At 35.2% G+C, this 72,089-nt stretch overlaps 1 pseudogene; it reads right to left on the reverse strand.

The window, feature by feature from the left end:
* Nucleotides 1–33,186: 33,186 nt before the first annotated feature.
* On the reverse strand, nt 33,187–33,692 carry LOC143402487 (large ribosomal subunit protein uL23 pseudogene; annotated as a pseudogene).
* Between the last annotated feature and the right edge of the window lie 38,397 nt (nt 33,693–72,089).

A 72,089-nucleotide genomic window follows, 5' to 3' on the forward strand; every position in this document is an offset into this window, starting at 1 on the left:
TATAGTATCAAACCTTGTGACAAAAAGGTAAGTTATTGACTAGAAGGAAACTTGCAGCCTTCATCTCATATGCTAGAGGGAAAAGAAAGTCTATAAAACAAGCTATCTTGAAAGAGGAAAAAATAAGCTAATTAAATCCTATAAATGTAATAGGAAGAGAACAATAATGATAAAAACCAATGTCACTGAAGTAGGAAATGAACTATCAGCCTGATCAAAATAAATAAAAAATAGTACATTTACCAAGATCAAAATACAGAGGGATATAGGACACAGGCAAATCAAAGAATGAAAGAAAATGCTATAAAATTTTATGCCAATAAATTTGAATATTTAGATAGAAAAGAACCTTCAAAAATATAAAATATTTTACAAACAGCCCACGTGGTGGTGCACACCTACAGCCCCAGCTACTCCAGAGGTTGAGGCAAGAGGATACCTCTGAGTCTAGGAGTTCAGGTCCAGCCTGGGCATCATATTGAGATCCTGTGTCTTAAAAAAATATATTAAAAATAATAAAATAAAGGCAAAGTACTACATGTATAAAGTAAGTACTAGAGAAATGTGTAAAATAAAAGATACCGATTAAAATTTTACAAGGACTTCTAAGATACGGTTTCTGTTTACCTCCAGTTTCATCCTTCTCACAACCTTCTACATCTTTTAATTTCTTCCAGTTTCTCAAATATTCTCTTTAATATTTAAACCCTTTTCCTTGTTTTCTTTCCCTACTCTCTATAATTCCTAACTCCTGCTCATCCATTAAACCTGTTTATAAATGGTCTCCTTTGGTTAGATTTTCCTAGCATCCAAAAATTAAAAAAAAATTCTTCATAGCAATTATTTTCAAACAACATATTTTAATGGTTTTCATCTCATGCTGTCTTTTTGGTCCTATTTTGTTCTTGCAAGGAACTTTATATCTTTAATACTCTTATTTTTATATCTGTGTATTTTCTATTTTCTTTTTAAATATCACATGTACCTTAGTTAACTATTCATGAAGTGAGATATTCATGAAGTGCCATTTTTTATAAAGTATGCTAGGTTATTTTTAGTTAGGTCCCTACACCCTGCAAAGCATTTCCTAATATAGTAATTTTTTTCTTAATTTGAGGAAAGTCTCTGTTTAAAATTGCTTCAGAAAATAGGCTAATAATTTTACAAATAATTTTAAATAGATAATTATATGTTTGTGTCATTGGTGACTTTATTTCTAATTGTACAATAAGGGTCTCACATTAACTATTTTGGGTTTGTTTCCAAATTTTATGCTTATGGTTTTTTCATAATGGTACCTCATAACTTATTTCTGTGACTTGTGTTTCTGTGGTCCTCATTTTCTCTGTAACTCAGTTTCTTTCATCTTTAGAATAAAGGGTTTGGATTTTATAAAGTTTGTAATATCTTATATAGTTAAAATTCTAGAATCATTTGAATATAACAGAAAATATATATTCCATGATAGGGATATTGAATGTAATTGAGAATACAGATTATATATGCATATATATTGGATTTCACCACATGAATTATGTTTTTGCCTAAGGAATTTATTAGTTCATTAGTTTTGATATATGGTGAAAAAACTCTCATAAATATGTATAAGTTATATATAAGAAATACAGGAATTTCCCAATAACAGCAGGTAGATGTCAGGAAACATCAAAGTTGTCTGTGATACATGCCATGGTTAATCTCTTTTAAAGGTGTTTCATCAGGACACATATAAAGTTTTCTTCTCAACCATGAATCAGATAAAATAAAGAGATGGTGGAAATCAAGTACTTGTGGCAGTTAAAGTAGCTTAAATGTCTAATGGAGTGAAAATTTAAATATTGTTTTAATTGTATAATTTCCTCATGGTTATTTAATGCAAATGCAATTATTTCTAAAGCTTTATCTAGGATAATATTCAATACATTAACCATGCAGTTAATAATAAAATATGAGATTGATAAAAATATGTTGATTAGGGGTAAGTCACAAAATTATATTATGAAAAATATTTTTGTGAGAAAAATGAGTAGAAATTAACATACAAGGCAAGTGAGAATTATGATCTAGTCATAAAGAATTTCATATATTTTGGACTGGGGATGTGGCTCAAGTGGTAACGTGCTCGCCTGGCATGCTCAGGGCACTGGGTTCAATCCTCAGCACCACATAAAATAAAATAAAGATGTTGTGTCCACCAAAAAACTGAAAAATAAATATTTAAAGAAAATTCTTTCTCTCCCTCTTAAAAAAAAAGAATTTCATATGTTTTGCTATTTTAAGCCATCTCAAGAAGTAAACTGAGGTCACTAAAATGACATTTCATTCTGCAGTAAGAATTGTCTAGATTTTGGATTTGCCTCCACTGAGCGTCATTATCTTTATTCACCTCCTGATATAGTGACGTCAGGCTGCAATCAGAATGATAGTGCTGTTCACTGGGGCTTCTCAAATGCAGAGAGGCCAGACACATTACTGAGAGCAACACATGGTATTCTGGTCTTCTCAGATAAGATTCAACCAGTAGGCCCAGATTCTGCATCACATTAGAGCTGTTTCATAAAAAATTCTCTGAAATTCTAAACCATCTATAGTAACATCATTGTTGTTTTGGTATAAATATGAACCTGAACACCCTGGGCACCCTCAGTGGCCTCACAGTGGCTGGATGATGCAGCCACCTGATTGCATTTGCTATTCTGCTAGAAAAAGACTCCAATCAGCAGATGGTGAGTTTGCTCCCACTGCTCCCAGCTTTCTTGTATGGAGACAGAAAGGGACACAAACAATTGGCCTTGTAGCTGATATATGCTTGCTGCGGCACAGAGTCACTTTTAGATATTTCTGGGTTTTTAAAAATTTTTTTAAATTTTTTTCTGGTTTTCATTTTAAACTATCACTTCACATTCCCATCTTTCATCCTATCAAAACCACTAGCTATTCTCAGTTTTTAAGGTATAGGTCAGTTCTTTCTGTTTATAGTTCTCTGGCTACTGCTATTCCTTCTCTTTTACCTTCTTTTTTTCTCCTCCTCTTCCCACTTTCTCCTTAACCTCTCCTCATTAAAAAAAAATGTTGGGATCAGAATAAATTAAATAGCACCACCCATTATCTCACTCAAGAATGTATAGCCTCACAGATGATTATTTAGAAAACACAATGGATGACTTTAAATGCTCCAAGGGGATTTATTGCCCATCCTGAGTACACCTGCACAAGTGAGCTAGTTAGCAGGAAATACATGGATGAGAACACACAACCCTGGGCTCCCACTGTACCTCACCCATTTATGTTAATTATAGAGGCGGAGCGGGCAACAGGTGGAATCAACTACTGTATATGCATGATTATCAAGTGCCTACAGAAAGCACCCCTGCCATCATAGTATTCGAAGCTTACACAGGAGATAAGAAACATAAAGATTATTATATTGAAAGTTAGAAAGCAGTAAGTATTATAAGGCAAAGGTAAGAGATCCTATGATATTCAGATTGAGTGTGGGAAGAATCAGATTCAGATCATTGGTCTAGCACAGCAATGGTAACCCATATCATAAAAACCCATGGTAGGATTTGGGAGTGTGGGGGTTTAGCTCAGTGGTAGAGTGCTTGCCCAGAGTGTGGAGGCCCTTAGGTTCAAACCACAGTGCTACATTTAAAGACTAATGCTGGTTACTCAGAGAAGCCAATGATAGTGATAGCATTTCAGCTGGACCTTGAAAATCAGAAGAGCTTGGGCCTATGGAAATAATGTGTGAGTCTGGAGAAGGAGGCTACCTAGACAAAGGAATGGGACAGGGAAAATTTACTATACATGCAGACAGCAGGCAAAGTGGTTTGAAAAATCCTTACACCTCCCTCCATCCCCACAGAAACAAGGATATATATCATCTGAGCTCTCTATAGTTCTTTCTTTAGTTTAGCTTTGAATTTAATTTGTTTTGAATTTAATTGCATTTGTTTACATATGTCTATTTTTTAAGCTAATTTATTTCATTACCTTTAGTACATACTGGAGCCGAAAAATAACATGTCATCATTACAATTATAGAATACTCTTATAATGTGAATATTTTTACCTAAACTTTTACTTTTCTAAGTAAAATCTGCTTTAAGAATATCCATGTGATTATTTCTTAAGTAAAACATTGCAGTGACTATATATGGTATATTTTATTTACTGAATGTATGCTAAGCAGGTGTGATGGGATGAATCGGCAAACTGCTCAGATTTAATTTATTTTAATTATCAGTGTATACTAATGTTAATCTATTTTAATTATTAGTGTATACTAATATTATTGATACATTTTAGAAATCAATAGTTGTATATATAGAAGAAATTATAAATATCACACAAGTCCAAGTTTCTGTATTAGATTCTGTGAAACACTAAATGGCCAATTGCATGGGGTTCTAGCTCTCTTACTATCTCTATGTGCTTCCCCACCTCACAAATTAGAATGTTCATGTATACACACAAACACACACATATACCCAATCACAATTGCAGGCACACTTCTACTACAAAAAGGTTTCCTTTCACTACTATCTAGTTAACTGGGCCTCAACAAAATATTTTATTTCTTTTTTCTTCTTTTTCCATATATTTTATGGGCGCATTATAGTGTACATAATGGTGGGATTTGTTGTTACAACTTGTACACGCACACAACATGACAAAACAGTTTGGCTAATGTTATTCCCCAGTCTTTTCCTATTTCCCTCTCTTCTTTCCTCCCTCTAGGCCATTTCTTCTGCTCTACTGATCTCCCTTCAATTTTTATGCTCCCCTGACCTTTCTTTCCCTTCCTCTTGTCCAGCTTCCACATATGAAAGAAAACATCTAACCCTTGCCTTTCTGAATTTGGCTATTTTACTTAAGATAAAATTCTCAAGTCCAACAGAATTTTATTTCAGCAAAATATTTTCTGTCTTAAAAACAATGAAAATTGCTAATCTATTTTAAACTTTATAAATTGTAATACTGAGAATTCAAAAAAATAAGCAATATGCTTAAGATCAAAATAATTGGGATACTCTTTAATTGGGATAGTGTCAGATTACTGGTTCTCACATTTTTCCTTTTGGGACTAAAGTACTGATTAATTTCCATGTAAAACACAAAAATATCTCTGTATTGTGGTCTTCTGTCTACATGAGACAGGATGTTTTGTTTTATATAGCTTTCATTTTACTAGCTGAAACTGTACCCATTTCACTTCTACTCAGGAAAGCAGTTATTCATCCATTCATTTATTCATTCACCTCCTTCACAGGCTATATACCCTGCATTGTGCCAGGCAAGGGATTTATCAGGGTGAACAGAACCAGAATGGCTCCACTCTCCAGAGGAGACATTGAGCAAGCATTCTCACTAATCAATGTGATTAGAAACTGAGGAAAAGAAAATAATTCACAGGGAAGTATAATAAAATAAAATTGTCTTCAACAAGGTATAAAGCTTCCCTGAGAAAATCATGCATGAATTGAGATCTTAAGGGTGTAGAGTGACTCTGCTGCTCTCTCTGAGGCCTCAACCTGTCTTCACTGTTGTGCTTTGGTAAGGTAGATAGCTGGAGGAAACATGGGGCTTACCTTGGGTGTCTGATTAATCTCCAGATTAAGAGTCTTGTTCTAATCCATGAAACAATGCCTGATCACAGCTTCTTCATTAATTTTCACCAGCTTTCTTGTTTAGGGTGGGAAAAGAAAGTTCCATATTAGTTATAGCATCATGTCCAGAAACAGAAACTCTAGCTGTTGCATTTTTCAATCTGGAGGATATTGTTGCCATTGAGAGCTGTGTGGTAGCTTCCTGCACATATATGGAAAGTGGAATAGATAACCTTGACCATGTGGTGTGTCTGATCACTTTTCCCAGAAGTTGACTGTAATAGGGAAAATAAAAAGAAGGGTAATGATTGGAAGTGATTTTTTGGATTCAAGGGAAAGTTCTTCTTAAACTAGAAGCTAATGGTCATGTTCGTATGTTGATGGTAAAGATTCAGTTGAGAGATAATGGACAGATAGCGGAACATTTCTGCAAAGGCACCAGCAGAGGGAATACAAAGACCAGCAGAGGGGTGTGACCTAATTGTGAGGATGGAAAACCTCTGCTCACCAGGAGAGGAAAGATACACTTGTAGGCAGTTTTATAGGATTTCTACAGACAATGGAGAGATTGCCTCTTTAATGAATGAGTTCTTTTTTAGTAGAAAGTAGCTGCTTAGGGAAAAAGAGGAGGAACAGACAGGGAGGAGGTTTGAAGAGAATGGAAAAGTTTGGTATAGTCAGTTGTGGAAAAAGGAAAAGTGAGTTGACCAGACAAATAACAGAAATTCCAGTGTGAGGACCCAGTTGAAGCAGCTGATTGTGATTCATTTATACTGATATAATTTTATTCTTCAGCCATAAAGAAAGAGGGTCAAGACAATAGAATTCATCCCAGTGGGTACAGCACACAGAAGCATGCAAGTGAGAGTGATGAGAGGATAAACTTAAGTCTGGTCTAATTTATATAAAATACCCATCATCCCCAATTTTGGTATTTTTATTATGACTATGAGCAAGTCAGATGGCAAAATTAACTGCTGATAGCTAATTTTTATTAGTAGCAAATTATTGGAAACATAGTGCACTACTCACCTCTCCCATTTCTTCAATAGTATCCCCCTGACACAGCACTGGGGTTTGAACACAGGGCCTCCCACAAAGTGGACAAGCACTCTACCACTGAGCTACACCTCCAGAAGTGGGTTTTTATAACATGGGTTAGTGTTGTTTATATTGATGATTTGAATCTGAGCCTTCCCTCACTCAGTCTTATGTTTGTCCTATTATACCATGACATCTTGCTTGTGGGTACTTTTTTCGTGCATTTTTTTTTTTTTTAGTTGTAGGTGGGCACAATACCTTTATTTTATTTTTATGTGGTGCTGAGGATTGAACCTGGTGCCTCACTTATGCCAGGTGATTTCTCTACCACTGAGCCACAGCCCTGGCCTCATTTGTGGATTCTTTTCATTAACTTATTTCAATATATTTAGAACCATATTTTGTCTTTCCTTTATTATTGCAACCAGTATAGCTATTGACAGTCAAATTCCCCAAGAGTAATTAGTGCTTCAATTTTTGCTGTTGTTGTTGTCTACATAAACAGCTTGGAAGACAAAAGAGATAAAGCTTTGAAATATTTGACTGTCATAGACTTCGTCAAAAAGTGTATAAAAAGCTCCTTTACCTTTTAAATTCTCCAGACTAATGCTGCAGTTATGAGAAGATCACTGTAACTCTGCACTATCATTTAAGGCAAACAAGGAGATCCTCTACTTGACCCCTTGTCTGTCATCACACTAGGGCAAGATCAAAGGTCCAAGAGTTAGTTTCAAAGTCATGTTAAGGGACCAGGGATATTCTGTGTAAATCACAATGACTTTCACTCAGAATGTCCTCATTCCTAAATCTTAGGATTCAAGGAGAAGAGCTGCAGTATAGGAAGAGTGAGTGAGCCAAAAAGCCAGTGAGGCATTGAAAGCACTAGTGAACATTGCTTTAAAGTGATGGTGAGCAATTAGTCTGAATTATCTGACAGCCCACACACTAAGCCCTCTAAACTTCTGTAGACTCTAGCTATATAGCTGTGTGTGTGTGAGTCAGGGGGAGAGCATTACCTCTTGTTTCTTGTCCCTAGAATAGCACAAAGAGATCTCACAATTTTAGATGTCAGACTGGGAGACACTCACTGGGCTTAGGGGATATGATACTGAATAACTGGTAAAGCATCTACTCAGGATCCAACAGCACACAGTTATGGCAGAATATTGATTTCTCTTCTTGTTCTGCCATTTACTTTTCTTAGCTGGAGTGAGCAAGCACTTTCCTCCGACTGATCAGAGAGCCATATTGCAAGCATTATAGATGCAACTGTATGTATTGGTGGTCCAGTGGCTCCCAGTCCTGATCCACCACCTCAATACTAACCAGGGTGGACTGACTTAAGTACTTGGCTACAGCATGTTCCTATGCTGCTCTGTCACGACTAACTCCCTCCCTTGGTGGTAAAACAGCAGAGAATAAATCTTGATCATATTGATTCTTATCTCTACCCCAGACTATAGATCCCAATAGCATAAGAAAAAAATAAAACTACTTTTCTCATTTGAGTCTCGGTAAAATCATACTAAAACCCAGAATAGTAGCCTGCATTTTTAATGAGACCAACTTATGTCAAAATTGCAGACTGAATATTGTCTTTTTTGGATGTTATTACCATTGACAGGCATTATTAGAAACTTTGATGGTTGCAGGAGTGCAGGAAGAAACAGCTAAAAGACTGAAAGTTTAAAATTCATGGGAATGAGGTTGAAATTGAGGCAGGGAAATATGAGAGAGAGGATAAAAGTGATAAAGTTTTTTCTTCCTTTTAGCAGTATTTGCTTGAACCCTGCCTCCAAAATACCCAAAATTACTATGTGCAGAAATTTCTTAGAAATGGAATCTTACAGCTTATATATATAAAAAATCACCACATTTTGATTTTGATACACACATAGCAAACAGTATTTTTTAAATTGAGGCACTCCAAATATGGTCTAAGAGAGAAGTTAAAATAATTACAAGATTAGGACTCTGTATTTATACATGATCAGCAAGACCTTAGTTTTTTGTATTATTTTGTTTTAAAATATTTGTTTCTTTCCATATGCCACCTTTGGAATATTAGAAATAGACTTCACACAGGATTGCTTTTAATTCCATTGACTTCAAATTTATTAATAAATGTCACCTGTAAAAAAAAAAAACCTGCCAACTCAATACCTTTAAGCTTTCACATCTTCTCTGAAGCCAGCATGAAACACCAGGTACGACTTCCTTCACCCTCCCAATTTCCCAAAGAGCCGACATTTCCCCTGGACAAAGGTTGTTTGCCCAAGGTAATGTTCTGAGAAAAAGAACATTACTTTCACAAATTTGTCTTTTGACTGAAAAAAGAATTCATTCCTCTGGAGTTGAAAACCTGTTGGGCTGCTATTATCCAAGCTGTACAGACCACAGATATGAGCAATCATACAAGAGTGTGACCTCCATCCTGTCATGGGTCATTACCCTGAGACAGTAATAATGGCCAGTTCCTAGGACTGAACATGTGTGATTGTTTGTTACCATCTCTTTTTTTTAAAGAAAGAAACACATTTTTGATATGAATAGTGAACTCGTGACCAGAATCCTGGTTCTTGGTTCTTCAACTTCTCACAAATATCCAGTAAAGCATGTGTTATCTTTATTTTTTTAATATAGACACTTAGGCACAGAAAAGTGTCTCAGCACTGAAGATCAGTTCAATCTCCCTCCAACTTTTTTCAGCCAAGTCACTTTGATCAAATTCCTTTGAGTTCTTTGGGTCATAGCTTTGAAATAGGGGCAAACTTAATTTATGTGGCAGATGGCATACTTCTAAGCCTCATAAAGTGAAAGTAAGAACTACTGGGGGAAAAGCCAGGTTTCTGTTATTCCACTTCATTCAGTATTTTCCATCCTAATTGTCCCTGTTGACTTTCAAGGTTAATGGCATCTTAAAACCATGACAACATACATCCTTGGAATAAACATCAAGGGCTAGAATTTTTAGTTCAAAACACTCTGAAATCAGATTTTTTTGTTGGCTGTCTTTATGTTCAAAATTTTAGTTCTAAATAATCCATGCCCAGTGGTAGTCTTAAATAAAAATAAGAAAGCAAAAAATGAAATAGAACTTTGAGATAGAAAAATACATGCTGTCATTTTTGCCTACATACTTCAATACTAGTGGTAACCCCATGGGCAACATGAGGGGATTGAGGCCCTCACTATGCTTTCCTTCTATCTGGAATAGTGAATAATTTATTCACTCCCTACATTTTTGAAAAGTTGCCATATGCCAGGTACTGTGCTATGTGATAGGGATGAAAAAATGTATAAGATATGTGCCATGCTTTCTAGCATTTAATAGCCTATCCAGCAAGTCACATTTTCTACAAGAAATGTAAAGCAATATCCCATGTTTAAAACTCAGTTATTCTGCAATCTGTATTTGGGGTAAAAATGGGAGTTCATAATCCACTTGAATCTAATGTATGAAATATGGTATGTCAAGAGCTTTGTAATGTTTTGAACAACCAATAAAAAAAATGGCATTTAGCTGGCCAAAAGCAACATTGTCGGAAAATAAATAAATAAATAAATAAAACTCAGTTATGCTTATGTTTCCCTGACAAATAAAGTTTAGCATGAGATACCTTGAATGCCTACTCTTTGCCAGCCACTGGGGTAGACATTTGGAAGACAGTGATGAGAAGAGTTAATAGTACCCTCCCTTCATATGCATTACCTATTCTGCTAATTTTAAAAGTTTTGAACTCCCTCTTCTTTGAGGACCATATCCTCATTCAGAACAGTGTTGGCCATTACTGTGGTCTCAAGAAGGAAATTCTGCCCAGACCAGTTGATTTAAACTATACTAGTATTCATGCTAATGAAGGAGAAGGGGTTCTGGGTAAATGGAATGTGCAATCACATTATAGAGTCATTAGTTTCAATCTCCTTGATTACAAAATCTTTTTCAAGCTCCGATAAAAGCAATAAAATTAGTTGCTGAGTTACACCTTCTTTCCAGCAATCACCAGTAATATGCACTGGAGAAGCAGAGAATTACCATATTCTTTTAAAATTTTACTGTGTATTTGCTATTTGTGGGCAGACACTGTGCTGGGCACTGAGAATATAAAGATTACCTGATATGCTGCCTACTCTCAAGGGGTTCATTAGGAGGCAGAAGTAAATGAAGTGTCTAGGTAATAAATTCTTGAGAAAATAGAATTTCTCTACCATTCTCTGTGGGCTGTTGTATTTATGCTATTTATAACTAAGTCTTAATCAGAAGTTGTCTTGGTAGTAACATAGGTGGAAGGAACTGTATCTAGAGAAGTTCTTGCCTTTTGAGGCATTTCTATCTTGTAGTTGCAAATGAGACATGTTCCCCCTAACAGTTTATGCAAATTTTCAACAGTGAATTTCCTATTAAAAATAGCCCTGGTTTATAATAGACAAAAATATACATGTCTCTGTAAGATATTTCTTCATCTACTAAGATAAAAAATGTGCTATTTATTATAAGGCTGCTGTGAATTTTACTTCTATTCTTCCTTGGAATAGAATGCTTTTCAGCCTGCTTTCTTTTAGAAGGATCTAGACAAGACATATTATTGCTTCTTCCCTGTATGTCGAGGGGATGCCATTTCTCATTTTTCATTGTCTTATTTCACTTGGGTAAGGACAACTTCATTCTTTGTACCTTTCATCTTCATATGATTCCAAGAATACACATCTTCACTTTTCCCCTTTTTGATCCAGTCCTTGCAAATAGCACGAATAACAGTTTGATGTTTTAGGCATATAGTAAATCTAACTGGCATGAGTTTGAGGGCTAAAATGTTTTCTCTTTCCTTTCAGAATCATGCACCTTTTGGCAGTCACTAAGAATCTGGGGAGGAAAACATGCTGGGCAGCCCTGCAGCTGACTGGTCCTTTGAATGACTAGAAATGAAAAGTGACAGTTCACTGCTCTTTATTGTCTCAAGCAGCTGGAGCACTAGAGATGCCAGGTCCCCTCTGAGTAAAAGAGAAGCCCTTCTCAGTCATCACTAATACTATTTTCTGCACTGGTATCAAGAATGCTTATAGATTTCACAATGAATGTATAATATATTTTACTGACCAAATATCTATCTATCTATCTATCTATCTATCTATCTATCTATCTATCTATCTATCTATCTATCTATCCGTCCATCCAGTAAATAGAATGTGCAATCACATTATTGAGTCATTAGTTTCACTATTCAATAGCTTTACTTTTAATCCCTAAGAACAATCATTAATAATGCCTCATGCACAAAATAGCACACATTTCTCTGATATTTATTATGTTTCTCTTGCTTCCTCTCTCTTCTCTTTCTCTCTCACTCTCCCAAATATTCTTAGAATTTTAATTTCATCTGGTATATAACAATATAAACATAAAATTAACTGTAATTAAATAAAACTGAATATAACAATACATGTTATATATGTTTTAAATTTTAAAAATATTTTTCCAAGGATTATTATAATGTAAATATCGCCAATATTTTTGCTACCAAGGAAATTAAATTTTCACAGTGTTAGCAGCCCTCTGGGTTCTTCGATGTATCCTAAATGATTTTAGATCTTGTTTCTGGTCATTCTCTTCCATTTGCACTCTCTGGAACCACAGGAGTATGACATAACTCTGGAAGAGCCTGGTTAAAAGGACAATGTCACCCCTAAAGGTTATCAGTACAACATATCACATAGAAGTGATTTTACTATTGCTGGAGTGAACAGTGCCACATTGACGATACCATTCCTGTGTTTTCAAGGTCATTAGCATCAGCTTGCCCACAGTCACTCACAAAGGGCAGGATTGCTGCTGCCTTTGAACATCAGCTCCAGTGATGAAGCCTAAATTTGATTATTTATACAGGTTTCTGCTTTAGTCCTTACCTGGCCATCTGGCTCCTTCTGTTTACCTACCTTGGATTTCTGGACCATAAATTGTGGCTAGTATCACTTTATATATTGCAAGCCTGAGCTCTGAGCAGTCACCTTCAGCCAGCATCCTTTGCATCCACATCCACTAAAACATCCTCACATTCATAGTGATAAAGAGCGACCCAATTCCTCTTCTTCCCCTGCTGCTTGCTTTCGTCCTACTTCTTTCTACTCAGCCTCTGCCTGAAAAGCCCAGGCAATTTTCCTTGTTAAGAGTTGAGCCTCAGATCAGCTATCAAAGATTCAAGGAGGCATAAGTGACAACTGCAAGCCTTTTGAGGCCTAGGTTCAGAACTCTACCTGCTCTAAGCTCAGAACTTCTGTTCTCAGTGAGAACTTCACCTTTTATTGCTTTCTTTTTCTCAAAGAAAGACACAAGGCCAGATCATGTTCCAGGAGTAAGCATATTGAATTCAACCTTTGGTGGGAGTAGTGGCAAAGTCACATTGCAAAGGTGACTATATCCAGAGATGTGAAGCATAATAAATATCTCTACAGTCTTCCTTGCAGCCACAATTATATTTACCTTTTTTTACATGCAAACCACATTTACCCCTCTCATGAGGTAATCAGGTCCAAAAGTCTAGGGATTTGAAAACTGAATCAGGTCTGGATGCAGATTTTTTTTTTTTTTTTAGGAGCTCAGCTGAGCTAAAGAGACAAGCTGTCAGCTGCTGGAATAGTCAAAGCACTTGGCAAAAATGAAAGCAGCAGTAAAGCAAGAGTCTAACTGGAGAAAATTCCAACTCCCCCTGTTCCCTTGTCCCCCCAGAGTGTTGTACTGGTTGAGGGTGGGTGGATCAGCCCAAATGTCGGGATCTTCTCAACAACAAAAGAGTCCTAGACAAAAGGATCCTGCAGTTTTATAAACCTAGGGGTCAGGGGAAGAGAAAGGGGAATAAGAAAGTCCGGGATTGGAAAAGAGCTGAGTGTTGAATTGGACTTGGGAAAAAAATGTATTCAGATATTCTGTCCTTTTCCCAGTGGAGAAGGCTCTTTGGACACCTTCTGCAGAGGTATCTAAAGAAGAACTTGGCCAAAGGACCCAAATAAAGGCCTAGGAATGAAGATGTCTGTGTCAGAAATATAAAAAATAAATAAATAAATAAAAGCAATGACTGGCCAGAGGGGCCTGAGTCCTGGACTGCAACTCTTCTTGGACTGGTCATGCATTGGCTGTGCACCAAGGCTAGTGTGGGAAGGGCAACTTTTTCTCGCAAGGCCAGTGAGTACACCTTTGTAGTGTCCATAATCAGGTCTGAAAAATCATACAAAGGGTTGGACTAAAAACCAGGATCTTCATTGATGAGGCTGCAACTTCTCATGTGTGATTTCTTTTAATCCAGAGCCAAGGGAACTAAAAAGTCAAGTTATATTGTCTCCCTTTCCTCACCTACCACATTCAATATGAAAAGGCCATGCAGGAAAAATAGGATAACTGTAATAGGCCCTCCTATGGAAAAGGGGAAGTAAATAATGGAGGACTCACAGCTGTCACCTGCCTACTTCAATTCTGAAATCTAGCTGAACAAAGACTGTTCTTAATTAGGACCCATTTCAGCTCCAGTGATTCTTCAGTTCTCTATGCCTCTGATTTCTCACTCTGGATCTGCTTTTTAAGGCAGTTTTCTTTTTCAATATGGCATGGCTTGTGTTAATAGCTGAGTTGCATTCTCATCCTACTATCTGCAAAAGGGATATAATGGACATGTAGAACTCTCCACTTTGAATTTCTGTTGCAACTAGTCAAAGCAGAAAAAGCAGTCATGAAATTCATTTGGAAAAATAAGAGGTCCAGAATAGCCAAAGCAATTCTTAGCAAGAAAAGTGAAGTAGGAGGCATCACAATACCAGAACTTAAATTATACTACAGAGCTATAGTAACAAAAACAGCATGGTTCTGGCATCAAACAGACAGGAAGACCAATGGAATAGAATAGAAGACATAGAGACAAACCCACACAAACTCAGTTATCTCATAATAGATAAAGGCACGATTACCATACATTGGAGAAAAGATAGCCTCTTCAACAGATGGTGCTGGGAAAACTGGAAATCCATATGTAGCAAAGTGAAATTAAACCCTTTCTTATCACCCCACATAAAACTCAACTCAAAGTAGATGAAAGACCTAGGCATTAGAACAAAGAATAAAAATTTGGCCCACCTCTTCATCATGTTAGTTTAGAAACTGACTTTGTCAACAAGACTCTTTAAGTGCAAAAAGTAATATTCAATAAATGGATGGTATCAAACTAAAAAACTTCAGAGCAAAGGAAACGGGAGCCTGGAGCCTGTACAGAATGGAAGAAAATCTTTACCACCTTTACCTCAGATAGAGCATTAATTTATAGGATATATAAAGAACTCAAAAAGCTTAACACCAAAACACCAAACCAAAACAAAGACAAAAACGAAAACAAATAACCCAGTCAATAAATGGGCAAAGGAACTGAACGGACACTTCTCAAAAGAAGAAATATGAATGGTTAACAAATATGTGAAAAAATGTTCAATGTCTCCAGCAATTAGAGAAATGCAAATTAAAATATATTGAAATTTCACCTCACTCAACTAGAATGACAAGCATCAATAATAAAAGTAACAACAAATGTTAGTGAGGATGTGGGGGAAAGGGTACACTCATACATTTCTGGTGGGATTTCAAATTGGTGCAACCACTATGGAAAGAAGTATGGAGATTCCTCAGAAAACTAGGAATTGAATAACCATTTGACCCAGTTATCCCATTCCTCAGTATATATCCAAAGGTGTTAAAATCTGCATTCTACAGTGACATAGCCACATTAATATTTACAGCAGCACAATTCACAATTGCTTAGCTATGGAACCAACCTAGATGCCCATCAACAGAACAATATATTTTTAAAAATGTGGTATATATACATAATGGAATATTACTCAGCTATAAAGAAGAATGACTTTGACACCTGCCAGTAAATGGGTGGAATTTGAGACTATCACACTTAGTGAAATAAGCCAATTCCACAGAACCAGAGGTTGAATCTCCCTCTGATATGGATGCAGACCCACAAAGGACAGGGAGGGGAAGAAGAGAAGTTCAGTGGATTAGACAGAGGAGAATGAAGGCAAGTCAGAGGAGGTAAAGAATAAGAAAGACAGTGAAATAGATCTGACATACTTTCCTATGTACACATATGAATATACCACAGTAAATTTCAACACTGTGTACGTCCACAAGACTGGGAACCTAATTAGAATAAGATATATTCCATGCTTCTTGTATACACACACACACACCAACACACACACATACACATCCCTCTCTCTCTCTTTATATATATATATATATATATATATATATATATATATATATACATATATATATGTAATTAAAAAGAAAAAAATGTAATTAAAAATAAAAAATAAAAAAGTTTTTTAAAATTGGGCTTTTCATGCATAAGATTATAGTCAACACTGTTAAATAATAGTCACATTGACAATTCTATTTCTAAAAAGCCTTTTGTCATTAAGATTCTTTGATACCCTTTTATCTAGCTGAAAGTGACTCCTTGGCAGTGCCTTGCAGCATTCTGAAATCTTAAACAAAAGATTGTACAAATATACGCTGATTTAATCTTTATCTGGAGGTTATTTCTTACTTTGAGAATTTTTTGTAGGTAGGAGAGAATGAGGTTAAGAAATTGTTTTATTTTTTGATCAAGTTCATTTTTGCCTTCTGTATTTCCTCTAATATCTGCTTGCAAACTGAATAATTCCCTCTCTACCTCTTCTCTCTCAAAATAATTTATCTTTGTGCCACTTCAAGCACCTGACACATGAAGCCTCCTATCTAGAGAGCTTCATAGTTAAACCCACAATTTTATTAGACAAATCCTTTCTTCCTTTCTTTATTTCTTCCTTCCTTCCTTCCATTATCCATCTATTTTTTTAAAGGTCTAATTTACATACAATAAAATTCATTCAAAGGATAGCTTATTGAATCTTGGAAATTGCAAGATATGTAAGTGCCATCACAATAAAGATCTGGAACATTTTCATCACTGTCAAAGATTTTTCTCATGTTCCTTTGCAGACAATCACTTCTCAAGTCTTGGATCTCAACTCATCCACTTTCTATTACTGTGGTTTTATTTTTTCTAGATTTAATATAAATATAGTATAGTCTTTTATTTTTGGCTTTTTTATCTATAATATTTTACATTATTGATCTATATTGTTACATTTACCAATGGCACATTTTCCCTATTGTTAATATTCTATAGTATAGATATATACCACAGTTGTTTACTCACTAGCTGATTTACATTTGGCTATTTTAAATTTGGGCTGCTATCAATAAAATTCACATGAACAATTGTATCTGGGTATGTGTGAATATATATGTTTTTATTTCTCTTAAGTACATGCTTAGGAGTAGAATCACTAGGTCAACGGCATCCAGTGTTTAACTTAGTAAGAAACTGCCAACATTTTTTTTCAAGTAGTCTCTCTCCATTTTTTTCGATCCCGCCAGAAATTTCTGAAAGTTTAATTGTTTACATACTTTATATAGTAATGTTTAAATCTCCTACCCAAGTTTTAAACTAGGCTATTTTTCTTATATTACTGTATTATAAGAGCTCTTTATAGATTCTGAATGTAAGCTTTTTGTTTAATAAATGTTTTACAAATATTTTCATCTATGTTCTTAACTGTGTCTCTAAATGAACAAAACTCTGGGTTGGGAATGTCGCTCGGCAGTACAGCAAGTACTTAGAATGTGCAAGGCCCTGGGTTTTATCCCCAGCATGAATAAAAGAATAAAAGAAGTCTTTAACTTTAAAGAAGTCCATTTTATCATTTTTTAAAGTCTTCATGATTATTTTTATCCTATTTAATCATTTGTCCTAACACACTGTCACAAAGATTTTCTGTGTATTCTTCCAGTTTTATAATTTGTACTCTTACAATTATGTTCATGATCTATTTTGATTTAACTTTTGCATATGGTAGGAATTAATAAAGATAATTTTTTTCATAAATGTGAAAATTTTTTCCAGCTTTTCCAGAAAGCTTTGCCCAAAAGACTATCCTTATCCTACTGAATGACCTTGATATCTCTGTATAAAATCAGGTGACCCTATAAGTGTGAATGTATTTCTAGACTCTATACTGTTCATTAATTTAAATGTCTATCATTATTTCATTAGCTCACTGACTTGATTAGTATAGTTGTATATTATGTCTTGAAAACTTCCAACTGTTTTTTCTTTGTGAAAATGGTATAATTATTCTAACCATTTTTTCCTTTGCTTGCAAATTTTAGAATTGGCCTGCCAATTTCTCCAAAGAAGTCTTTTGGGACTATAGAACCTATAGCTCACTTTGAGGAAGAAAGTCTGTTTAAAATAAAATTTCTTCATTGGTTGGAATTGCTGTCTTCCAAATTATTCCAAACATTAGCTTTACCAAAATTTTTGGCACGAGATAACATTATTTGCTCTGTTTTGCTCTATTTCTGACAGCCTCTTCACTGCACCTCCATCCCTTACCAGTCTTCTTGATAAATGCCACATATTTTAGATTTTTTGCTGTAGCAGCACCATACTCTGAATGTCAAATTTTGTTAATTTTTTTCTCTTGGAATAATAAACTACCCTGAAAAATTAGTGATTTAAAACGATAAGCATTTTACTTAGAGTGCTTTGGATCATTTCTTCAAACAGGACCCCATTAGATGGTTCTTTTGGTCTCATTTGGAGCCCCTCAGGCAGACAGTTATCCAGTCAACAAAACAAGGCTGATGGTCTGTGACAGCCCTCATTATATTCTTGGCTTTTGGTGTTGTCTGCCAGCACAGCCACTCCTTGTTGTCTCTGGAGAAGGCTAGCCTGGGCTTCTTCACGTGTAGGAGCAGCATTCTAAAAGCTGAGAGCAGAGGCTACAATGCTTCTTGAGGCTGAGGCTTGGAGCTTCCCCAGAAAAATCTCCTACAATCTTCTATTGCTCAAAACAGAGTAACAGGCAGGTACAGATTTCAGGATGGGGAAAAATAAATTCTGTCTCTTAATTAAAGGATCAACTAAGCTGTATTTCAAAGAAGTCTGGTGTGTGGGAATGTGAAGAATTATTGTAGTCATCAGTTCCAACATTCTACTAATCATGGTTGACCAATTTTTTTTTGTTATGAGGGAATTAAGCTATGATTAAATAACTAATATGTATTATGTTTACTTAATCAGTAAACATAATTTCATCATTCTCTTTTATTTTAATTTTTATATTTTGGAGATGTTGGGAATTGAACTCAAGTCACACATGGTAGTGTAAGCACTCTGTGGCTGAGCTACATCAGACCCTAAATATCACTTTAGATATTTAGAATGATAGATCTCTCTCAACTGCTAGACTGATAGATTTCTTCCCTAATATACTTCCATTTTATACATTATATGCAGTTCCTGAGCGGCATGTTAGCCATTTTTCTTCCCAGTTAAAAAAAAAATTTCCTCTACTTAAAAAAAAAACAAAAACAAAACATTTTTTCTTGCTTATAGCAGAATAGTTTTAAACTTCCTAGCAAGGAATATTAATCTTAAATTCTATTATGCATACATATATTCTCTGAACATTATTGGCATATAGTGAAATGACTAGACTTGAGATGATAAAAAAAATCCTTAGCAAAAAGAATTTAGAGTATCCTTTATTTAAAAATGCTATTTCAAATAGAATTTGCATGTTTCAATTAACATGATTATAAATGTGCTGATTTTTAGTATATAAGTATGTTATATAAAGACTATATAATTTCTAGAGGCATATGATTGACCCAAATTGAGTCAAAAGGACATACACAATTTAAACAGATTAATTTCAAACATGGAAGTAGAAGACATCATCAAAATCCTATCAACCAAGAAAAGCCCGGGACCAGACGGTTTCACAGCTGAGTTCCAGAAGACCTACAAAGAACTAATACCAATACTCATCAAAATATTCCATGAAACAGAAAAGGAGGAAACCCAAACTCATTCTATGAAGCTAGTATCACCTTGATAACAAAATCAGGCAGAGACACATCAACGAAAGGAAATTTTAGACCAATATCCCTGATGAACATGTATGCAATTTGTGGCAAATTGCATATGTAGTGCACCATGATCAAGTGGGGTTTGTTCCAGAAATCCAAGGTTGGTTCAACAGGGAAATCAATAAATATGGTTCATCACATCAATAGCCTTAAATATAAGAATCATATGATTATATCAATTGATGCAGAGAAAGCATTTGACAAAATAGAGCACCCTTTTAGGTTCAAAACACTAGAAAAACTAGGGATAGTAGGAACATACCTCAACATTATAAAAGATATCTATGCTAAACCCACGGCCAACAACATCATTCTAAATGGAGAAAAATTGGAAGCACTCCCTTTAAAAACTGAAACAAGACTGGGATACCATCTTTAACCACTTCTATTCAACATAGTCCTTGAAAGTCTAGCCAAAGCAATTAGACACAGGAAAGAAATTAAAGGGATACTAATAGGAAAATAAGAACTTAAACTATCATTATTTCCTGATGACATGATTCTATACTTAGAGGATCCAAAAAACTCCACCAGAAAACTTCTGGAATTAGTCAATGAATTCAGCAAAGTTTCAGGATATAAAATCAATACACATAAATTAAATGCAATTTATACATCAGTGATGAATACTCTGAAAGAGAAATTAAGAAAACTACCTCATTCACAATAGCTCAAAAATAAATAAATAAAATACTTGGGAATCAACTTAACAAAAGAGATGAAAGACCTCTACAGTGAAAACTACAGAACACTAAAGAAAAAAAGTGAAAGAAGACCTTAGAAGATGGAAAGATCTCCCGTGCTCTAGGACAGGCAAAATTAATATTGTCAAAATGGCCATACTACCCAAAGTGCTATACAGATTTAATGTGATTCCAATGAAAATCCCAATGTCATTCCTTGTAGAAATAGAAAAAGCAGTTATGGAATTTATTTGGGAAAATAAGAGACCCAGAATAGCCAAAGCAATCCTTAGCAAGAAGAGTGAAGCAAGAGGCATCACAATACCAGACTTAATCTATCCTACAAAGCTTAGTAAGAAAAATGGCATGGTATTGGCACCAAAATAGATATGTAGAGCAATTGTACAGAATAGAAGACATAGAGAAAAACTCACAAAAATACAGTTATCTCATAGTAGACAAAGGAGCCAATAACATACATTGAAGAAAATATAGCCTCTTCTACAAATTGTGCTGGGAGAACTGAAAATCCATATGCAGCAAAATGAAACTAAACCCCTATCTCTCATCATGCACAAAACTCAATTCAAAGTGGGTCAAAGACCTAGCAATTAGACCAGAGACCCTGAGCCTAATAGAAGAAAAAGTAGGCCCCAATCTTCATCACATCGGATTAGGCTCCGACTTCCTTAGTAAGACTCCTAAAGCACAGGAAATAAGATCAAAAATTAATAAATGGGATGGATTCAAACTAAAGGCTTCTTCTCAGAAAAAGAAACAATCAATTAGGTGAAGAGAGAGCCTACATTTGGGGAGCAAATTTTTGCCACATGCACATCAAATACAGCAATAATCTCCAAGATGTATAAAGAACTCAAAAAACTTAACACCAAGAAATGTAAACAACCCAATCAATAAATGAGCTAAGGAGCTGAACAGACACTTCTCAGAAGAAGATATACATTCGATCAACAAATATATGAAAAATGTTCAACATCTCTAGTAATTAGAGAAATGCAAATCAAAACTAAAGATTTCATCTTGCACCAGCCAGAATGGCAGTTATCAATAATACAGACAACAATAAATGTTGGTGAGGATGTGGGGGAAAAGGCACACTCATACATTGATGGTGGGACTGCAAATGATGCAACCAATCTGGAAAGCAGTATGGAGATTCCTTAGAAAACTTGGAATGGAACCACCATTTGACCCAGCTATTCCACTACTCAGTTTATACCCCAAAGACTTAAAGTCATCATACTATACCAACACAGCCACATCAATGTTTATAGCAGCTCAATTCAAATAGCTAAACTGTGAAAGCAACCTAGATGGCATCTGCAGGTAAATGGATGGAGTTGGAGAATATCATGCTAAGTAAGCCAATTCCGAAAAAACAAAGGTTGAATGTTCTCTCTTATAAGTGGATGCTGATCATAATGGGGTGGTGGGGGTGGGGGAAATAGGGGAACTTTGATTGGGAAAAGGGAAGAGAGCAGAGGTGTGGGAGTATGGGGATAGGAAAGATGGTGGAATTAGATGGAAGTTATTACCCTAGGTACATGTATGACTGCACATATGGTGTGATGCTACATCCTGTACAATCAGAGAAATGAAACAGTTGTGCTGCAATTGTATACAATGAATCCAAATGCATTCTGCTGTCATATATACCTAATTAAAATAAGTAGATAAATAAAGACTATATAAAAACAAATTTATAATATAAATATAAAAAAGTATTATAGATTACAAAATCTAAGGTCTACAAGATAAACTAGGATAAGTATTCAATAACTTAATAAATGAGTTTGTACAGTTAATGAATCAGAATATTTCTGTTAAGAATAGGGCTCAAGATTATGTAATTCATCATCATTATTATATACATTGTACTCAGTGGGATTTATATTTTGTGTACTATTATGAAAATTTCTAACTTTTTCTGTCATTCTTTTTTTTTGTATTTCATATAACAATCCTCAGTTGACTCAGGAAAGAAAATGTAGCTTTATTATTATTTTTTAGATAACAGATAATAACTTCAATGACTTAAAGTACTTGTAACAAGAATTTTTTTCTTATTAATTCTTTCATGTTGTTTTCTTAATTTAGTTTTTCTGAGAGCCTATTATTTCCATACAGAACCACTTGATAGTCTGTTGAAACTGTAAAGTTATGGATAAGAAAATTAATATTATTCTCAAATAACTCAGTTTTGGTTAGCATAATGTCAAACTAATAATCAAGATAAAGTGGGTTTCAGTTTTGCTTCATTTATTCTGTATCTATAAGATTAAAAAGGGTAATTTTTAAAAATGATTAGTTCTGATAACAATTATTTAAGAACATATGTTACATATTGTAGTTTTTATCATTTTATGGATATGTGTATGATTTAATAATTAGCTTCTTATCTATTTTGACTTAATTATTTCCTATTTCTCCCTAAGCCTTGAATATAAAAAGTTTATGTAAATTTCAATGCTTCTCTTATTAATAATGAAAAATATAAATAGTTCTGATAATTCTAGAAGAATCAACTTATTTGGCAATTGTATTAACAAATAGATGTAATTATTATAAACAAATTTCATAATACTTAATAGGAATTTTTAAAATTTCTTGAAAACAGTCTAAATATGATTTCAGTGACAGATAACTTAAAGTGTAATGTGGAAGAAATTTGGAACACAGTCCATGAAAAATTAGGGCCAAGTTGATCTTGTTGAAGTGATGTAGTAGTTTGAGTAGTTTGCATGATTTTATAAAAAAGTAAGGACAGTGTTTAAAATTAGTTCAGATTAAAATGAATGATTGGAATCACTTATCCTTCCAAATTCAGTAACAACCATATAATTTTAGCTCCCTTGCCTGAATTGTTTCTGATGCTCTTATTCACACACTCGCTGGTTTGATATGTAGCCAAGGCAACTTGGACATATTCTTCATGACATGAGATGGTTTAGTTTATGTATTATTGAAGGCTTAAGGAAATCAGTAGCAGCTGCTCTCCAAACTATAACTCCTCCCTTGATGTAGCATGCTGTCTCCTTCTATTCTTTTGCTCAGAATCTTTAGATATGACACTGACTTCCCATTTGAAAGGCAATGTAGAGAGTTGGATGAAAGTAGACTTTATATTCAGATTACTGGTTAATTTATGTTGATTTTTCCCCAGAATTTTTGATTTATGTGATCTAATTTCATTACCTTAGAATCATGGAAATATTCACAAATCAATGAAATATGCAGTTTTATAAAACATAAAATTACTATTTGTATTTGTGTGTTTCTCCAGCATCAGAATTAAGTCACTCATAGTACATACTTAATAAAATTAACAAAAATACTGCTATGGTTTGGTTAAGTGTCTCTCAAAAGTCCCATGTGGAAAAGGTATGGTCCCATGGTAGTGTTAGTGGTTGGTGATGTGACCCTTAGGTGGTGTAGTCTCATGGCAGATTATTAGGTCACTGGGGGTGAGCCCTTGAAGGATACTGTAGAACTTTGATATCTTCCTCTTCTGCTTTAGCTTCTTAATCATGAGTTACACAGTTGGCTCTACCATAGGCTCCCTATCATTGCCATCTGGAAAGCCCACCAGAGGTTCTTTAGGTCCACTTAGACTGTAACCTGCAAAACTGTGAGCCAAAACAAATATTTTCTAAATTAATTATTGCAGGCATTTCATTATATTAATGGAATACTAACAGAGAAAATTGGTGTCAAGAAGTGGAGTCATTGACAATAGCATTCCTGAGACCATGTGGAGAAACCTTAGTAATCGGTTCATTGCAGGAGTTTGAAAGAGTTTGGAGAGGTAGGCTAGTGGAAATCCTTATGTGATGTAAGTGGAGTTTAACAGGTAATTCTGGTGAGGGCATGGTAGAATATTACACTGATAGAAACGTGGACAGAAAAGACTGGTCTGGTGAGATTTCACATGCAAACAAGTACTCTATTAGAAATTAAATTAAAAGCTGATTTTGTTCTACTTTGGCAAAAAAAACAAAACAAAACAAAACAAAAAACCCTGGTTTCATTGTGTACATTCCCTGAGAGTTTATGAAAGACTGAATTCAAGAATGACAGTTGATTTATCTCGCAGAAAAAATTTCATAACAATAAAGTCTTCAGGTTGTGGCATGAACATTATTTGATGCTTTTAGTTAGATTTGCAGTAAAATTCTGGAACACAAGAAAGCAGAGTGGAAAGATTTGGAAAATTCTCAGCTGCCTAGGGATACAGTAAAACCACCTGCTTGGGAGGCAAGGGTTCAAACAAGCCACTAACTAAAGAGATTAGTGTGGATTGAAAGAAACAAGCACTTTTCATCAGGACAATGGGAGGAAGACCTCAGGGCATCTCAAAAATATGCAAAGCTTCTTCACCTATCAAAGACTCAGAGATGTAGAAAGGAAAATATTTTTTTTCAAAGATGTTCCAGGGCAGAATCCTTTCAGAAAAGAGCCACAGGGAGCTCTGCCCTGTGCACCCAGACTGTCTTACATTCATCAGGATTAATATTTTGGGGCTGCTGCAACCCCAATTCAAGTGAGCTCAAGTACAGTTTGCTCTAGCAGCAGACCTTGGCATTGTTCATGTGATGCTGGTTTTGTAGGTGTGCAGATTTATGAGGTGCTGGTGGTCCCCACTGAGATTTCAAAGGAAAGCTTGGGAGGCCAGGCAGTGTGCTGCAGGGTGGAAGTGCCTTCAAGCATCTCCAACAGGACTATGCATATAAAACTGTAGAAATGAAGCTGCAAGGGATACCCTGGGAAGTAGAAGTACAAGCAACATGCACAGCTCATTAGGGAAAGCTACAGGCAGCCTGCAAAGCCAGCCCATCAGAGTACCATGTTGGCTTTTACAAGCAAGGCAAAGGGTAGAACAGCCTAAATCTTGAAAGCCAACTTCCTGCCATAGTGTTCTCCAGTTGCTGGACACGGAGCTGTAGGATTTAATGTTTGCTCTTCTGGGGTTGGGTCTTGCTCTGGACTTATCCCTTCTTATGGTTTTCCTAATTCTTTTTTTTTCTGTATTAGGGATGTGAACCATCTTAGTGTCATAGAAGTGTATAATTTTCTTTCTGGTTTTTACAAGAGCTCATGGAAGAGTTTGCCTTAAGTCTTGGAGATTTCGAACTCAAACTTCTGAGCAGTGTTGAAATAGTTAAGACTTTGGTGACCCTTGGGAATAGATTGAATGTCTTTTGAATTGTTGATAGGGTCTTAGGACAAAGAGAGAGAGATACTGAGCCTTAAAGCAGATGCCCACTAGTCATTGAGATGCAGATAGCACAGTATTAAATCTTAAGCAATAGACCCTTGACCCATGCCCTTGCAAAATGAAGGAAATACACAAATGCAGGGGAAAATGGCATGAAATTGCACAGCTCCATGTTGTTTGCCTCCAGTCTGGCACCTAACTAAAGCCCTTCTATAAACATGGGAGCCCCAGCCCAAGATAGGGCTTCTTCCTCTCAAAGCAGCCTGAATTCTCCCTTGAATGTGTATCTGCTTCCTAAATAAGTCTTTGTCTGACTCGTACTGAGATTCTTTTTAGTCTCTTATGCCAAGAACACTGCTGGTCCTGAGTTGAATTCCCTCCCTCCTCCCAAGAGCTCCTCAAACCCTTTTCTCCCATGACATTGAGAGATGGACATGAACTTTTGAGAGTCAGTCCTGGAACGCTATAGTTTAGATTATATCTCCCAAAGGCCCATGTGTTAAAAGTTTGGTCCCCAAGATGGTGCTACTGGGAGATGGAAGAACCTTTAGGAGGTGGGGCCTTATGGGAAGTCATTAGGTTATTGGGGGTATGTCCTTGAAGGGATTGTGGGACCCTGGTCTCTTCCTCTTTCTTTTTTTTGCTTCCTGATCACAGGATAAGTATTTTGTTCAACTATGCACTCCCTACAATCACCACCTGGCATGCCACCAGGGGCTCAAAGCAATGAGTCTGTTTAACCTTGGGTCTGGAACATTGAAAACTGGGAGCCAAAATAACCTTTTTCTCAGGTGTTTTGTTACAGAGACAGGAAGCTACAGAAAAATCTCACAATCTTTCCATCAATGTAATGCTGTCCTATTAACTTATTGCCAAGGAACTTCATATGACATATAATTTCATGTCAAGTACAGAGATGACTTCATGGCACACAGTAACCTTTTAGAAGTTTGATAATCCTTTGGTTTTGAGGGCTCATTCATGTTACCATAACACTACTCTAATTGCTAAATTTGTCAGTCAGCTGCCTTAATTTGGGGTGGAAAATTCATGGCATTAGAATTATTATTGTCTCTCCCATACCCATATTAGTCATCACTAATGGTCCATGGCACTGTTGCTGAACTGAATACAAAAGCAACTATGGAATTCTTTTTAAATACAGTGCTCTATAAGCCACTACCAATCAATTTGAGTTGGCATAAGATTTAAAATCTATTATCATTCTTGACTTAGTCTAGAAAAGTAAATATTTTTGCAATATCAATCTAATACAGAACCTGGCACCTAATGACACATAATAACTATTTCTGATGTTTTTGAAAATATGAATTTAGATTGTGTAAATATGATTATATTTTTCTGATAATGTCAAAGATGAATATTTGGGAAGAATAATTTTTGTCTAGTTAAAGATATTTTTAAGAGGAAAGGAACTGATATTTTTAGTTATGTACTTTAGCATGTTTTAAGCCATGCACATCTTTTGATAATTTAAAAAGCATATTTTATCTTGCTTATACTTTGGATTCTAAAGAATAGGAAGCATGACTGATGGTATCTAGAGGATGTACCCAAATCACTACTCTGTTGCAAATTTTGTGGCTAACTTTACTTTGTCTTCTTATATTAATCAGCTATAAGCTGATGACAGTAGTTGCCTTGTTTTCAGTGAGGCAACCTTTCAGGATAAAATTCTGGCAGATGTTTGCATGGTTAGTAAAAGAGCTATTTTTCTGGTTCTATTTACCAATTGCGAGGAATGTTTAGCTTCCCTGGTTAGCTGCTACATAAGCATCATGCAGGTTTGAAGTGACATTGACTTCAAGCAGGAATATATGGTTGTGGTACTGTTCTTCCTCTGAAAATTGGTCAGCCCAGGATTCCACTGAATGTGGTCCTAAGAGGAGGTCATTATGCTTTCGCTGTGCTACCTATCACTCTCAATTTAAAAATATACATAATTTTGCAAAACTTTATAGATTGATGTCTGGTTATATTAGAGGTTAATCCAATCCCATCTGAGAAATAACTGGAAGACAAATTCCCTAGAAATGTAGCTAAATATCAAGATGCTCATCACACAGGAATCTGAGGCAGGGTTAGCAACAGCATAAGTGAAAACTAGATGACACTTAGTCCATTGTTGATAGAAGAGAAGAGATGTGGTTTTGCCACTAGTTTATTTGCTGACATGTGAAAGGCGACTCTAAATTATAGCCCATCCTTTCTAATTACCCAAGACAGGACAATGGAAGTTTTAACAGTCAGCCTCACCATGAGAATTCAGTGTTATTTAGAAGACTCCTCGTGGATTCCAATATTTCTTTGTTGGTGATTAGAAAAAGGCACTGGAAGTTAAACACCAGCCTTTCAAGGTCAAGTATATTGCACGTGGTTTCCTGGAAAGTACTGTCCTTGACTTTCAAACTCTCTTTTCTTACAATCAGGAGTCAGATACCTGGGAGAAAACTGCTTTGAAGACCTGGAAACAGGAGGCTTCCTAGCTTCTGTGACTTTGGTTCCATCATAAAATATCTGTAGTAAACCCTTTTGCTATTAAAATGGTTTCTTAAGTATTGTTACATATTATTGATTCATTTGGTTAGAAAGCAAGTCAAAGAAAGATAAAATGTGCTTCATTGTAAAGCATAGTTTGAAAGTTTTAAAAATTTCTAGTTGTGATACAGTGCAAATTAGAAATTAGAACCTATTTAATACTACAGTTTGCATATTTTATATCAGAGAATTTACTCATTGAAGGTAAGTTTTATATTTTTCTTATGGTAAATGTTTTTCCACTTCTTTCTTTCTCTCTTTTTTCCCTCTCTCTCTCTCTTTTAAATATCTTTCTCACTGATTTCATTGCGGTTCTATCTCATCACATTCAGTATGTTCCCAAGTGAACTTATTTTCCATTTGAACCCAATCTGTTTCTCATTCCCCTTCTCTGTCAATGTTGCAAACTTTTCTCCATTTATAAAAGTTTGGATTTTGTGCTTTTTCTCTGACAGGTAATCGTCTATCTCTCTTGTCTTATTCCTATTCCTGTTGTATGGGTCTGAAATAGTCTGTATCTCTCATGGCATCTCTAACTATCTGGCTTATTGCCTGTTTCTCCCAACTAGATTATGAACTATTAAGAGTTCTGGGCCTTGTCTGGGTTGCCTGTCTGTTTATCTTAAATACATAGAACAGGGCTTGGTGCTCAAATATGTATTATTCAATACACATGTGGTAAAGGAATAAATGAAAAGTAGGTCATCACTAGTTAACATTTGGACCCAAACAATTATATTCTTCTGCATTTTACTGAACTACAGATATTATTTAGATCCTAATTATGCCATTTATTTAAAAATTAAAGCCCCATTATGATTCTTATCCTTTGTTATATAAAATATAAATAGAAACGTGTGTGTGCAGAGAGCACATCGTGTTCAACCTCACTATGATGTGTTCTTTTCCATCTGGATTGAAAAAGCCCTGCTGTCTCTCTATTTAAGTTTTACATAGGCTCCCAAGTCCAATCTACTTTCACAAATCTCTAAGACCTTTTTGTACTACTCATTATTTCTCTTTCCTTCTGAAGTTTTTCAGAATACATTCTAGGAACTGTGTAAATTTTAGCACTTAATTATTTCATATGCGTGATTCACTATAAAACTATGTGCTAGTCTTATCTCCCCATTAGATGCAATTTCACTTAGGCAATGCAGCTAGACTTCAAAACAGCAATCATACTTACGAACTGAGAAACTCTCAACTCACGAGTGCACAGACTTATAATAAATATTTTTAGCACTAGTGTTCTATTAAAATTCAAGCCTCATATTGAAACCTTACTAGATATTTGCAAATAGAACCTCCTGGTGGACATGTACACAATTTTTTAAAAATAGTATTTCTTCAATCTCTTTTTTTGCCTTGAAGTTCAGAATCATTTAACTAAGTTACGGCTGATCCACCAGGCACTCCAAAAGAAATGCCCAGGGACACCTTTGGCTTTTCCCATTTCTTTATCTATAAGCTAATGATCTTACAAATTCTATCACTATGTCTTGAGAATCACACTTGATTTTCTTCTTCCTTCTCTTTTTCTTTTCACTGAGCTAATTCAGGCTTTACCATTTGTTTCTCTGATTTCTACTCTCTTCCTCACTTAAAATCCAAACTTCTAAAAATGCAAAGAGCCCACTCTATCTTCACCACTTCTCTCTCATAATCCTTTTGGGTTAGGCCGCTCTCAGGTGAATACATCCCATTCCCAAACACATAAGAATCTTGTATAAAGACAGGAATGCACCCATCACCTGTATATCATGCTTTGTTTATGCTTTTTTGCTGTGGTTATTCTCTCTACTCTATTTGTAAAAGCTTTTCTGAATTAAGATCTACCTAAAAGACCTTCTCTGAGAGGTATTCCCAGATCTCCTTTCTTCCTTCCCTGTTTCATATTACTTTACTACATTAATATTATAGTACTCATCATATTTTATTATAGTCATTTTTTTATACCTCTCTCTCCCAGTTAAACTGTAACATTCTCAGGGACTTATTTTTGTTAATTTTTGTTACCTGGACAACCACAATACCAACCAAGTAGAAGATTGGCTTCAGAAGACATTTTAAAAATACATACTTGTTTTCTAAATTCTAGTTCAGGTCTTTTGTGATAATAATGTCATGTTATATAATTCATATTTAGTTAAATATTCTTTTCAATTTATATCCAATATTCACAAAATTGTAGCTGTTTTCTTATTTAAATTTTTTTCTTCTTTTAAGGAAAAAAAATATTCAATGACATTTGTTAAATCATAGTATGGAAGATTTTATTCAGGACCTTCCTCTTAGGCAGAGGAACAAGTGGGAATTGACAGCAGGAACAATATGTAGGCCAGAGGATAGAAAATTATTAAAAAGAAACCCCAAGGGTCAGGGATTCTGGCTAGGGATTTTATCTAACAGTATTCTTGTGGAAGACAGGCTAATATTGGTCTGGTGGAAATTAGGTCCATATTCCCTAGAGTCAAAGAATAAACACTGAAATAATGGCAGAGACAAGTGTGGTAAGCAAGTTTTATTCAAGAAAGTGATAAAGATAGACTTCTCTGAAGAGAAGAGCCAAAGATCCATGGAAAGGGGTTGCAATTTGCTTTCTTATAGCCACCTGAGCTTCTTTATTTCATTAATCATTGTCTTTCCTGGAAAGAGGAGGCTTCCTAACTTCTGGACCTTTGGTTCCATCACAAAATCTCTGTAGTAAACCCTCTTAACTAGGAATAGGTGACTAGGGATGTGAGTTCCAGAGGTTGTTAGCAACACTTTGTTCTTCCTTTGACAACCAGTTGTCACCCTCTCAACCCCTATTATTCATTACCTATACTAATTGCCTGTCCTTTACCTCTGTTACTGAGAAATCGCTGGGAGGATGGTAGAGGATGAGGAGCCCAATCGTGGGATGTTTAGCAGCATCACCAAACTTTACCCACTGGACATTAGTGACAATACCTTCCTTCTTCAGATGTGACAAACAAAAATATCTTTAGGTATTGCTAATTGTTCCTTGAGGGGTAAAAGTCATCCTGGTTGAGAATCACTGCTCTTGAGGAATCCATTCAGACTCTCCTTGTTGAAGCTTTGCTGGACTCCAAAGAATAGAAGCGTTTGCTTTCCTAAATGTATTGGCATCACAACTCTGAGAAACAGAGCATGTACAAACCAGTCTTCTGCTGAGCTTTTCGTTAACGGGCTTCTGAGAACTCAAAAATTCATGGTACAGACACTCCATTCAAAACCCTGCACTAAGAGACTGGACCAAATTTTAACATGGCTACATGAAGTCTAAATCCACATCCTTGGAAAAACCTAGCCCTCTTTTATGTTTCTGTCTAGGAAATCTCAGAGTTGTTAAAACAACAACTGTGTGCTCTAACCAACACTTGAGATGGATCCTGGCCTCATTTTCTTTGGGCATTTAAAAAAAGAGGCTTATAATTGTGAATATTTTCTTATTTCCTTGCAATGTGTATGCATCTCTTACAATTCAGAAGTCTTTTCAAAGACCTAAAAATTGTTCTTAGAAATGTAATAATCATAAAAGATAAGACCTCAGTCTCTCAAAGACTGTGCATGGTGAAGACAGGATACCAACTTAGACTGTTTCCAGCTAGTAGATGTGGCAGGCATAACTGACATTGACACTGACCAACTTTTTGTAATTTTTCATTTTTCCTGATTCTGCTTAAACCTCTGCTGTGTCTTCTTCTTATTCCTTCATTTTCCTTTTAAAATTCCCAGTCAGCTCTGTACAGATACAAGTTGAACTCAGTTCACACCAGGTTCCCTATTGCAATAGTATATTACTGATTAAAATCTATCTTTACTAATTTAGTGTCTAGCTTTGTTTGTCCTTGTCACTGCACAGTCCAAGAGAATATTATAGAGTCCCTTATACTACTTCAACTTTTAATGTCCAACTGGGAGTGGGTAGGTAAAATCCTGGGATAAAGTGTTTGAAAATTCACTATACAACCTTACACAAAATTCCATGTATATAATTACTGATTATATTCTAACTAAACTTCAGTCCCTTTTTGTCTTAGTGCTAATAGTGAATAAACCTTCATGCATTCTACTTCACAAGGACATTTTCCCTTTAAGGGTTTACGTTGAGTTTATAATAGTTTAACCCAAATGATGATTTTCTCTGTTAAGAAGTTTAAACCACCTAAAGACCTAATGGAAAAGAGAATCTAAGAGGGTTGGGGAAGTTTAAGACACTGTTAATAGTCTCCTTAACCTTTCCCACACTGTTGTGTCTATCTACTCAGTATGATCCTGTGTCTGAGTAAGTAAAGGCTATTTTCAAGGAACTCCTATTTTGCCTTTATAAGGAAGTAAAATTTTTTTCAGGTTAAAACTCCCACAAAACTGTATGAGTAGTAATTACCATCATTTGGGACATAGTTGTTCATATTTGGATTTTGTTTTTCTTTTCAGATTATAAGTAGAAGCTTATTAAAATAGAATCATCTGAACATCACAAAATTTTATCTAAATCAATGTAATTATGAAGGCTTTGTAGACTAATATAATTGTCTAATGATTTGCAGGCAGCCTAGATACAAAAAAATTGCTTCAAAAGTGCCACCAACTGTTTTGATTGCAAATTACAATTTAGGGATTTTATCATATATTTAAATAGCTCATTAAATCTTTCACATTTCCACTGCTCTCAAGGTGTTTTTTGCTGGGAAACCAATTTCAACCACTTGAGTAGGTTTCTAGTAAATTTACAGTCACAACAGGATGAGATCATGTTTCATTCTCAATAATGACCCATAGGTAGTATAATGCTCGCTTAAGAGTTGCGAGTTTTGATGCCAGGGAGTGATACCGACCAAATTTTATCGTCATATTGTGAGCATAGACAAATGTGTAACAACAAATCTCATCATTATGTACAACTCTAATGCACCAATAAAAATGTGGAGGAATAAAAAAAGAGCTCCCAGTCTTGAAATCCATACTTAAGGAATATTTGGCACCATTTCTTTTTGTTGTTGTTGTTGGGAAAAAGAAAGTATATTTAGAATTAGACAGCTGGACTTTGTTTAGATGATCCCAATTTTGTTGGCAACATCCAAAGCATCATAATCAGGAGCCAGTCGAACATATGCTTTTTTCTCTCCATCAGGCCTGATCAGGGTGTTAACCTTGGCCACATCAATGTCATAGAGCTTCTTTACAGCTTGTTTGATCTGGTGTTTGTTTGCCTTGACATCCACAATAAACACAAGTGTGTTGTTGTCTTCAATCTTCTTCATGGCTGACTCAGTGGTTAGAGGGAATTTGATGATGGCATAGTGGTCAAGCTTGTTTCTCCTGGGGGCGCTCTTCCGAGGATATTTGGGCTGCCTCCAGAGCCGCAATGTCTTGGGTCGCCGGAAGGTAGGTGACGTGCGGATCTTCTTCTTTTTATGACTGTGGACACCCTTCAAAACTGCTTTCTTGGCTTTCAAAGCTTTTGCTTTGGCTTCAGCTTTGGGAGGGGCAGGAGCTTCCTTCTTAGCTTTCGGCGCCATCTTGGTGAAAAGGGCTTGGCACCATTTCATAAGGAATTTATTAACAAGACAAATAAACCGGTGAGTGGCCAAATATGGCTATTTATTGAGTTAAACAAATAACAAGAACTATGCTTTTAGGTTGAAAATAACTAGGATTTATCAATAAAATATTTCTGAAAAAAACATTGGATAGTGATCTGTAATTCAAAGAAAGGAAATGATACATACCTGTGTGTATCTTGGGCTAGTCAGGAGATTAATCAGAGTGGTATTCAGGAGTATGTATTGAAGTTGGAAAGCAAAATGAGGAAGGCAGGAGTTACAGAGATAAGAAACTGATGTGGGAAATGAGTAATATTTGATAGGGAAGGAGACTGTTGGTTTGAATGCTATGTCTGGAAAGAAAGGATTAAAGAAGTCTGAGGTGAAACCATTTTCATCTCTACAAAAGACTGTTTCTAACAGAGATAAGAAATATTTTTGATGGATGCAAGAATATAAGCTAAAGTTAAAAAAAATCACTGTATTTCTCTCACAAAAATGAGGTGAAACAATTCCTTGCTATGTTAACTATTGTGCTTTATTGATGACCAATAAAAACTTAAAACTAATCTCTATTGAAGTAAAATTAGATTTCATAATTGAACACTTGGACTCTAGGCCACCAGAGTGGCATAATTAAATGAATAATGTTGTCAATCATGTTCACAGAAAGATTGGGAATCTTAAGGTTGGGGTATATTTTGAGTCATTTATTTAATTATATTATTTCCATAAAGAGAGTGCATTTCACTATAATACAAGCTTTTTGTTTCTGCAGACATCTTAGTATCTTGATATGCTTACTTAGTGGAAAGCACAATATATATAGCAATATAGATGCTTTGAGTTAACCTCAGTAAATAATGTAAAACTATTAAATTCCCTTACTCGGGTAATATGAAGAACATCAACTGTTGACTATATCAATGCCAGATAAAAGGATTCTGGGATTAATTCTTTATTGCTTTATATTTAAAACTGTTTAGACATTTATAAGATAATTTAATTAGAACAGTTGCATACATCTATGTTTAATTTTGAACATACCATGTTTTAGTCCTCATTTTTATAATGTGGCATTTTGTATTGAAATATACTTTGTTTCATGCATTTAGTGGGTACCACTTAAACAAGTTGAAAACTTGTGACAGGTTCAACTAAGGTAATAAGTTGGCTCAATTGATAAAATTTATGCCATGGAAACTACTAGACTATTTCAAACTCACCAAATTCTCTCAATTACAAATATTCCAGGGGTAGGAGAATTGCTGGGTCAAAACCAGCATTAACAACCTAGTGAGCCCCTGTCTCAAAAAACAAAAACAAAACCACAAACAAACAAGCAAAAAATGGCCTGGGGATGTGGCTCAATGGTTAAGTGTCCTTGGTTTCAATCCCTAGTACCAAGAAACAAACAAACAAACAAACAAATGAACAACCAAAACATTCCAGTACAATATAAAAACAATTATTTTTAATGTTTCTTTCAGTGATAAAAATAAAGTGAAAGATTATAAATTTCATCTATTGCTATAAAATGTTAAAATATTTTATCACTACATATACTTTTAGTTATATAACTCAGTTGTTTCAAATGGCATTATTATCCTGATTAACAAAATTTACCTGTATACTATGATTCAGGAGCGTTAGCGCGCTCGCCTGGCGTGTGTGCGGCCCGGGTTCGATCCTCAGCACCACATACAAACAAAGATGTTGTATCCGCCAAAAACTGAAAAATAAATATTGAAATTCTCTCTCTCTCTCTTAAAAAAATTAACTAATAACAACAAAAAACAGCTTAGAATTGGAGAAAATAAAGTATGTCTGTTAGCAAGAGGGAAGAATTCTTAAGAACAGGACAGGTGAACTCTTTAGAAGCACACAAATTGTATAAAAAGTAATTAGTCATTTCTTAGAAGACAGGGAGGATGTTTTGGGTTATAATTTTGCACATACAAAGAGACAAGGATAAATTTTGAGTTAATATTTTTTGGCCTTACTAGAAAATAATATCAATAGGTTTGGTTTTTCTATTATACATAACATAATATACATAATATTAATATACCCATCTGTAATTCCTACAATTCATCATTATGTATTAAAACCAATTTTACAAAGTAATTTTAGTATCTTCAAAGATTTTGGAGAAATTGCCTTAAGCATAAAGAAAATAAAAATAATGTACATGAAAATGATGCATTTTTTCCCTTGTTTTATGAAGCATAACAAAATTCTTAACGGCTATCAGGTTGTATAATTTATTGATGCATCTTGAAATGTACCAGATGAAGAACTTGTTTTAGAAAAAAAAAGGAAAAAAATTATAGCACTGTAATTATGCTACTAAGCTTTTGCTAAGTGTCTTGATCTAGCTTAGAGAAGCAGGAGAAGAAGCTCAATTAAATAGATATGACTGCAGTCTAGACATGAGAAGTCCTTATTTTCAGTGTTTTTCACTTATATTACAAAGGGAACAAAACAACTGGGAGTTTTTCATTTTAAAACTAAATTTAAAGAGTCATCCAAATATGAGACTTAGTAGAGTTTCTGCTACCCAAAACTCAAATATTCAACCTGTAAATAAAAAAGGAAATAAGAAAGAAGAAACAAGAATGACATATAACAGAGCCTTCTTTCTAGAAAACCTATTATGTCTCCAGATGAAACAGTTTTGTTTAGCCTCTTTTATACCTGGCACAGGTTTGAGTGGAAACAGTGGAAGCTACTTATGTCAGTTTCTGGATATCTAAAGTTCCATTATCATTCATTTTTACTTTGGATAAAATGGAGCTCCTCTCTTTGAATGGAGAGAAGCTATAATATGGTTAGGTTTTAGAGATGAAATGTGAGGAGCATGAGTGAGTTTGTGCAAATTAGGCTGGCTTTTCCTCCTGGATAAAATGTTCTGGGGTGTAAGGAGCAAGAATTTGGGGTTTTCTACTTCAATTCCAGTGGTAACCCAACTCTTTCCTCAGATGCCTGGTAGTTGTCCCTCGTTACTTTGTAAACATTTTGAATAATTAATTGCTGATATGTCTTCATAGATATATTATGTTGTTAGAAAAATGAAATTTGGCATAGGAATAACAATATATATGGTTATGATATTTTTACTTATTTATTTATTTATTTTCCTTTGTACTCTTTTGGCATTGAAAACAATTTAGTATGTTGCAATTTATTGAGGAATTAACCCTTATTGATAGATCCATGTAAACTTCTGTTTCAATAGAGAGGGTTCTTTTTTTAATTGTTGTGATTTTGTTTTGTAATTGAGTCACAAATATCATTTTTTTAAATTTCCCTACCCCATGAAGTTTCTTTCCTTTACAATACTCTTCTTTTATTGCTTACTTTTTCAAAACACAATTTAGCCACTGGATAAGAGAAAGATTTTGTGATGGCCCAAATTTAATTGCAATTGTTAAAAAAAATGTAGGATAAGAGATTATAATTTGCAAACTATGGATAAAGAATAAAAGATCTTTTCCCTCTCTTGAATATATATTAAAATCTTAACTCAGATCTCATCACAACCATGAGAGAGTAGACTCTGCCCTGCTCTGAGTTATTCCATGATAATAGAACAGTAGTTTTCAGGTTGTTCCTAACCCTGAGTTAGTCCATTTTATAAAGCAGTTGTTTGACAAGGGGTACTTCATTTTGAGTATAAATGCTGATGTTGAATGACTCTATAACTTCTGCCTAACATAACCATAAGATTAAAAACTGATAAATAAATCAATCATGGTAATAAAAATTACTATCTGTAAAATTATCAAATTAAATCAAAAGCACATGGATGCATGCATGGATCTTATCCATGTCAAAAAAGCCAGGCCCTTGGGTTTACCAATCTCACTACACGTAACCCCCTCACCAGAGACCCAAAAAAGCTGGAGCTCTTCAAAACTGGTTGTTTTGACATACACTGCGCCAACATAAGAAAATCTGAAATTAATAAATGACAAATCTCTGAATTTCTGATCTTGGGCTTCAGCTCAGCTTGATCTTCCAGCTTGATGTGGACCCTGGCCTAGGGTCCAGCACTGAGAATTGTGTGGTAAAAGACACTGTGCCCTGAACAAATTTTTGGTTGGTTAGTAGTGTCCCCACCACTTCTTGCAATGACTCTTTATATCTACTTTTTGCCTTTGTTTTCAGTTCAGCCTCCTGAACACCTTCTTAGCATTTCTCTCTCTCTCTCTCTCTCTCTCTCTCTCTCTCTCTCTCTCTCTCTCTCTCACACACACACACACACACACACACACACACACAGAGTTGTGCAAAGTATGATGTGTGATTTATGTTACAGATATTAGTACTAAAGAATGCAATAAAAGAGACTGGGAATGTGGCTCAGTATAAGAGCTCTTGCCTAGCATGTGTGAGGTCCTGGGTTCAATCTCCACAAACACTCACACACACACACACACACACACACACACACACGGAATGAAAGAATTTGTGATTGCTTTATTTATGACTATCAGATGATCCACTACTTGTTGAATAGCAACTGATGAAAGTAGCGTAGCTTGTGAATTTATTGTTACTCAATAAATTCTGACATTATGGAAAGATATAAACATATGTGGTCTATGTTAATGACATAGCTTGTTCAGGACACCATTATAAACTTTTCAGACTGTTAACATCAACCAATCCAGTCCCTGGAATTTTCTTTTTTGTGAAAAACTTCCCTGTTCACTTTGTTCCAATCTTCTTATCTACAGATAATATGAAATCAATATAAACAACTTATGTATTCTTTCTCAAAAATTTATTTAAAAAGGGGGTTCTGATCCAGTGGACATATTTCCAACTTTTACCTTGCCCTGCTAATGGTAGATTCTGGAATTTGTCTCAGGACCTGGTCTTATTCTAGCTATCATCTATAATGGCTCAATAGGTCCTTTTATTTCAGACATCTGTTGGTATCAAGAGTCTTTGATTGATGCACACTTTTTTTTATCATGAGTATTTTACTGAATATTTTAGTCTCCACTGACCTCCATTCTCTTTTATATTTTATAGTTCACACCCTAATATTTGGCTTTGGTTCATCTTTACACATCCTCTTTTAACTTATGAGTTTCATTGACTATACTTTATTCCCAGTAATTCTTGGCATGAATGTCAGTAGTGGTCTATAAACTGGTTAAGTGATTTTATATAAAGAAAGATGGCTTCCACCTCAATCATAAACAATAACATCTAATGTTCCATGTAGAACAAAGAATTAAAGAGAGAATATTCTCAGTCATACTATATAAGCAATCTACTTCTCTATCTCTAGAAAAGCACAGGCAGGTTTAATTAATTTTAGGCATAATTTATGTAAATATTTAACCTTTTGAAAATAAATCAACAAATACATATGAAATATGATCTAGTGCTAAATTTGTTGTTTTTCCTTTCTTTGTTCTTTTAATCACTTTTGTTTCTATTCTAAAACCATAATTAGCATGTTTTCATTCAATTTTAAATTATCACTTTGTCTGTTTTTGTGTTAAAAACATGGTTGAAAGAAAAACATAAGGAAATTCTAGTGTCTCCTTGTTATAGTTTGGATATTAAATGTACCACAAAAGCTCATGTATTACACAATGCAAGAATTCAGAGGAAAAAACGTTAGACTTATGAGAGCCTTAACCCAATCAGTGAATTAATCTCCCAGTAGGGATTAACTGAAGGTGGGTAGGGTATGGCTAGAGAAGGTGGGCATTTGGGACTTGCCTTTGGGTTTATATTTTGTACCTCATAAGTGGATTCTCTCTCTCTTCCTTTCTCTGTCTACTTCCTGTTATGATATTTTGAATCATTTCCCTTCACCACACTAGTCTACCATGATGTTTTATCTCATCTTGAGCCCTGGGGATTGCAGCTGGCTATATATGAACTGAGACCTCTGAAACTGAAAGTAGCAAAATAAACTTTTTCTCCTTTAATTGATCTTGTCAGTTGTTTTGATCACAGCAGTGAAAAAGCTGACTAAAACTCATTATTCATGAAACAGGGTGGGGACTTTTAAGGGATTTTTTGTTTGATTTTATTAAATAAGATTGCATCCTTTTTAAGATTTCTACTTTGTTAGAAATCTTGAGACCTTTGGCACATGTTTATTTGGAGAACCTATGTACATATATTTATTTTTCTAGGATAGACTTTGAACTTTGGACTTGAGGAAATCGTTGAAAGAAAAACATAAGGATATTCTAGTATCTCATTACTATGGTTTGGATATTAATTTCAACATGAATTGAACTTTGGACTTGGGGAGCAGATACTTGAATTCTATAATCTATTATTTACATTCAACAAACTGACTTTAAAAAAAAAACTTCATTAGTAAGTTGTTTAACTCCTTTCAGATTTTGTTTCTCCTGCTACATTCTACAGGGAAGTTTAGAAGTCTTACTGCTTACTCTTTATAGTGGGGATATCAATTTTGAATCCTCATTTGGAAATCCAAGTATAACAGAATAGGCTACCAGACATTGCCAATATACAGGGTGAAAGCAAGAAACAGACTTTGATGCTTACTATCCATGATTCTATATTTAAAGTTTTCAAAACATGAGACAAAACAGAGTAAACACTCTTAATGAACAAAGAGATGAGGAAGACTCATTGTGGGGGAGGAAATGCTGATATATTATGCTTTGTGCTAAACCATTCACTGATGCTGAATGCTGAGGAAGACATTTGGTATGCTCTGGTACTCACTTTTTTGACCCAGGCAAAATGAAACTGGAGGAAATGGAAATAAAAGAGGGAGATCACCTCTGCATTATTTTCCCATTGTAGATTGTCCAACCTTTTAATCTTGGTTCATATAGACTGAACATACAGGGGTCCTACTCATCTTTATTTCCAGTTTTCTATTAGCCTTTAGCCATTATATTTGTCCAGCCTCTTACATAGTATCTTCCTAAGTGTCTCATGGGTATCTCAAACTCAACATATAAAAATCAACTTAGGATTTTCCCCCAGATAGTTGTCAACTGACCTCTCATTATATGGCACCATCCTACATACAACTGTGCAAATCTGAAATCAAAGGGTTATCTCTCTTTCAAATGAATATCCAAAATTTTCATCAATTTTTGTTATTTGTATCCTATAAATAGCCTATGGGCTTATGTCCTACCTCTGTCTCATCTCCATCATTATAAACCTAAAATTATTAACACATTTTACTTATTCCCTTTGTATTAAATCTATTATCTCTCTTACCATTTATCTGTAGAGCAGCCACAGTGATCTATTTTATGGGAAAATTTAATGATACTACCATTCATATTTAAAGATAATTTATTACATGAAATTATTTTCACCTTTCATTCTGTTCCTTGCTCTTTGTCCTTTTGGATCTCTTAGAATATTCATAACTTAATGAATATCCCCAAGTAGTAGAGATTTAAATGCTGCATTTGCTTAAAGCATGGGCTCTTCAGTGGGGCCCATAGATGTCCTACATGTTATGAAAAAAGAGGATACAAGCTTGGCCTCTCTGCCATCATATTGCAGTTGTCACCTTTGCTACCTTAAGCTTTGGATCAGACTTATGCTCAACTATGTATGTAGATATGTTAATTATTTAAAGTGTTCATGCAAAACTTGTAATACAAGGTTGATTTGTATTAGATTTTCCTGATTTCTCTCCTCCCCTTCAAGGATGAAGAGAACAAAATAAAAGTAACTAGTTTCAAGATTTACAAAGATATCATAACCAACACATTATTAAACACCAGGTTTTATGATGTCCTGTTCCAGACCACTGGTATGAAACCTAGACGTCCCCAATCATTGACCCAACGTTTTGCTCCTCTGCCCTAGTTTTCCTCTGAATCATTTCTCTTCCCCAGCTTATCTCAGAAACAGCTAGGATTGCAGACAACCATTTTTTCTTGGTGCCAGCAGGCTTCACAGATTCTGACCTGAGATAATGATCAACCAGATCACAGTTTGACCAAGATGATTTGACTACCTATCTTCTTCCCTTGGCTCTGCGTTTGTTTCTTCCCTGTAGAATGGAGAAACAATTTTTAGAACTTCAAATACAGATCTTAGGTAGCTAATCCCCTCAGTTCTTCTTGATGAGGCCACGTTGAAAATAAATTCCTGTCCTGTTTTCACCATCATTCATTTCTTTTTGGTCTATTAGAGCAAGAGGACAGGTCTGCCTGGTCTCAGGCCTGACCCCCCACTGCCTGAGTCAGGCCTTTAGCAAAGGCTCTGGTAATGCAGACTGAATGCACCAAGGACAATAACATGTGTAGGTTAATGATAAATAAGATAGGGACAGCATTCATTTCATTAGATGTCATTGACAGCAGAAAATCCCTAAATAGTAGGTGCAACTCAGGGAATGGGATATAAGAAACTCTTATATTGACTGAGAAACACAGAATTGATTAAATTAATCATGAATTAATGATGATTAAGTATTGTGATCTGGTAGAATGGACTTTAAATACACATTAAGGTGAAATATGGAAAACTTTGGAAATAACATGCTTTCTTCACAACTCTGTGGCATGACATTCATGGTCAAACTTTTGATGACTACCCATTGCTCTTAAAAAGTAAAGGAAACTATGATGGGTCTATAAGATTCATCTGTATCTGACCCTCTCAAAGAATCATGGCTAACTGCTATCTTCATTGCTTTTACTACTTTATATATGTTGGACTGTATTTTTAATTAATTGCCATGGTTCAGCTTTCACCACTGCAGGATGCATGAGCATTTGTTTTCTCTACCCTGAAGTCTGCCCTTACTTAATATCTATCTATCTATCTATCTATCTATTTATTTTTGTATCAGAGATTGAACTCACAGGCACTCAACAACTGAGTCACACTCCAACCCCTTTGTTATTATTTTGTGATCTCACTAAGTTCTTAGGACCTTGGTAAGGTGCTGAGGCTGGCCTTGAATGTGTGATCTTCCTGTCTCAACCTCCCAAGCCTTAGGATTACAGGCACGCACCACCATATTTATTCTTTGGCCTTGATGTCCTGCATATTCATTCTTTTTGTAAAGTTTCATTTTATTTTTAATCAAAATGTAGTAATTGTACATTTTTGTGGAGAAAGGTGTGATGTTTTGTATATATGAATTACTAAATTCATCACCTCTAACATTTCTTCTTTTATTTGTGGCAAGAAAATCCTTTAAGTTCTTTTTGAACATTCAATACAACATTGTTAATCATAGGTATTGTGTAATAGAGTGCTAGAACTTATTTCTCTTGTCTAACTGTAATGTTGTGCCCATTGACCAACCTCTTCCCCTTGCCTTTTTCCCACTCCTTCCAGCCTCTGGAAACTATTATTTTACTCCTTACCTCTTTGAGCTTATTTTTTTATATTCTACATATGAGTGAAATTATGCAATATTGGTCTTTCTGAATATAACTTATTTCACTTACAGTGATGTTCTCCAGGTTCATCCAAATTGCCCAAAATGACATAATTTTATTCCTTTCTTAAGGTTGAATAGAATTCTCGTGTGTGTGTAATCATCATTCGATTAAGGTGATATATGTATATGTACATATCACATTTTACAAACATACACACTTACAGAAAAAAAAAAACACAGAAATCATTCTTTAGGTGACGGACAATTAGGTTGTTTCCATTGCTTGGCTATTATGAAAGGTGCTGCAATGAAGATGGGAGTGAAAATATCTCTATGACATGCTGATTTTATTTCTTCTGCATACATACCCAGAAGTGGGATTGTTGGGTTATCTGGTAGTTCTATTTGAATTTTTGAGTTACCTGGTTTCCATGAAGCTATTTTTTTTAGAAAGCTTTACTATTGCTATAACCCAAAGATACAATGAGAACAATTTAGAGGAGGAAAAGTTTATTTGGGTCTCATGATTTCAGAGGTCTCAGACCATACATAGATGGCTGACTCCATTCCTCAGGGCCTGAGGCAAGGCAGGACATCAAGGCCAAAGAATGTGATGGACGAAAGTGGCTCTGGACATGGCCATCAGGAAACAGAGCTGGGCTCACAAATAACAAAAAAATACCCCAAAGTCATGCCTCCAATGATTTACCTCCTTCAGCTACACTCCTCATGCCTACACTTACCTCCTAGTTAATCCCTACCAGAGGATTAATGCACATATTAGTTCAAAGATCTCATAACCCAATCATTTCACCTGTAAACATTTTTACATTGTCTCACACACAAGTTTTTGTGGGACACCTCATATCTAACCCAGAATGGCTATAGTAATTTGCATTCCTATTAATAGTGAGCAAGGTTCCTTTTTATCCACCTCCTCACTAGCACTTGTTACCTTTAATTTTTTGATATTAGCTATTTTAATTGTGGCATGTGATCTTCAAGAAGTGTCAATTCTTTTGTGATTTGGATGCCCTTTTTTTCTTTCTCTTGCCTGATGACTCGAAGACTTCCAGTACTATGTTGAATTGATGTGATGAAAGGTGGCATGCTTGTCCTATGTCAGATTCTAGAAGAAAAACTTTCAACTTTTCCTCATTCTGTAAAATGTTACCTGTAGGCTTGTCATACTTGGCCACTATTATGTTGTTATATGTCTCTTCTATACCTAATCTGTAGAGAGATTTTTATCATGAGAGAATGCTGAGTTTCATCAAATGCTTTCTTTCCAGTTATTGATACAATCATATGTTCTTTGTCCTTTGTTCTATTCATGTGGTGTACAACATTTATTGATTTTCTTATGTTCAAACATCCTTGCACCCCCAAGATAAACCCACGTGATCATGTTGAATAATTTTTTTGATGTGCTTTTGGATTTAATTTGCTATTTGTTTGTTCAGAATTTTTGCATTTGTATTCATTAAGGATATTGGCCTGTAGTTTTCTTTCTTAGTTTTTTTTTTTTTTTTTTTTTTTTTTGCACTGGGATAATGTGACCTCATGGAATGAGTTTGGGAGAATTCTCTACACTTCAATTTTTTGTAATAATTTGAGAAGAACTGATATTACTTCTTCTTAAATATTTGGTATCTTGGCAATAGAAACTGTTTTCCAAGGAAACCTCCACTTTATGTGACTGGACCAAATTCCTTTATGTATCATAGCAGGATACAGCTTTTAGGGTATCATGTATCTCTCTTTGGCAACCATTATTACAATTGTCATATTAAAATTTTATTTGCTTGAGTCTTTGGTTTGGGTTGTTCTTCTTCATAGACTCCAGGATATGTTCATGAGTGGATCATATCCTTTTAACTTGCACTTTGTCTTTAGCACACAATACTGACCTGGTACCTCAGCAAATCTCTATTGACTGAATTAATCTAAGAGTCTGTAGAAAATTCTGAAAAGATTGTTTTAATAGGAATTATGAAAAGCTCCTACACTATTAGAGAGTGTGTCAGATGCTAGGCTACAATGGATTAAACAATTCATATAGGATGTAGGCAAAGCCAGTAAAAGTACATGTGGGTAGTCTTTGCTCTTCAGAGGGAGTCCAGTACTTTATATCAACTTTCTAGGAGATACTAACTCTATCCTTCCCTTTATGGTTTGAACTGCTCCGTGGCCCTTATTATGCTCACATTTGGGAAAGAGTCCTTGCAACATTGGGTTGGCTGCTCTGGATTTTGGCTGTGACTCTGTGGACCATCCTGATTAGTCATGGATCCCCTACCCCACATGTACCCATGTACTCTGCCTTCCCCTGGCTCTGGCTTCACCCTGTCATTTATAACCTAACACTACCAATTTCTGAGATAAAGCGGAATGAGGAATGTCTGAATTCTTGGGACAATTTTTCTAGGGAAGAATAAGGATAGGTTTGAGATGCATTGAGGCATCTTTGGGACAAGGAGAAACTGGAATATAACACTGTGTTTTCATACATTTCCTTTCCAGTTGAAAAGGTTCCTGTGAATTTGAAGTCAGATACTGAATATAGAGTGATTTGACATTTGTTCTAAATCCTTAACAAAAATAACCAAACTAAAGGCGCTATCCGTATCATATAGAATAAAATGGCTTAGTAATATGTCAGTGGTTAATGAAGTTGCTGGTGACAATTGTTATGAAATATTTCAATATAGTAAGCATGAGCTTAGGGATAAAACATAAGTAACAAATCAGTGATGCACAGCACTGGGAGAAGAAAGGAAGTGAGCTGGAGGAAAATGGGCAAGGGCACTGATACTAATACATGACTAATTAGCTCATGATCTCTAATTAACAGGATATTGTGACAAGAGTTTTTGTTTGAATTTCAGTATTCTAGAATATTGGAGAAAGTTCTCTCAAGAAAAGCACAGTGGAGCAAGATGCAAGACAGTTTAGTTATATAATGTATTTTGATGAAAAATGGCACTGAGTAACATTAGCTTCATAGAATCTTTTTACCTCCCAATCTGACCTGAACCTTTAGAAGTTTTATTTAAAGGAATAATTAAGAAATTTTCTTTGGGTACAAACAAGAGGCTAGGAGAACAGGTACAAAGAAGGAAGCAACATAAGACCGGTTAGCAGAGGAAAAAAATGGTCTTATCATTCACTGAGAAAATAGTATGCTTCTTTGCAAACATGTCTCATACAAGCATCCTGTTTTGTCCAAAGCTATGTCAAAAATTTATTCCCAATTGTTCAGCCAAATGTTTGTTAGAGAAGCCTAATGGTTAGGATGTAAATGAGATCTTGGGGAGCAACAAAACAAACCTGTCAGTTATTTGTGTAAAGTTCTCTCATGACAACTCTAAGCACATGAATTAATAGCCCTATGCATTTTAACACCTTGTGAGTATTTTAAATAATAAAGATTTTACTGAGAATTTACTGAAATTCTCAATAAAATTATCATTGTTTTAAAAGATAATCTTTCCCTGAAGACTCTTTGTGTCTGTTTCTGCACTTTATTTTTTTCTATTGCTTAGAATTTCAGTCTTTGTATATGAGGCGAGTGGCTCAGCACCCTATCAATGACCTCTCAATTGAATCTGGGCCTGATGGATAACAGAAAAGGTAATCTCTGACAGGATATGATCCAAGAAAATTCAAAAGATTTTCTTGTCTCTTTGGGACCTTCTAAGCCATTAACCATCTCCTCTTGGTCATATTGACACTGTGTGGACAGGTAGCTAAAGACTATGAGCAGGCTGTAAGAATACAAATAATAATCAGAGATTATTATGAACAACATTATGACAGCAAATTTGATCCCCTATAAAAAATGAACAAATTCCTAGACACATATACCTTACTGAGACTGAGTAATGAAGAAGTAGAACACCAGAACAGGCCATCAGCAAGTATTGAGAGTGAATCAGTAATAAGAAGCTTTCCTGCTAAGAAAAGCCCAGGACCAATTTAATCATAATTCATAAATTAATTCCACCAAACATTTAAAGAATAACTGGTATGTAGGGATTCTGACCATGGAAATATACAGGGAAGTGTTTCTCTGGTGAGAAAACTCCTGGGGGTAACAGGCACCCTGTTTCCCACGCTTAGAATGCTAATAATATAGCTAATATATGTGCTATGTCTAGCTGGTATGGGAATGCCCTGAGATGCCTCTGTGTTAGAGCCTCGTCAAGCCTCAATCTTGATTGCAGGTACGTATCTCCTGGGAATAGAAGAACTTGTTTGCTAGATAACTACAATGTTACACAAAGCTCTGCTGCTCCTGGAGCTGCCCCTCTAACAGTAACTTCAGACAATGGACTTTCTTGAACTGCACAAAGCTCCTAATATTGCATATTGTAACTATGAAATGTGAATGCAAAATAAGCAAACTTATTGATACTCTAAACAATAATTTGGTTATGGTACTAATGACCTAATGTAACCTATTGATATAATTAAATGTGGTGCTTAGACAAAGAGCCACTCTGCCACCTTCCCTGCCTCTGCACCTTGTCTCTCTGTCTCCTCTTTATTATTATTCCTTACACTGGTACAAATGATTCTTAAGCTATTCCAAAAATATACAAGAAAAAGAAAATCTTCCAAACATATTCTACAAGGCCCACATTTATCCTGATGCCAATCAGATAAGGCAACAAAAAGAAAACTACAGGCTAATATCCTTCATGAGCATGGGCACAAAAGTTCTCAGTAAAATACTAACAAATTGCATCCAACAGTGCATTAGAAAGATTATTCTCCCCATTCAAGTGGGATGTTTCAATATATACAAATCAATCAATGTGATGCACTACACATATCAATAGAATTAAGGTGCTGCAATAAACAAGGGATTATGACAACACAGTCATCTGAATAGATGAAGAAGAGGCATTTGATAAATTCAAAATCCCATCAGAATAAACACACTAAACTTGAGGTATAGAAGAAATACACATTTAGATAATAATGGACATTCATAATAAGAGTACAGGACATTTAGAATAAAACAACAATATTTTTAACAAGACATCATACAGAGTGGGGGAAAGCAGGAAGCTTTCTCTCTAAGGTCTGGGGAAAGTCAATGATGAGCACTTTTTTAAAAATACTTCATTAGTTGTTGGTGGACCTTTATTAATTTATGTGGTGCTGAGGATCGAACCCAGGGTTTCACACGTGCTAGGCAAGCGCTCTACCACTGAGTCCCAGCCCCAGCCCCATGATGAGAACTTTCATCTCTTTAATTCATCATAGTTCTGAAAGTCTTCACCATAGGAATCAGACAGAAAAAAGAAATAAAAGGCATCCAAATCAAAAAAGAAGAAAGCAAATTTTCAGTATTTGCAGATGACAAGATCTTATATATAAACCCTACTCCCCCAAATCAGCCAAAAACTGAACAAATGAATTCAGAAAAGTTGCTTAATACAAATGTCAACATTCAAAATTAGTAGTATTACTATAAGCTAACATAGGATTATCTGAAATAGAAATAAAAACAATTCCATTTGAAATAGCTGCAAAAGATAAAATATCTAAGAATAAACAAACACGTTAAAGGTATATACAGTGAAAATTATAAAACACTGATGAAAGAAATTGAAGAGGACATTAAAAAGTAGAGAGACATTCTATGTTTATGTATTAAAAAAATAAATATTGTTAAAATGTCCATGCTATCCAAGTGATTGACAGATCCCTATAAAATACGAATAGCATTCTTCACTAGAAAAACAATGTTAAATTTATGTGGAAATACTTCAACCCCCAAATGGCTAAAAGAGTCTTAATCTAAAAGAGTAAAGCAGGAGAAGGCATTACACTACCTGACTCAAAATATACTACCAAATTGTAGTAACCCAAACAGCATGGTATTGGTTTAAATAAACCCCAAATATCTATAGTCAATTGATTTTCAACAAAGGTGGAAAGCACATTTGTTGGAGAAAGAATTGTCTTTTCAATAAGGTTTTAAATATAAAACTGATACTATGAAGCTATCAGAAAAAGAAAATAGAGGAAACACTTTGGGACATTGAAAAGTTTAGATATCCTTTCAATAAAATCCTAAAAGCATGAGAAACAAAAGCAAATATAAATGAGTGGGGTTACATCAAACTAAAAAGCTGTACCGAGTGCAGAGACAACCTACAGATGGGAGAAAATATTTGCAAACCATACATTTGACAAGGGATTAATATTCAGGACATATAAGAACATATATATCAAAAATACAAATAACTCAAGTAAAAATGGACAATGGATCTAAATAGATATTTCTCAAAAAAAGACATAAAATGGTCAATAGGTACATGAAAATGCTTCATATCAATAATCATTACATAAGCCACATCTGGAATGAGAAATCTCTTTGCCCAGGACATTATGGCTATTATAATAAAAACCATAGGTAGCAATTGTTAGTGAGGACGTGGAAACACACACTGTTGGTGGAAAAGTAAATTAGTGTAGCTATTCTGGAAAACAGTATGAAGATGTCTCAAAAAATTAAAAATAGATCCACCATATGATCCAACTATCTTATTATATCCCAAGGAAATGCTATCAATATGTCAGAGACATCTTTAATCCCTTGTTTATTGCAGCACTTTGCACAATAGCCAAGAATTGAAAACAGCCTAAGAGTCCATCAATTGAGGCATGGCAAAATAAAATATGGTACACATATTTAGTGGAATACTATTCAGCCATAAAAAGAATAAAATCCCATCATTTGCAGCAACAAGAATGGAACTGGAGAGCACTGTTAAATAGGCTAGTCATAGAAAGACAAATACCACATTATTTCACTCATATATGATGTCTTATAAAGATAATCTCATAGAAGTTGAAAGTAGCATGTAGTTACCAAAGTCTAGAGGGAGTAAGGTATGGGAGGCATAGGCAAAGGTTGATCAACAGGAACAGGAGCTCTAGAGTACCGTTACTCAATATGGTGACTACAGGTAACAATTACGTAGTGCACATTTTAAAAAGCTAAAAGAAAGGATTTTAAAATTGTTCCTCATAAAGAAATGATAAATATTTGAGGAGATAAATAGGTTTAACCTTATATAACCATTATACAGTATGTACATGAATCAAAAATCATATTTTGTGATTTAATTAATTTTATATTAATATGTACAATTTTATGTCTCTATAGATCAGTTAAACACAAATTTTAAAATGTGTGTGGGGAAGTCTCTGCCCCGTTTCATGCTTCTAAAACCACTGGTTCCTGCGCTATGTGCCCTCCTGCCCACACGCTCTGTTACCATTGGTTCCTCTTTCTTTGCTTCGCCTCATTTCTCCACTTAACTTGTACCTGATCTGTGATAGCAATAAAAAGAAATATAAAAATACAAATTAAATGAGTTAGAAATGTGAAAAGCATCACCAAGGACACAGGATTAAGGGACATGTGTGTTTCCTCCACAGCTGTGATTCTGCATTTGCAGGGATTTCCCCTTTTAAAAAACATTTTAATAGATCTCACCACATTAAACTTTCATATTGTTCTAAAAACCTAGACCAAGTAAGGATCGCATTTTACTTATGCTTTGCATTTGCATAATTTTTCCTATGAATAAATATATACACACACATATACATATATAAGCAAATCAGTCACAATATAGAAAATTGTGTAAGAATGTGTAGGTTTATGTAAATAAATGAGTCATTTTCAAAGAAGATTATATGCTTGTGATTGTCTTCTACATTGTATTATCCCCAGGACATGTGGTCCAGAATTGAGCACAGTTAATAAACATAAATGCCAACTTTCACCAAAGCACTCTTTTAAACTAGGGATATTTACCATAGACCAGTACCAGTTATCACACAACAGGAACCAAATTCTCTACTAAGCCAATTTGCAGAAGAAGTTTTGAGGAATTTTTAGGTGATCCTGATAAGTTCTGAAGCCATCTACAAGAAGAAACCTGTATAGATTTTTTGATTTAAGTCTCTCAAAACCCAGTAATGTTTGAATTTGCTCATTAAAATTATCTTGGCCTTTCTTCTTGTTCATTCAGATGTTGTATCATATATCATTTTGTTTTGAGAGGTTATTCAAACACAGTATACTGATCTGCATCACCTGGACATGTTTATTCTGTGTAAAATGCTAAAAAATGTTCATGTGTATGAATTTCCTTGGCCTGCTGTACAGAGCCATTCAAAATACATACATTTAGAAAGATAGTGCTTCATATATTCCTCTTATGCATACATGAAAATCCCATTTTTCTTTAATTCATTTAAGCTTTCATGCCATTTATTGAAATAGATTGTTTTCTGTGTATCTCTCTAGACCAAGGACCTTGATATTAAGTTATGCTTAGAACAGTTCCTGGGACTGTTCTAAGGCATCCTAGAAATATTTGTGCAAGATTACTAGACTAAATTGAAGGATTGTTGGCCTATAAACAAAGGAAAGCAAGATGGGATGGTGGCCAGGGTGAGAGTGGTGAGCAAATAATGAGCTTCTTGGATTGGAACACAGTAATTATAACAGTCTCATGGGACACCCTGGTGGAAGGATTTATTAGGCAGTTGTTGATATGAGACTAGGGCTTTAAGTAAGGCAGTGTCACTGATTTAGAGTATGTCAGCCAATAACCCAACTGAAGTGGGGGGAGAGACAGGATGAGGAGTGACTGGTTCTCTCAGGAGCTTGCAAGTGACTACAAGCCTGACAGTGGAAACAGTGTCCAGTGTCTGCAATTATTGCTGCAGTTGAGTAGTTGTGGAAGCAAAGAGGGATCTTCAGAGATGTGCAGAATTTGGGCTGTTTTCCCCGTAAAAGCAATAATTAATTACGTCTATGATAGATGTATTCTAATTTCCTGGTTCAAAGCATAGGTGAATAGGCTTGAGGAAACCAGAAAGACAAATATCATAGTGAAGTGGAGGGATATTAAGCTCATATCAAGAGGGTGCTTGGGGAAAATCTGTGTCAGAATTTCAGCAATGTATTTGGCAAGATATCTCACAGAACTACTTGGGGGAAAAATGAGAAATATGAATGATAAAATCTCAACTACTTTGGTTCTTATTACAATGACTGTGCTGATAAAGTGCTGATGTCAGAGCCAAGAGTGGTGTTCAGGAACTTGCCTCAGATTTCTATTCCTAGCTGTCCTGTTTAATAATTTCTAGCTCAAATTAAGAACTTGAAGGCATCTAACATACTCGTTGGTGATGAAATTTGGTAGCACCAATAGCATAATGGAGGGGATGACAAAATTAAAACTCAAAGTCTCAAACTCTTAATAGGAAGAAAAGGACACATTAAAAAAATCTTACTTCCTCTTCCATTTGTTGTAATCATTTACTTATTTATTTTTCAATTTAGTAAATAAGGAGATTTGTATTTTTAATTTCCTTTAAAAATTTTTATTAGTGCATTATAGTTATACACAATTGTGAGATTCGTTTTGACATCATAATTGCTTCTAATTTGCTCAATTGCAATTCTCAATGATGCTTTTCTTCCCCTCCTCCCTCTCCTTGAGCTGCTTCAGTCTGGCACTGAAGTAAAACATAAAAAATAAAATAAAAAAGAAAATGTATATACAAATCTGCAGAATGAAACTGACCAAAATATGCAGATCTGTATTTTTGTTTTATATTTTACTTTAATGCAAGACTTTGAGTTCATATTGATTTGCTTCCTCAAGCAACTCTACCAGCTCTGGATGTCTGATGAGAGAACATAATTATTTTTCAAACCATTGCAGTTGGGTTTTATACCACCTGTGCTTAATTTAATCCCTGATTGACAGACAAGAACTAGCTCATTTGATTTCTATTATCCAAACAGGTAGGTTTTATTACTAATCTCATTTTATCAGCTAAGAAAATTAAAGTTTAGAGGTTAAGAAACTTGATTCAAGTCCTATAGAAAATAAGTGGGGAAATCTTCATTGGGATTGGCTAATTCTGAATGTCTTGCCTGCTCTTTACCACCGTGGAATAGCATTTGTATAGCGGCAAAGAACATGGGCTATGAAATCAGAAAATAGCCAGTTTTGCCACTGCCTAGCTCTGAAATTCAGAGAAAGTCCCTTACTAACCTAACTAAATGATTATCTCACTCACTCACCAGCTGGGTTTTCTCTAGTCTAAACTGTAGCTACTACCATGTAGCTACTAATAATGCCTAACTCATTTAATCATTTAATGGGTGTCTTTTGTGTACTAGGCATGAACTGATGCCCTACTTCCCTCCCTCTTTCTTTTCCATTCTTTTCTTTTCTTTATTATCTTTCCTTCTCTCTCTCTCTCTCTTCCTCTCTCTCTCTCTCCCTCCCTCTCTCTCTCCCTCCCTCCCTCTCTTTGTATTGAACAGAAGAGTAAGATGATCTCACTTATCTTCAAGAAAAACCAGGTACTTTGTTGGGATAAACTATAGGGTTGCCAAAGTTAGAAAAAACTACATAGTAAAGGGCCATTGTAATCATCAAATGGACCAGTGTGGTGAGGATACAGTGATAGGAAATGGTCAGTTTCTGCATATAGTTTGAAGGTAGCATCAACGGGATATGCCAGCTGATTGGATGAGAGATATGAGAGAAAGAAAAGCCAATAATGACCACAAAGTCTTTGAACTAAACAATTAAGAATAAATTGCCATCAACTAAAATGGAGAGGATTAATATTTGAGGAGATCAGCAACTCTGATTAGGACATGTTGAGACTGAGATGCTTACTGGGCATTTAAAAGAAAACATCAACTAATGGTTGACTACAGGAGTCTGGAGTTCACAGGTGAGGTCTGCACTCAAGGTACAAATCTGAGATGGGAGGCTGAGTGAAATCACCAAGATTGTAGGTATGGAGAGAAGAGACCATGCTCAAGGGCTGAGCCTAGAGATTCTTCAGTGTATAGAGGCTGAAAGAATGTGGAAGACTCAGTTAAGAAGAATGAGAAAGAGGACAGCCCTGCGGAGGCCAGTGGATCAGAGTAAGCAGCCTAGAACCAAGTGAATGGAAAGTTCCAATGAGAAGAGAGGGACCAACTGCTTTAAATATTGTTGATAGAGCAGTAACATGATTATTAAGAATTAACTAAAAGATTTTGGCAATTAGGTGTCATTGATGATTTGATAGGAGCAACAATTCTGATAAGGAGGTAGAGGTGAAGCCCTTTGTAACTGTGTCTAAAAAATGAAAAAAAAAAATGAGCTGAGATATTTGAATAAAAATTACAGATAATTTTCTAGGAATTTGGTATTAGGTGAGAAATAAAGCAGTAGATAATAGTATGTGCTCAAAAGAGGGTCTTTGGGTTGTTTGTTTTTAAATGATATTATGAGGTATTTGTAAATTGCTAAGAATAATTTAGTAATAGGAGACTAATTAAAGTACAATTCTAAAGGTTAACTCTGATAATATCTGTATCTCGACTTGTAGCCTAGCATATAAGATATTCCATAGATACAATGTGTTCATATTATTATATCACAATTATGTTGCGTTATAACTGTATAGATTCCCTTAATTTTACTTAGTAAAGACAATTTATTTTTTATTCTTAAAGTTGTTGAATTTAAAAATGCCTCATATATTACTTAAATTATTGCACATTTTTTAATTTAGATAAATCACTTTCATAAATGTAATTATTCCCCCACGCTGTCATTTAATAGTACACATAATAGCTATACATCTCCTGATCAATTATTTTGGATTAAAAACTAATCATTTTTAGGGGCTGGGGATGTGGCTCAAGCGTTAGCGTGCTCTCCTGGCATGCGTGCAGCCCTTGTTCCATCCTCAGCACCACATACAAATAAAGATGTTGTGTCTGCCAAAAAAACTAAATAAAAATAAATAAATAAAAATTTTTTTAAAATTAATTTTTATTGTAGGTTGTTCAAAACATTACATAGTTCTTGATATATCATATTTCACACTTTGATTCTAGTGGGATATGAGCTCCCATTTTTACCCCATATACAGATCGCAGAATCACATCAGTTGCAGAACCATTGATTTACATATTGCCATTCTGGTGTCTGTTGTATTCTGCTGCCTTTCCTATCCTCTACTATCCCCCCTCCCCCCTCCCCTCCCCTCTTCTCTCTCTACCCCCTCTACTGTAATTCATTTCTCCCCCTTATATTTTTCCTCCTTTCCCCTCACTTCCTCTTGTATGTAATTTTGTATACCCCTGAGGGTCTCCTTCCATTTACATGCAATTTCCCTTCTCTCTCCCTTTCCCTCCCACCTCTCATCCCTGCTTAATGTTAATCTTCTTCTCATGCTCTTCGTCCCTAAAAATTTCCTCTCTCTCTCTCTAAAAAAATAAAATAAAATAAAAATTAAAAAATCTAATCATTTTGATTAACTGACAGTCACCTTGCAACTATATCAGTTCAATTCTAGAACACTGAAATTCTGATTTAAGTGCTCTATTCTAATTGGGGTGACATAGGAAGCCAAGGGAATACAGATTATCAGAGCCTGTGCTAACCCTATTTGTTTATAGAGTAAAGCTTTCTAGACTGGCATTTATATAGAGCAAAGTCATTTGGTATACAAGAAACGTCTGTTTAATTATTATAGTAATAAATAGACTTGTTTGTTAGAAACTTTCACCTGAAAGAGATTCACAGCATGGATCTTAGAAGACAGAATTCACTGTGAATGTCACTTCTGTCAGTTCTAAGAATACAGCAGAGACTCATTTTTGTCTGATTTGACTATTCATTGCTGCCTAACAAATTAAATAAAAACCTAGTAGCTTTAAAGAACGACACATCTTTACTCTTTCCCATTTTTTTAGGTAAGGAAACTAAGATCAACTCTGCTGGGGTTCTGGTTCAGGCCTCCTCACAAAGCTGTAGTCATCTGAACGCTTTGTTGAGCAGGAGGAGTCATTTCCAAGCTGTTTCACTTACATTTCCATCAAGTTGTGCTGGTTGTTGGCTAGAGGCCTTAGGTCTTGCGATGAGAACTTATCCACAGAATGGCTTATATGTCTGTCCTCACCACATGGTAGGTGATTTCCTTCAGAGTGAGTAATCTGCTACAGGCTAACACTATCTTGGAAGCTGGCTATCATCTCTCCTTCGCAGACTCTGTACAAACCATAACAAAGTAAATCACTTGAATAGTTTAGACATGGATTGGGTTCATATCACCATGCACATTTTATTTTTATAACTAATGCCCAGAAATCAATGTGCCCTCGTTTCTTCAGACTTAAAGTATATATATATTCAAGTCACATGCATGTAAGTGGTAAGTGTGTAAGTAATAAAAAAGGTAGATGTAATATGCTTCTTATTTCTTTTAAAGAACAAAATGCAAATAATGGAGAAAAGGCACTGCAATTGAGTTTAAATCTTTCCTCTACTAATTATTAGTTGTGTTGATTTGAGGCAAGCATTTCTCATCTCCAAAGTATGAATAATGGAGATAATTATAATAAAAATATCAGCTCCATATTGTTACTATGAAAATTAAATGTAAGCAAATTTGAGAAAACGCCATAAAATTATAAGGAACTATATAAGGCATTATGAATATTGACCAACCAAAGAGATCTCTGATGGATGATGTCCTATATCACAGCCCCTTGACTCAGGTCTGGTTTGAGCTACAAGGTTAAAAATGACAAGCTATTACTAATATAAACTATCATTAAATGTTAAAAAAAAAACAAGAGAAAAGAAAAATAAATCTGTTAGATTTATTCGTGAGTGTCCTAAGGTAAGCCTTAAATCAGTATGGAAGCTAAAGGATAAAGGCTGCAGTTCTTAGCATTTGGGTGGACAATTCTGGGAGGCCTGCTCTATATTTTTTTTTCAGGAGGTCAATGAGCCTCGGTTGCTACTGCAGTGACCTCAAGAATGCACTTTTATATAAGCTTTTGCCCTTCTCATGTTTCTGGCCCTGAACAAACCACTTTCCCCTGGTAGCTAGAATTAAGACATAATGTATTATGTGTATATTGGGAATGAGCATGGTGCTTCTGGGACACAGATGCTGACAGTGGCAGGCCAAGGTGACATGAGTGGGAATGGGAGCAGTCCACACCAGGTGCAAGCAATAATGGGCTTCAGCATCTGTAGAAAACACAAAAACAACACCAAAAGCAATAACAGCATGCTTTTCAAGAACACAAGCACACCAGCAGTGTGATCAATGTCAGTGGTAAATTCCTCTTCTGCCTCTGCTACTGGGTGCTGATGTGACTTTTCTAATCCAACCATGGTCTGTAAGTGGGAATGTCATTTGGTAGTTGGAACATTTAAATGTGAATAGAGAGCAGGATAGACACAGCTGTGTTTGGGGTCAGTTTCAATAAACAACACGTGAGGAGTATGAGTGATGTTAAATAATAAATTATCACTTTTTATGTTGAGCATGCTGGAGAAGTTTGGAACAAGAGAGAGAGGCATGCTGTTGAGTACGACTCAGCATCTAAGTATTTCTTTAAAGTTTTTTGGTACTCAGAATCCTTGTGAAAAATAATGCCTAAGTCAACCAAATTACTTACAAGAATATAATTGACTTGTCTGAAGATATACAGTCAATATGATGGAATCCCAGAGCTATTTTGGGGTACATGGAGTTTCAATGGCATTATCAACTTTTTGTCCAAATGAAATTAGCTGTAGTGTTATATACATTCTATTGTCTTCTCTTATTGTTTTAGCCCAGTTCATTTTGTTTTTGAGAAGAATCAATAAGGTATGCTTATATAATTCATATAGAATTCTTTCCTGGATACTTAGTTTTAAATGGATGTTGATGTACAGTCTTTTCAATATCCATTATTTGATAAAAATGAAAGCAATGGAGTGTTTTGCAATTTGTTCCCAAATGTAATTAATCATTGACTTCAACATATTGCCTCCCAGGAAGGTACATATTACTAATTAGTGCTTTTTCTTTTCGGTGCCAATGAAATAGGAAACAAGGTATATGAATTGGTTATGTAAAATGTGTTTTCACTATTCTTCCTGTAATGACAAACATAACAAAATTTGATTAATTTTTTCCCACTCTTGTATAAGTTGAAAATTTAATTGTTAATAAGTAAGGGTATATTTATTGTAACATCTTTTAAGTTTGCAAAACAATCAGTATGCAGGATTCTTTTTCAATCATTAGAGATCGCTTTTGCTTTATTCTTTATTTGCACTTTCTATATTGTCTAGGTCCATTTGATCTTATAATAATTTATTTGGTGAAGTCTCTTATATTCTTTAGAAGAATATTTTTATCATTACTTTACCAAATATATAACTGACATTAAATTTGTGGTTATATATGCCATCTATCAGATTCAGCCTCATTACACGTCAAGATAACTTTCACTTTATGAAATATTTGAAAGTGAAAAGAATAAAAAAGTTTTTAATGAATGACCCACAGTTATAATATTAACTCTGAGTATTCAGGATGTGTTGGATGTGTGAAGCAGTCTTGTATAAAATCTAGTGAGGCCCACTGAGTGAGACAGAAGGGTTATTATTGCATATTAATAGAAATTTGGAGGAGTAAAATTTGGTTGTGTATCAAAATAAATGTAAGAATTACAATTATTTATGATGCCAAAATTAAACTGGTATGGGTATCAATTGTTGAAAGATACAGAGATAGCAATGGAAAAAGAATTTTACCTAAGAACCCATGATGTAATTTTTTTTTTGACATTTTTGAGTCATTCTTTTAAAGGTGTTGAAGGTTTACATAGAGTTTTCATTTGGGGTAATAAGTAGTCACTCACTTTATGTCAGGATTTCTAGTGGGAAGGCAGAGACATAAATTTCTAGATATTGATGAGAATGAAATTATTTGAAACCTCACTATCATGGATTATTACACAACTGCCTAGTTGTTCCTGGACCCAACATGATGCAGATATGTATAGAAATTCCATAGTGGGAGTTGAAAGCTGAGTGACTTGAGCTGAATGTGTTCACATGTGCCACTACAGGGTACTGGATCCTCACTAACAGCTGGCTCATGTGCGGTTCCCTTAGCCCTACCACTGGCCTCTCCCATGGTATTTTCTCTCACTGACTCCAGATATAGGCTCTAGGATAACTTTCAACATGTAAAATTGGGAGCTAATTTTCATGAACTGGCATGTAACTTATATTTTAGTTGGGTATGTGGGAGACCTTGCATTTTGGTTTTATTTCCCCCATCAGGTTTCTCCCCGCTGAAGTTAAGTTTGCTGAAGTTAAGTTTCTGTCTCAAGAGAACATCATGTAACCCCTTACTCCTCTCCCTCTTCTCTGAAGGGTGCCAAATTCAAAAGTTTTCTCAACCAATCCCCATGTGCTCACCTTTCCTGAGTCACCCTGCCAATCAGCACCCACCACGTTGCCTACGCAACCTTTCTTAAGCCAAATTTTGCAAGTTAACTATCTCTGCCCTCTTTCTCTCCTCTCTCTGCTCTCTTCCCCTCTGCCTCTCTGTCCTCCTCCTCTCCTCTGCTTTCTGCCTCTCCTTTTCTTCCCCTTTAGGCAGCCCCCCAATAAAATCTCTTGGCTGAATCTCTGTCTTGGGTGAGTCACTCACCGTTCAGTATTATTCTCTGTATTATTCCCTCAAAAAAGATGGTCTTCACTTTTCATTATTTTTGGAATCCTTCACCATGGTGCCAGGGCTGGGTGGAAGGGCCTAATTTTTTCTAGTGAATCAAATAGGATCTTATTGAGTAGGCCAGGTGACAAATGTCAGCTTACACCCCTCAAATATCAGCTGTTGTGTTTTTCTGTCCTCTAGTTCAAAACATTTTCCTCTTTTATACACACTCATATCAGCAGGGGCTGGGATGCAGAGTCTTGTTTAATCTGTCTCCTGTTACACAGTGGTGTAGGTTTATTAGTTTATTTGTAAGTGTTTTATTTTACTTTTAAATTGCATCCTTCAATATAAAGCCTCTGGGCATAGTGACTTTAGAAACTACATAAACTAATTTTTAAAACATGGAATCAAAACATTCATCACAACTATAGTGGTATTTTAGTTATAGATTTGGGATTTGCCAATATAAAAAGAGCGTTTACCTCATCTTTTGAGAATTGCAGGAAAGGAAATAGGTGAATTCTATTGAAAAACCTCTCCTTTCTTTCTAATTTCTGTAGTAATAAGTAAGATAAAAATGTAGCTATTTAAATTTTGTTCATTAAAATTGACTTTATATTTTCAAGGAAATTTCATTCTTTCATTTTTGGGATTTTTTTTTTTTTTTTTTTTTTTGTAACTGAAGAAGACTCTCCTCCATTTCAATTCAACAAATATTTATTGAGCACTGAAATCTGTGTTCACTATTCATTCCTCCTGGCCTACAGTAAGGGATTCCATGATAATTGAATCTGTGTCTGTGACTTCCAAAGACTCATAATCCTGGGAGGAAGTGAGACAAAAAGCTAATATATATGAAAGAACATCTAAAGTAAGGACACAAAAGCTGCAAAAAGTATACTGGAGAAAAGAAATCAATTCAGTTTCTATTGTACCAGAACTAGACTCATGGGAGATACAAGGCTTGCTATCTTATGAGAATGGTGTTCTGCTAGGTAGTGAGGTAACTGAGACATCACAACAAAAAGGGCTGAGGGTTCTTCTTAATGTGATGATGAATCTTGTTTTTGTTTTCCTTTTAATTTTTTTTCAGTAGTTATGAAGATCCAATTAAAATTTAGGGGTAATAATCTACTTCTGATATTTGACTAAACAAATGTGTTACACGTTATTTTTTTTTAGCTAAACTGAGATTCTTTGATGCAGTAAAATGTAATCAAGATTCTCATGGTTATTAAGTGGTTTCAGTAACTACTAATCTGAAGGGTGGGAACGTGAATATAAATGAATTCCTATTTGTGATGCATAACTTATATCACTTCATAATACTTATATTTGCATATGCCCACTGTGTTGTGGTAGGTAGAAGAGTGGCCATCCAAATTATCCTAATCCTTAGAACCCATGAATACATCACCTTACATGGCAAACAGAACTTGGTGGTTGATTAGTGCTGCAATCTGGCTGGGCACAATTCAGGAGCCACTTGTCAAGCAAAAAGGAACTTTATTTTTAGAACACACACCTGCAGCTCAGGAGCTCTTCAGGAATTCCCTCAGAGCCCAACTGCCACCACCGGCTTCCGGTGAGCCTCTCAACCCCCCACTCCTCCTGCTCTTGAGGCCGATTGGCTGGGTCGCATGGGCGGAGCCAAAAGAGTCCCCCAGTGAGCAGCTCTGTGGTCTGAAAGGGTGGGGAAACAGCCCAATGAGCATTACTGCAGAGGAGCCAATAAGCTGGCAGCTGGAAGTTTGCTGGGGCCGCTTTGGCTGTGGTTCTCAACAGATTAGATCAAGGATCTTGATACAGAGAGGTTATTCTGGATTACCTTGGTAGATGCTATGCAATCACAAAGGTGCTTAAAAGCTAGAAATGACAAGCCAAAGCTCAGAGAGATCTGAAGTTGTTACAATGCTGTTTTTGAAGATGGAGAAAGGACTTACAAGTCAAGGAATGCAGGAGCCTCTACAAACATACTCTTCTCTAGAACCTCCGGAGAGATGCAGCCTGCCAACACCTTGATATCAGTCCATGAGACCAACTTGGGATTTTTAACTTCTGGCCTTCAGAACTATAGAATGAATTTTTATTATTTGAATACAAATTGTGGTAATTTATAGTAATGATAGAAAACTAATGCATGATCCATTTTACACTCAAATATTCAACAGAAAAAAATCTAACTTATTTCTTATGAGTTGTTAGGTAGAACTTGACAGAGGCAACACCATTTGGGAACATACTCTCATTCTTAGAACAAGAGTTACCTCATGATCGCTCTGATTCAGGCTGATCTAAACTGCTATGTTCTACCATCAAGCAAAGAAACTCCAAACACTCCATCACCATAAGAAAGGAAATTGTTATCTGGGACCGAGATGTTGAAAACACCTATTTCCTTATGAAGGTGACACTATAAGGACCCTTCCCTGACAACCCCCTCAGTAGTGGCTTAACCAGCCAAACCGCAAAAATTCCACCCCCTCCCTCACTCCTCTGTATCTACCCAAGCTGTAAGCGGAAGACAGATTTCAGTCTCCACTGGACTCCCTTCCACAGATTTGCCCTGAATAAACCTGTGTTACTGTTGGGCTGCCTCTCCTCTCTCTCTTTATTTCCTTTATTCACTTCTTTTCCTTACGTTAATCAGTTTAAATTCTGATCAAAACACTTAACCGATTTGATAAAGTATCTGGTCATTTGTAAACAAATGTAATTAAGTTCAGTAACTATTCATGCATTTGTTTTCCTGGCCATTGCAAACTGCTAGCTCTGAGGCTGACCCAAAATACAGAAGGGTCTTTAGGAAATGTAACAAAGCATTGACAGATTATGTGAGTGACCACTTTTCTATTGGATCTCACTAAGATCTAGAACCATCATGTGATAGAATTGTAGCTATTTTTATCTTCAGGTTTTATCCCTGCTACATCTACAGAGCTGTTAGTTACTCTACCTGACCTGGGGACTTCATGCTTACAATTGGCTCAGGTAGCTCTGGGTCGTCATTTTGACCTCTGGCTCCATTTGTTTTACTACCTATACACAGTCCCTCCCAGGCCTTCAATCTTCTCTCAAAGACATGGAGAATGTTCAGTTGTTCTCTTGTTCCCTCATGCCCTGCTGGAGACCTGGAACACTTATTCTGCCCCAGTACTCTTGGTCTACCTCTTGTTCTACCATCAGTGCTGCTAGCAACCGCAGTATGTTTGTTGACCTTCAGTGCAGAGGACTTCTGTCCTTCAAATGTCTGATCCTTCAAACTTAAGAATCTTTTGTTTTTACTTCCCACCCTCTCTAAGATAGAGATGTGACAGAATGAGAAAACAGACATACTGCCAAGCTGAATCATTTACTCTTCAATTCTTCTTTCACTCTCTTTGCTCTAGCGGTCTTTATCTAATGGGAGGGGTATGAGAGGAACCAGGAAAAACGTACCCTGCCAAGTGCATTTTTTCAGTTTGATTTTTAGACCTTGCCTTACAGATTAAAAAGCCAAGAATTTATTCCTCTCTAATCTGATAACTAACTCCAACTCTGGGACAAATAGAGGTTTCAAGGTTCATGTTCTAAATTAGTGGCCCCAGGGCTAAGGAGAAATACTAAACTCTTCCAGCAGAAAAAATAAATAAAAAGAGCAAGTCATATTCTTGTTTTTCTGCATATAGAAGAAGAAATTGAGGGGCAGAGAAATTGATAAAATTTAATTTGTAGAGTTTGGGACTGAAATATCTCTCTAAAATTAAATCCCAAAGTTTAGAAGATATCATGCTGCCTACTTACATCATTAAACATCATCTGGCCTTATTTTCTCTATCTCTAAAATGAAAATCTTGGAATAGACAAATTTCAAGTCTCATTGTAGCTCTAAATATTCTTTTTGGTTAAAAAAATTGGAAGTACCAGGTGAGAGAAGAAGTAGGCAGTTGTCCCCAGGTGAACTCGTAAACCTTATCAAGGAAGAGCATAAATGTGGATCCTGCATCAGTTTGCAGAGACCTAAGTATGATTGTAACAAATATAAAATTTCTATCTATTAAAATAAACAATCAGTGGCTATAGAACCCAGTCATTTAGATAATTTTCTGTTCATAAAATAATATTTACTATTTTTATTTTTAAATTTAATTTAATTATTTACTTGCATGAGGAGAAAGTTTTGTTTTGGTTCACAGTTTTGTGAATTTCAGTCCATGATAAAATGGCTCCATAGCTTTTGGCAAGAGCAGCACAGTATTATTGCAGAATCTAGAAAAACTGCTCACAAAAGAAACAGAGGAAGGGCCTAGGTCAACTGATCTCCTCAAGGACATGGCCCAATGATCAGAAGAACTCCCACTAGATCCTACTTCCCAGTAGCTTTAGTGACACATTAGGGACAAAATCTTTAACTCAAGGGCCTTTGGAAGACCTTCTATTGTAGCAGGCCTAACAAGTGAAGAGTGGATATTTCAAGAACTTGGATAATAGAACAACACACTTAAGGATATTTTATTAAAAGCATTTAAAAGTTCAGAAATCTTAAGGAAAGAATAGAAATATGGCAAGTAAAAAGATGTTATCATAAAATAACAAAACACAAGTTTCAGGAATATCCAATAGAATTACTAATGATTTACGGGCTTTATATATGAACTTCAGGTCCTGATACAGCACATGAAATACAAAACTACACCCATGAGACAATCAGGGAAATACATACAACATTGACTGGTTAAGTGATTATTTTAAATTATTTTAAATTTTAATTATAAGAATGGTATTTCACCTGTGTGTTTTTAAGAATGGTGTTAGAAATATATTTTGAAGGGTCTACAAATAAAATTCTGGGATTATTCAGTTTGATTTAAAATACCAGAAGAAAGAAAAAAGGATGTTGGATCACATATACCAGTTTCTGAATCTAAGCTGAACTGTGTTGAAAAATAAACCTGGAATAGAAATCAGAAAAGACAGACAGAAAGATAGATGTTTGGCTTCTCAGTTAGCAGGAAGTACTTTACAAAGTTGCAATGAGGGGGTCTGTGTAGATGAGATAAAAAGGTTGAGTTCCTAGAAAAATGTAAACTAAGTGTGGTAAGAGTAACTCAACAAATTCAATAGGAGATACTGCTCATAATGGATTGTAGCATTCAACAGGGAGAACACAGTGAGAAATTATAAGAATGGACTCTGGTAATGGAGGGTGTATATACCTTGTCTGAAATACTTGGTACCAGAAGTATTTTGGATTTCTGATTTAAAAAAAAATTGGAATATTTGCATATGCACAATGAAATGTCTTAGAGGAGTTCAATTATAAACACAGACTTTATTGATAATTCATATGTACTTCATACACTTAGCCTGAAGACAATTCTATACAATATTTTTTACCCAAGTATATCAGCCTGTGTTTTGATGCAACCCAACACATGGGGTCAGATATGGAATTTTCCACTTGTGACAACATGTAGGAATTCAAAATATTTCAGATTTTGTAATTTTAGAACTGGCATGTTGTCTCCTTTGATTCTCATTACAAATTTAAAGTTGGCTACTGTTCCTTGTTTTGTTGAGGTATACAATAAGGAGATTTTCAGATTTCGTCTTATCAGCATAAGCTTAAGACTGAAGTCTTTGGGTCTTTGGAGACTTTTCTTGGAAAGTTTCTGTGTTTGAGAAACTATCATCCCTTAGGCAGTTGACGCTTCACTAATTTTAAGTCTAAATTTAAGCCTTGGTTACTCACACATACCCAGCAACTATTTTATCAAATTAATATATGAGATTCCCTCTATAATTATTCTTTATGCAACCTAATGACTATTTGGCTCCATTTTAATATTGCATCCTGTGTACTTGGCATCATCATCATCTTAATATTGGCATTAGCTTTGACTTTTCTTAGTTGATTACTTCCAAAAAAAAGCTTGATCTTCAAGTTATTTTCTAGTATCTAATACTGAAGCTCAGGCTGTTTACTCTCCCCCATCTTCATAGCACCATTTATACCTGGCCACATCCTGACAGTTTGAGTTAGTTCCAGGCAATGAAATGTGAAAACTCTGATTTACTATGTATGCCTGTCCAGAACAGACCTGCCACTACTTTGGGAGAGGCCCCACTTCAAATTTTTCTCGAATTGATTCTGAAACTTGAACTGCAGCAGCATTTATCAAAGAGATTAGAAATGGCTCAGGTGCATTCCCTGAGGTAGAGGATTCTGCTTGAACGTGACTGTAACTTTCATACAGCCTGTGGAATAAGGATATTTACTCTCTATTGGCTCATTCATCTTTTTACTAGGGGAAAACAAAAGCAAACGTGTTTTTGTTAAAAAGACTATTTTCTCCCATTCTTTTTTGATAATTAGATTTTGTATTTAGGGACTTAACAATGTGCCTCATTTAGTTAAGAGTTTATCAGCTGAAATGTTAAATGCACCTGGTTGAATCCGAATATCTAAATAATGTACCCAAGTATATCAGTGTATTTTACAAGTTGCAATCAGAAACAAAGAAGTTCATGTTTAATTTTAAAAGTACACCAACAATTCTGGTATTTGTTTCTTTAAGCTCGCTGGTTTTAGAATAGGGAAACTATGAAAATAAAAAATGTTTATAACAGCTTATTTATGTATTTATTATTTATATATGCTGCCTTTGGACAAAAATGATGATATTGAAGAAATCTGAGTTCAAGGAGCATATGCTCTAGTGTTATAATATGGAGGTCTGTTTAATGTGAATTATGAAAATGATGTTAGAAAACAGATACAATAAATGTAGCAGGAAACAGACAAAAGGTAGCAAGGGTTTTAGGAAAACAACAGATGATATATAAGTAGGAAAGAAAAAAAATGGTGTTTCAAATTTAGCTACAGCACCATCAGAAAACTAGCTGTTGAGTAGATGCCTGAAGACTGATTATATGTAGGGAAATATATAATATATTAGACTGGATCTTGCAAGAAAGGCTTAGTTGATGTTAGGTACTGAAAGAACCGCCTCTGACATCTTAAATCCTTACCTTATCAGCAGGATTTACACATTCATATTTTCAATAGACAGCTTCCTCGTAGTACAAAGAAGAAAAGTCATTCTTACTGATTGCCAGCTGTGTGGAACTGTTTGGAGAGGTTGTGACTTGATTATGCACTCAGCTCTATCAACACAACTATACCCCAGAGCTTAATGTCCACAGTGCTAACTATTTCCAGGAGGCTATTCAAAAATAGATCAGGAAGCCTGCATTTCTGTAAGGAAACACCCTCCTTCTTATACCTCTTGAGGACTTTGGGGACTTAATCAGGTGTTCATTGGCATGCTCTTAAATTCAGACCTGAAGATCAGTACTAGTGAATGAATGCTGAAAAAAGGATGCAAAACAGAGAAATCATGTAGTGGTATCCTAAGCCTTAATATAAGATATAAAGAAAGCAACAGACTCTTATTAAAGTTGCAATAACTTGCCTCACATTTTCCCTGCTCCTATTAAACATCAAATCTAAAAAATAAAATTCTTTTTGCGGGAGGGATACTGGGATTGAGCTCAGGTCCACTGGAACACTGAGCCACACCCCCAGCCCTATTTTGTATTTTAGTTAGAGACAGGCTCTCTCACTGAGTTGCTTAGTGCCTCACCTTTGCTAAGGCTGGCCTTGAACTCTCCATCCTCCTGCCTCAGGCTCCCAAGCCACTGGGATTACCGGTATGTATCACCACACCTGTTGAAAAATAATATTCTTATGTATAAATCAGAATATCTGAAAAACTTAAAAAGAAAAACAAAAAAGCTCTACAAAATGTCCTTCTTCAAAGTGAGAAAAGGTTGATTTTTTTTTTTTTAAATTTCCTGGCTAGACTCTCCACCCTAATATCAAAATTCTTGTGGTCAAAAAGATAGAGTGCTTCCTAAGAAAGCTGCATGATCAGGGAGGGCCAGGGAGCCCTATGCTCAGGAGCTGCCATCAATCCTCACTAACTGGGTGGATGAGAAGATTGAGGAAATGTCTGAGAGTCTAAGTCAAATAAATGGACTCGAATGGATCACAAATCTTGTAATGATAGAAGTAGAAAATGTTAACCTCACACATTATTGGAAAGTGGCACATAAAATACAGTCTTAATGAAAACTAATTTCTTACTATTGAAAAGATGAAAAACCTTGAAAAGACCAAGTCTCATTTCATATTCAGAAAACCAGCGAAGGGTAAAAGAGAAGAGGAATAACTAGAAGTGTTGCCAAGGCTCCTGACCACAGCATATGTAACACAGAGAGACACGGGGTAGCCCAGATGGAAAAAGCAAAGAAGAATTATGTTTGATAAATGCTTATTCAATTCTAGGCACTTATTAAACTGTTTAAATTTGTTACCTCAGTCCATCCCCTCAACAGTCTTTTGACATAGTAGGTATTATCATCACAACCAGGTAAAGTAATTGTTCAGGATCATTCTGGCAGAGCCAAGGTTTGGATCCAAGCCTGTACATAACTGAAACTTTTCCAACTGCACATACGAAACAAACAAAAGTCTCCATTGCCATCACAAATGACAGGAAAAGTTCTGAAAAGGTCAATAATCATTAACAAAAGCTTTAATTTATCAGCTCATCAGAAAGCTGAATTTTATATTATAGTTAGAAGTCTTAGTTACTACTAAAAAAATTACCATGTTCTTGAGATAACTCTTTCAAACAGGAGAACAATATTGACAACATCTTCAGCTTTGTCAGAAATAGGGCACACCTCTAAGTTCAATCGACAGCCCAATGGAGGAGATAAGTGTTCATATTTGATAAACAAATTTACAAATGTTAAAATAATCCTACTGAAAACTAGACCATTTTTTAAGAAGACTTAAAATGTTCTCCATTATTAAAACAAATGCTAAAGATTTTGCTTGGTTTCTGGATAGTTTTGTGCCATATTAATTGAAAATTGAGCAAAACAGCTATCCTTAAGTGAAACTAGCAAATGGGATATTGTCTTTTTCATTTCTGTATGTCTCTGATCTTTGATTATAAGTAGTAGATGGAGATGTGGCCATGTTATATTTTTCACTATTTTTTTTTAAATTTAATACAGGAAAACAGAAATGCTGAACATAGCAATGCTGTACCATATAATGCCACATACTTTTAGACCAGCTTAAATATATTCATTGTCTCAAAAAGTATCATTTCTTATGGTTAAAACTTTCAAAATCCTTTCTTCTAGGTTTTGAAAAATACACCACATAATTTTTTATCTCTAGTCACTATGCTATGAAACAGGATTCCAGAGCTAGTTATTTCTATCTGACTGTAACGGAGTATCCATTGATCAGTCTTTCCTATCCTGGCCCCGCTCCCATCTGCAGCCTCCGGAAACCACTATTCTACTTTCAACTTCTATGATATCAATTATTTTAGGTTCTATGCATGAGTGAGACCACGTGGTACTTGACTTTATATGTCTGACTTGTTTTACTTAATGTAATGATTTACAATAATGTAATGAAGCCATGTTGTCAGAAATGATAGGATTTCATTATCTTATGACTAAATAGTGTTACATAGTATATATGTAGCACATTTCCTTCATCCATGCATCACTTGATAAACTCTTTAAGTTTTTTTCACTACTTGGCTATTGTGAAGAGTGCTGTAATGAATGTGGAAGTTCAGATGTCTCTGATACTAATTTAATTTTCTTTGGATCTATTCTGGATCATATGGTAGTTCTATTTCTAATTTTTTTTAGGCACCTCCATCCTGTTTTTCATGGTGGCTATAATCATTTACATCCCCACCTATAGTGGGCAAGTTTCCCTTTTCTCAATATTTTCACTAGTACTTGTTTTTAGTTTTTATAATATTAGATGTTCTTACTGTGCTGTGGTGGTATCTCATTATGGTTTTGATTTGTATTTTCCTGATGATTAGTGATGTTGAGCATGCAATGTCCTGTTGGCTATTTGTATGTCTTCTTTTGCGAAATGTCAGTTTAGATGTAGTGCACATTTTTAAAAATGCATTATTTGTTTTTGTGGGTTTGGGTTTGTGTTGAGTTTTTAAACTTAAATATTCTGGATAGGTACCCCTTGTCATATGTATAGTTTACAAATGTATTCTCTCATTCTTTAGTTGTCTCTGGGCCCTGTTTAGTGTTTCCTTTGCTGTGAAGAAGATTTTAAAATATAATTCTATTTGTCTATTTTTTTCTTTCATTTCATTGGCTTTTGTGATCTTGTTGGATAACAAAAATACTTGGTCATTCCAACATTTTGAAGCATTTTACCTATGATTTCTTATAGTATTTTGATCACTTTAAGCCTCACATTGTAGTTTTAATTCATTTTTATGTGATCTTTGTAACCAGTTGAGAGGTCAGAGGTATGGGTTAGATATTAGGTGTCTCCCAAAAGCTCATGTGTGAGACCGTGAAAGAAAGTTTAGAAGATAAATGATTGGGTTATGAGAACCTTTACAGTGCATTAATTCACTGAAAAGAATTAACTTGTTGGTAACTATAGGCAGATATGATGTGGCTGGAGGAGGTGGATCATTGTAGGGTGTGCATTTTAGGTATATATTTTGTTCTTGTTGAGTAGAACTTTCTCTCTCTGCTTACACACACACACACACACACACACACACACACACACACACACACCATGAGCAACTTTCCCCCACCACACTCTTCCACCATGATGTTCTTACCTCAAGCCCAGAACAACAGAGTTGGTCATCTATGGACTGAGACCTCTGTAACCACAAGCCCCAAGCAAACTTTTCCTCCTTTAATTGTTCTTGTCAGGTCTTCTGTTCACAGTGGCAAAAAAAGTTGACTAAAACAGTAATTGTCTTCCTTCATGTAACTACATGCATGTGGCTATTCAATTTTCCCAGCATCATTTATTGAAACAACTCTCTCTGATTTGTGTTCTTAGCACCTTTATCCAAAATCAGTTGGATATATATGCATGGCTTTAGATCCAGGTTCCGTTGACTATGGGTCTGTTTTTAATGTGAATGGCATGCTGTTTTGATTATTACAGCTTGTAGTATATTTTGGAGTCACATAGCATATTGCCTTCTGTTTGGTTCTTTTTGCTCAAAATGGCTTTGGCTATTTGAGGATGTTTTGTGGTTCTGTATAAATTACAGAATTGTATTTCCTGGTTCTGTGTTGAGCACATTGGTATTTTTATATACACTGAATTGAATCTCAAAATGACTTTTGTTAGTATGGATATTTTAACAATATTGATTTTTCTAATCTATGAACATCGAATATCTTTCCACATCTTTGTGTTCATTCAGTTTTTTTCTCATCAATGTTTTGTCACTTTCATTGAGATCTTTAATTGTGCTCAAGTTCATTCCTATTTCCAACATGTTTCTTTTTATTGATTTCAAGCTTTATTGCATTATGGTCAGAAAAAATAATAAATATTAATTTAATCTTAAACATGTGTTCAGTCTTATTTTGTAACCTATCACATGAATCTACCATGGAGAATATTCCATGTGCTAATGAGAAAAAAAATGTGTATTTGGTAGCTACTAGATAAAATGCTCTGTGGATGTCCATTATTTCTGTTTGGTTTAGGGTTGGACAGAATGCTGATGTTTCTGTGCTGCTGTTCTTCTTGGATTATCTGTTAATTTCTGAAAGTATGGTGTTAAATTTCCCAACTATTATTGTATTGTAGTCTGTATATATTTGGGTGCCCTGCTATTGGGTGCATAAATATTGAGAATTTTTATTTTCTCTTGCTGAAATGACCCCTTTACTATATATAATGACCTCATTTATTTCTACTGGCTTTGATTCAAAGTGTATTTTATCTGATTAGTACAGCTACTCTTGCATTCTTTTGACTTCCCTTTGCAATGGAGTATCTTATTTCATCCCTTCACTTTCAGTTAATAAATGTCCTTAGAAGTTAAGCAAGTTTCTTGTAAGGAACATAGAGTTGGGTATTGCTTTGTTTTTACTTTTAAATTCCTTCAGTCACTCTATGTCCTTTAATTGGAGCATTTAATCCATTTTCTGTGTTAGTCATCTTTGCATCACTGTGAAAGAATGTACCTGAGAAAGCAGCTCACTGAAGGAAAGATTTATTTTGGCTCATGGTTTTAGACCTTTACAGCCTGGCTCCATTGTTATGGACCTATGTGAGACAGAGCATTATAATGGAGAGCATCTCACCTTATGGGACCAGGAAGGATAGAGAGAAGAGAGGCTGGTAACAAGAAATTCATGCCCCTAATGACCTACTTCTTCTAACTAGGCCCTACTTCCTGAAGTTTTCACCACCTCTCATTAATATCATGTAATTATTCATCCATCAATGGATTCATTTAGTGATGAGATCAGAGTCCTCATGATCCAATCACTTCCAAAAGTCCCATCTCTGCACATTGCTGCACTGGGGATCAAGC

This window comes from Callospermophilus lateralis, chromosome 6 (assembly GCF_048772815.1).
Source record: "Callospermophilus lateralis isolate mCalLat2 chromosome 6, mCalLat2.hap1, whole genome shotgun sequence".
NCBI lineage: Eukaryota > Metazoa > Chordata > Mammalia > Rodentia > Sciuridae > Callospermophilus > Callospermophilus lateralis.